The sequence below is a fragment of the Castanea sativa genome, chromosome 4 (genome assembly GCF_040712315.1).
Source record: "Castanea sativa cultivar Marrone di Chiusa Pesio chromosome 4, ASM4071231v1".
In the NCBI taxonomy this organism is placed as follows: domain Eukaryota; kingdom Viridiplantae; phylum Streptophyta; class Magnoliopsida; order Fagales; family Fagaceae; genus Castanea; species Castanea sativa.
In genome coordinates, this window is record NC_134016.1 from 49,476,739 (window position 1) to 49,548,827 (window position 72,089).

The 72,089-nt window shown below is 33.1% G+C and overlaps 5 protein-coding genes across 11 annotated transcripts; 1 reads left to right on the plus strand and 4 right to left on the minus strand.

Moving 5' to 3' along the window:
• Positions 1 to 11,010: 11,010 nt before the first annotated feature.
• Positions 11,011 to 15,150, minus strand: LOC142630479 (squamosa promoter-binding-like protein 13A). 2 transcript variants are annotated; one of them, XM_075804480.1, is made up of 5 exons: positions 14,844 to 15,150; positions 14,672 to 14,750; positions 13,674 to 14,191; positions 12,494 to 12,627; positions 11,011 to 11,877 (listed from the first exon to the last, which is right to left on the minus strand). In XM_075804480.1, the coding sequence occupies exons 3-5, from the start codon at positions 14,090 to 14,092 to the stop codon at positions 11,255 to 11,257; spliced, it is 1,176 nt and encodes a 391-aa protein (XP_075660595.1). In that variant the 5' UTR covers positions 14,093 to 14,191; positions 14,672 to 14,750; positions 14,844 to 15,150; the 3' UTR covers positions 11,011 to 11,254. The 2 variants fall into 2 exon arrangements, with proteins under 2 accessions (XP_075660595.1, XP_075660596.1); XM_075804481.1 differs by having other exon boundaries at positions 14,672 to 14,728; positions 14,844 to 14,963.
• A 13,071-nt stretch (positions 15,151 to 28,221) lies between these two features.
• Positions 28,222 to 31,780, plus strand: LOC142631781 (SUMO-activating enzyme subunit 1B-1-like). The gene is made up of 10 exons (XM_075806095.1): positions 28,222 to 28,477; positions 28,729 to 28,780; positions 29,194 to 29,392; positions 29,577 to 29,656; positions 29,757 to 29,873; positions 30,331 to 30,381; positions 30,657 to 30,723; positions 31,046 to 31,146; positions 31,229 to 31,333; positions 31,415 to 31,780. Exons 1-10 carry the CDS (start codon positions 28,395 to 28,397, stop codon positions 31,535 to 31,537), a joined length of 978 nt encoding a protein of 325 aa, XP_075662210.1. The 5' UTR covers positions 28,222 to 28,394; the 3' UTR covers positions 31,538 to 31,780.
• Positions 31,781 to 34,589: 2,809 nt separating this feature from the next.
• LOC142632247 (putative WRKY transcription factor 43) lies at positions 34,590 to 38,226 on the minus strand. Its single transcript, XM_075806674.1, has 2 exons — positions 37,723 to 38,226; positions 34,590 to 34,953 (listed from the first exon to the last, which is right to left on the minus strand). The coding sequence occupies exons 1-2, from the start codon at positions 38,049 to 38,051 to the stop codon at positions 34,776 to 34,778; spliced, it is 507 nt and encodes a 168-aa protein (XP_075662789.1). The 5' UTR covers positions 38,052 to 38,226; the 3' UTR covers positions 34,590 to 34,775.
• Positions 38,227 to 40,572: 2,346 nt separating this feature from the next.
• On the minus strand, positions 40,573 to 48,261 carry LOC142630375 (putative UDP-arabinopyranose mutase 1). 5 transcript variants are annotated; one of them, XR_012843292.1, is made up of 5 exons: positions 48,090 to 48,261; positions 43,015 to 43,265; positions 42,526 to 42,771; positions 41,262 to 41,358; positions 40,573 to 41,028 (listed from the first exon to the last, which is right to left on the minus strand). XR_012843292.1 is itself a non-coding variant. In XM_075804363.1 (5 exons), exons 2-5 carry the CDS (start codon positions 44,067 to 44,069, stop codon positions 40,792 to 40,794), a joined length of 615 nt encoding a protein of 204 aa, XP_075660478.1. In that variant the 5' UTR covers positions 44,070 to 44,128; positions 48,090 to 48,253; the 3' UTR covers positions 40,573 to 40,791. The 5 variants fall into 5 exon arrangements, 1 of the variants encoding a protein (XP_075660478.1); XR_012843294.1 differs by lacking the exon at positions 48,090 to 48,261 and adding an exon at positions 43,801 to 43,820; XR_012843293.1 differs by lacking the exon at positions 48,090 to 48,261 and adding an exon at positions 43,465 to 43,790.
• A 15,459-nt stretch (positions 48,262 to 63,720) lies between these two features.
• LOC142630495 (UDP-arabinopyranose mutase 1-like) lies at positions 63,721 to 67,839 on the minus strand. Of its 2 annotated transcripts, none has more exons than XM_075804493.1 (4): positions 67,380 to 67,839; positions 65,347 to 65,597; positions 64,567 to 64,735; positions 63,721 to 64,333 (listed from the first exon to the last, which is right to left on the minus strand). In XM_075804493.1, exons 1-4 carry the CDS (start codon positions 67,701 to 67,703, stop codon positions 63,965 to 63,967), a joined length of 1,113 nt encoding a protein of 370 aa, XP_075660608.1. In that variant the 5' UTR covers positions 67,704 to 67,839; the 3' UTR covers positions 63,721 to 63,964. The 2 variants fall into 2 exon arrangements, with proteins under 2 accessions (XP_075660608.1, XP_075660607.1); XM_075804492.1 differs by having other exon boundaries at positions 64,567 to 64,744.
• Between the last annotated feature and the right edge of the window lie 4,250 nt (positions 67,840 to 72,089).

Consider the following 72,089-nt stretch of genomic DNA (forward strand, 5'->3'; position numbering starts at 1 on the left):
CCATGAATTTAATTAACGAGATCTACTGCTATGTGAAAGAAAGGAACTTTGCTCAGTGACTACTAAATAATTATTCCTATTTGATGGCACATTTTAAAAATGTTTTTATTTTTAAAAACAACAACTAAAAGTATTTTTCCCCATGGTGTTTAATTTTTTTGTTTTAGTTTTCAATTTTTGAAAATTATTCTAAAAATACAATGCCAAGACTGGTTTTTTGAAAAATCATTTTTATGAGACCAAATTTGCGTTTATGTTTTCTAAATGGGACGTAGTATTTTTTTAAAGGAAAAAGTTAATGAATGCCCTAAAAGTATTGGTTTAGGAAATATTTTTAGAAAAATTTATGGGAAAAAAAAAGCAATTGACACTTTTTTCTTTTTTACAGTTTTTTGTATTTCCCATGAAAGTGGTATTTAAATTTTCCATTAACAAGTGGCACCTATTAACAAGATCCTTTTTTGTTTTAAAACCCATCAAACCCATTAGCCTTGTTTTGACATTTTTGGTTAGGTTATTTGTTCACATGGCGTAACTAATACCATTAAATTAATAATAACTCCTCAACTTGACTTGATCTGTGGATAAATTATATGTCATTTATTTCCATTTAATTTGAAATTGCAACGCTTGATTGATGAAGAATTAGTCTACCAGTAAAGCTTCCTCCTCACACATAAATGGTGGGTCTCATCACTAATTTAATTAACAGGCCTACTATTATGTGAGAGGAATGAACATTATTCCCAAAGTATCAAGTAATTACTTATGTTTCATAGCACATTTTAAAATTTGTTTTCAACTTTTAAAAATTAAAAACTCTTAGTATATAGCTTAGTCGAGCCTAGCCTATTGGGCTTAGCCTAGTATACCATATTTGTTATATACTCGTATTACTTATACTTCACACATACTTAGCCTATATAAGGCTTTCTATTGTACATTGTTATACACACAGAATATACATCAATATACAGACTATTCATTCTTTCTCTATTTCACTTTATATTCTTAACATAGTATCAGAGTCATTGCTCTAACTTTCTAGTATTTGTGGTTATCTCTAGCGTTCTTCCGCAGCCCTCGCCTTTATCCAATAACCACTGTCAGAAGTGAGTCACCGCCATCAAGCCACTGCAATCTTGAATCCAGTCTGTTCTTTCATCAAATCGTTGAACCACAACCACGAATTGATAGATCAAACTATCCCAAGTAAAACCCAGTCGAAAACATCTTGGTTCGAGTTGTCATGCGCCACTAGAACCTCTCACGCGCCGGTGTTGTGTCGCCACGCACTTCACGCTCTGCCACGCACCTAATTCAGTCCACGTGAAGCCACGTCAGCCCTAGGGTGACGTAATCCTGCCACGTCGGTGTATTACGTCATTCGCCTATGTTAGCACACGTCAGCAATTGCCTTCTAACCATTGACCAGCATTGTTGACTGTTAACTTTTTGACCAAAGTTAAAAATTTTCAATAGTCCCTATCTTGGTCAGTTTTTTGCGTAGATTCTGTTTTTGGGCTCTGTTTCTTCGTTTGAGGTCTCTAAATTCCTCTTTGTGGTCATTTTCTTCATGATGGCTCAACAAAAGGAATGAAACATTATTCGTCCTATCACAATTATCTTATATGGTCCTACTAGCTATCATGCATGGTCCCAAAATATGATTGTCTTTCTCAAAGGTCACAAGCTATGGAGGTATGTAACTAGTTCGATTCCCAAGCCAATGCCACTTCCTCAGTCCAATGCCACTGCTGACACCAATGCCTCTAAGACTACTGTTGTAACAGAGGATGATTATGAAGCACAACTAAAGGAATGAGAGAGTATTTAGAGTAAGATTCTGTCTTGGTTTATCAATACCTCTGTACCTTCCAGTCATAGTCTTCTTCCTCGTCTTGGTACTGCTACAGTTGCTTGGATATTTCTGTCAAATCGCTACAATTGCACTAATGATTCAAACCTAGAGTTTCACATTGAATCTAAGCTTTATCAGATGCGCCAAGAGACAGGTCAATCTATTTCTGATTATTATTCTCAGACTTCTTCTATGTGGGAACAACTCTCTACTGCAAATCCTCCACAAAAGCATCCTGAGAACATTGAGCTTTTTGCCAAATATTGGGATCGCCTTCTATTTATGCATTTCATGATGGGTTTACATGAGGATTTTAAGCCTACTCGGGCTTTTCTACTTAGCCGATTTCCTACTCCTCTTGATGCTGCAGTCAAGGAGCCCATCTCCAAGGAGAATCGTCAGCCTACTTATCATATGTCATCCTCTGACCATGTGTTGGCTACATCCTTTCCTCTTCCACCGCCTCCCATTGCTGCATTCACTACTCCTCTGCAAATAAACTTTGGGCGCCCCACCTTTTAATCTTCTAAAGGTAGTCGCTGCGAGTTTTGCCGTGCCAAAATCCATGATATCTCTGTTTGTCACAAACTGCAGAAATTCATGCAAGAGCAAAACAAAGTTCTTCTTCCTTAGGCAGTTGTTGTGTGTCCCTCAGATCAACTGGTTCCTACAGGTCCATCTTTGGCCTCCTCACTTACTACAACTGATATTGAAGCAGTTGTTTAACAGGTTTTCTCCCAAACTTCCACTGCCCTTTCTGTCACCTTAAGTAAATATTCTTGGTTTTTTGATATTGCATGTTGTAACCATATGAATCCTGATGAATCACAATTCTCTGATAAGGCACCCTTAGCATATCCCATCTCTATTTACACTGCTGATGGAACTCCTATGCCTGTTAGTCATAAAGGAACAATCACTTTTCCTAGTTTATCGCTTAGTGACACGTCATATTCCATAGTTGTCCCTCAATTTGCTTTCTGTTGGAAACTTTGTGAATTATAAGTGGATATTCTATTTACTAATCATGGTGTGGATGTGCAGGATCCTTAGACAGATCAAGTGCTTAGGACAGATTGTAAGGTTGGACGTATGTTTGAGATTCATGACTTGAAGATTCATTTACAAGTTGTTTCTACTGCTACTACTACTGCCACCCTCTCGCCTGATTTATGGCATGCTCGTTTGGTCATATATCATTATCTTGTCTTCAGTTGTTAGCTTCTCAAGGTCATTTAGGTTCAGTTCAATTTTCCAAATTTGATTGTACTTCCTATCATTTTGGCAAACAAAAAAAATTGTCCTTTAATAATTGTGACTCTTTTTCTTCTGCACCATTTGATCTTATACATTATGATATTTGGGGACCTACACCGGTTGCCAATGAGGGGGGATCTAGATATTTTGTTATATTTGTGGTTGATTTTTCTTAATATACTTGTATTTATCTACTTCACCATAGGTCTGAACTTGAGTCTATTTACCAAACATTTCATAAAATAATTGAAACACAGTTCAATTGCACCGTTAAAATCTTTTGGTCAGATAATACTCAATAATATAATGATAAATATTTCCTATCCTTTTTAGATAGCCATGGTACCCTCCCTCACCAGTCTTGTCCTTAGACCTCTCAACAAAATGGTCATGCACAACGAAAACATCGTTTTATTCTTGATGTTGTCCACATCCTTCTCATTTTTGGCTCTATTCCTGAGCGCTTCTGGGGTGAGGCAGGACTCACTGCTATTTACACTATAAATCGTATTCCTTCACCGACCACAAACAACAAATCACCCTTTGAGCTCCTCTATGGTCAAATCCTTGACTACTCTCTATGGGTTTTTGGTTGTGCTTGTTTTGTCTCTTTTACTCCTCATGAACGAACAAAGCTCCAGCCTTGTGCTCGTCTCTATTGCTTCCTTGGCTATGGTGTATCCCAAAAGGGATTTCGCTGCTATGATCCCATAACTCATCACCTTTGTTTCTCTCGTCGTGTTGATTTTTCGGAACATCGTCCTTTCACGAGTCTTCAGTAGTTTCCTATGTCCTCTTCCTCAGAGTCTCCCATCTTTACTGATCCTTTCCTCTTTCTCTATCTTGAACTTGTGGAGGATTCTTCAACATCGGCTGCCTCTCGAGACGCCAATTTTGTCCCCGGCACATGACCTAACTATCTTGGATCCTGTGGCATCCCCGTCTCCTGAGCCTCCTATTGGTCTTGACCTTCGTTGCTCTACTAGGGTAAGCATTCCTCATCTTTATCTCATTGATTATCACTGCTCTTTTACTCTTGCCACCTTCTATAAGCTTCACACTTATCGTGAGACCCATACTAACCCTCTTTGGCAGCAAGCTATGTCCGAAGAACTAGATGCCCTTCACAAAAATCACACTTGGGATATGATTGATTTACCTCCTGGTTAATCTGTAGTAGGTTGTAGGTGAGTTTACAATATCAAAATCAAGGCTGATATCTGTTGAACGATACAAGGCTTACCTTGTTGCCGAAGGCTTTACTCAAGAATATGGCATTGACTATGAGGAAACATTTGATCCTGTTGCTCACCTTACATCTGTCAAATGTCTCATTGATGTGGTCGCAGTTCGTTGTTGGCCTTTTTATCAGATGGATGTGAAGAATGTTTTCCTCAATAGAGACCTCCAAGAAGAAGTGTACATGCAACCACCCCTGGCTATACTCACTCAGGCTGTTAAGTTTATCGCTTTAGTTGTGCACCTTATGGCCTCAAGCAGGCTCCTCGAGCTTGGTTTGAGAAGTTTAGCTCAGTTTTTGCTCAGCAGAGTTTCACTTCGAGTCCTCATGACACTGCTCTCTTCGTCAGTAGATCTTCTTCTCGTATCACTCTTATTCTTCTTTATGTTGATGACATAATTATTACTAGAGATGATTCTGCAGGTATCCACTCTCTTCAGCACTTCCTTAGTCAGCATTTTGAGATGAAAGATCTGGTCACTCTCAGCTATTTTCTTGGGCTTGAGGTTACCTTATCCTTTGATGGATACTATCTTTCTCAAGCGAAATATGCTTCTGATCTTCTCTCCAAAGCTAGTATCATAAACAACAAAACTGTTTCTACTCCTTTGGAATATAATGCCAAGCTCACGCCCTTGGATGGTGAACCTATATCAAATGCTACTCATTATCGTTAGTTGGTTGGAAGTCTGATCTATCTCACTGTCACTCGCCTCAATATTTCACATGTTGTGAGTATGGTTAGTAAGTTCATGGACGCCCCTCGTTTTGTCCACTATGCTGCCGTTCTTTGGATTCTCAGATACGTCAAAAGCACACTTTATCATGGTCTTCACTACTCTTCTCAGTCTTCTCTCGAGGTCCATGCTTATTCAGATGCGGATTAGGCAGGTGATCCAACTGATCAATGCTCCATCACAGGTTTTTGTTTCTTGTTGGAGACTTCTCTTGTCTCATGGCGTAGCAAGAAGCAGGACGTAATTTCCCGTCCTAGTACCGAGGCTAAGTTTCTTGCCCTTGCTGACACCACTTGCGAGCTTGTCTGGCTTCGATGGCTCTTAACTGACATGGATGCTCCACAGCCCACCACCACCACTTCCCTTTATTATGCTAATCGGAGTGCTACCTATATTACTCATAACGATGTCTTCCATCAACGCATCAACCACATTGAGATCGACTGCCACATCATTCGCTAGCATCTCAAGAAAGGCAATCTCTAGTTGTTCTCCATCTCCTTTACTTACCAACCTGCTGATATCTTCACCAAAACTCACCCATCTGGTCGTCTTTGAGATCTTATATCCAAACTCCAGTTGACTTCCTCCTTACCACCTCGAGTTTGAGGGGGGATGTTAGAATATAGCTTAGTCTAGCGTAGCCCATTGGGCTTAGCCCAGTATAATGTATTTGTAGTATACTCATATTACTTGTACATCAAACATACTTAGCTTATATAAGTCTCTCTATTGTACAGTGTTATACACACAAAATATACATCAATATACAGACTATTTAGTCTTTCTCTCTTTCACTTTATATTCTTAACAAAAACAAAAAGAAAAAGTCTTTTTTCCCATGTGTTTGGTTTAGTGTTAAAGTTTTCAATTTATGAAAATTACTCTCAAAATACAATGTTGACGGTTAGTTTTTTTTTTTTTTAACATCAAAATGATGTTTTCAGCTTTCAACTTGAGTTTTATTATGTTTTCTAAAATGGTGGTGACATTTTTTGTAAATTATGAGATATGGTTTGGTTTTCAGTTCACAAGAGTATTCAATATTATTGAATGAATAATTTTTCCTCAACTTGAAGAGATCTGCTGATTGATTATATGTCATTGATTCGCATTTAAGATGAAATTATAACAGCCGTTTGATGAAGAAAATACTCTAGAAGCAAATGTTTCCTCCACTCACCTTTTTTTTTTTTATTTGAGAAACAAACGCACACACACACACACACAAGGGAGAGAGAAAGAGGTTCTATCATGAATTTAATTAATGGATCCCATATTATGTGAGAGGAATAAGCATTATTCATTGAGTACTAAATAATTAGTATCGCTTGATTATACTTTTCAAAAATTGTTTTCAACTTTTAAACACAAAAACTCATTTCCAATAGTGATTGTTTTAGTGTTTTAGTTTTCAATTTTTGAAAATTATTCTCGAAATTTAATGTTGAGATCAGCTTTTTGAAAACCATCAAAATGATGCTTTTAGCTTTCAGCTTGGGTTTTATGTTTTCTAAAGTGGATGACATTTTTGTAAACTATGAAATAGGTGCTTCAAAATCCATCAAACATTTTTAACAATTTATGTTGGGTTTTTTGTTTACAGGAGTATCTAATACCATTAAATTGATAATAACTCCTTAATTTTCTGACTAGATATGTTGATTGATTATATGTCTTTCATTCACATTTAAGATGAAGCTTTTTTTTTTTTAGGTTGAAAAAGTTATAATATGCTACTATTCTCGCAATTCAAACCCTTTCTCCCATAGACCCCCTAAGCATTTTGTGGATGGGGAGGTATGCATTTAGTTACAAGGCCGTTGACATTTAAGATAAAGTTGTATGGCCTATTTGATGAAAAACTATTCAATACACCATGAACAATACACCAATAATAGACCGACAGTAGGCCCACTATTATGTGAGAAAAAAAAAAGAGAGCATTATTCCCTGTTTGAATCATTTGATAGCACATTTTAAAAAATTTCTCAACTTTTAGAAACAAAAACAAAAACTCTTAGTCCCAATGGTGTTTGATTTAGTGTTTTAGTTTTCAGTTTTAAAAATTTATTCTCAAAACACAATGTTGATATCAATTTTTTCTTTTGAAAAACATCAAAATGAAGTTTTCAACTTTTTGAGCTTGGGTTATGTGTTTTCTAAAGGGGTCGGTGGCATTTTTGTAAATTATCAGATATGTGTGCTTCGAAAACCACTAGTCCCATTAGCATCGTTTAGGCATTTCTGGTCAGGTTTTCTATTCACAAGGAGAAATCTAATACCATTAATTAAATAGATGATAACTCTGTAACTTGATTAGATATGTTGATTGATTACTGACATGATTCATATTTAAGAAGTGCATTTAGGATGTAAGCCATATTTGATGAAAGATTATTCAATACACCTGGAGTAATGCTTCCCCCGCCCCCTAACATAATGGTCTCATTATAAATTTTGATTAATAGAACCCACAATTATGTGACAAGAAATTAAAGAGTATTGCTCTTAGAGTACCAAAAACTTACAATGGTTCAATAGCATGCTTTAAAAACTATTGAAATCAATAATAACTCATCAATTTTATTAAATTTGTTTGATGAATATACGTTCTTGATTTGCCTTTTTTTTTTTTTTTTCCAATTTTGATTCGCCATTTAAGGTGAAACTTTTAGGCATGTTTAATGGGAAATTATATACTAATACACTAACATTGCGCACCATTGGTGCAATGATCACTCTACAAGTATAAGTGCTTGTGGGGTGTGAGGGCAAGAGTTGAGGTTCAAGTCTTCAAGAAGGAGCTTCACATACACATACACTTAGATTAGGCTAGAGTAGAAATTCTATCTTATATATATACACACACACTAATACACTAGAAACTGAAAAGGGTAAAAGTGAAGTGGATGGTCAGAACTTGCAAAACCTATGATTGGACAACGAACCTTATAAGCAGTGGACGGACAGTGTGTTAGGACGGATCACTTCTAGTTTACGGAAGGCTCCTAGAAGGACGGATCGCCTGACACGGACGGGTAATCTCTTGGACGAACATTGAGGTCGACGAGACCAAGCACACGTGGCGATGACGTGGCTTACATGATTTCCAAGGACATTTCAAATAATAATAACTTGTGAACTACGCTTAACCCTAGTCAATAAAACCCTTATATGGAAAAGGTCTCTTAAATCACGCGCGTTTATGAAAATCTTCTCTACAAGGGAATATTCATCTTCCCCAAGGAACCAAGGTCAATCCCTCGTCACTATAAAAAGGCCGTAATCCACGAAAAACAAGTACGCACAATTGACCTCAGTTCTAGTACTCTAGAGTGGTGACAATCTCTCTAACTTGACCTTCAGAGGGTATTCAGCCGGTACCATACCGGTACTCTCTTGAGGTCCTTTTCTTTCTTGGTGTTGTGCAAGTGTTGTCGCGAGTCCGTGAGAACTATGTGACATACTGACAATTTTCAGCATCATCAAAAACAATACTTACTTACTTACACCTTTCACATGAATGATGGATCTCACCATCATGGGGACCTATGATTATATGGGGGAAAATTGGTATTTATCCCTAATTTACAAACTATGCAGCAAAATGCCCGTGTTTTAAAACTATTTAGCAAAATGCCCCTATTTTTAAACTCAATTTTAACAAAATCGAGTTATGTGTAAAACTCAATATCCTCAAATTCAAGTTATATGTATATTTTTAAGTGTAACTCGATATTAGCAATGTCGAGTTTGAAAATTTAAGTGGAAAAATATGTATCCTCAAAATCAAGCAATGTCGAGTTCCAACTGTAACTCGATTTTGTTGAAATCGAGTTAAAAAAATAGGGGCAATCTGTTAAATAATTTCAAAACAATAGCATTTTGCTGCATAATTTGTAAATTATGGGCAAATACCATTTTTTCCCCGATTATATGAGAAGAATGAACATTACTTCCAAAATACTTAATAATTACTAAAGTTTGATAACACATCTTAAAACATGTTTTAAGCTTTTTTTATTATTATTAATACATCAATAGTTGGGGGTAAAAAGATTTGAACTTTAAATGTTTTCATTGGAAACATCTAGTGTAGCCAGACTGCCAGTTGCTCCAAAGCTACTTGCAAGAATTGTTTTAAGCTCTTAAAAACAAAAACATTGTTCCCTGTGGTGTTTGGTTTAGTGTTTTACTTTTTAGTTTTTGAAACTGAATATATATATATATATATATATATATATATATATATATATATATATATATATGTGTGTGTGTGTGTGTGTGTAATTCGATAGTTGGGAGGAGAGATTTGAACCCTTGTTTCCATTAGAAACATCACGAGGTGCCAACTAATTAAGTTACAATAAAGATCTTGGCAAAATAGACTGTCAAAATTAAATATTTTTTACACATTAGACTGAAGTTTCCGGTTTGGGTTTTATGTTTTCTAAAGCTGGCGGTGCCTACCGTATTAAGCACTGATATAGGAAAAGTCGCTATTTGCCTATTTCCATCATTTCAAATACCAAAAAATTTGGAAAAAGTTTTCCACCAAAATAAATAAAACAAAACTACACATAGAACACAATAGAAAATTACTTCGCTGCTCACTATTCTTAGTCCAGAAGGTAAATCAAATAGTAGGTATAATAACTAATAAGCACACCTCTTTTAATGCATCTTTATTGAACGAAGGCATGCTATGCATCAATGGAGGCATACGTGCATTCACTCACAAGCCACAAGCTGGTACTTATTACCTAACCGTAGCACAAGTAATCAAACCTACCCTTTTTTTCCCTCTGGTCAAAAGGTCCTCACGTTTCTGATGGAACTAACCTTCCTAGAATGGCATTGGAGTTTTGGATTGGAACTAACCTTCCATAACGGCAATAGAATTTTGGGTATCTTTTGGTGCTCAAAAAGCCTAGAACCACACTCTTTGACACAACTTCAACCTATGGCAAGTAATGATTGGACCATATGTAAGTGATATAATCCAATTATACATTGACAGGTGTAAATTATGTCAAAGTGTGAGCACTAGTATGCGTCCGTAGAAGAACTGGTTGGTGCTTTCTTTGACTTTTTTTGAACAAGCTAATGGTCTTGGTGTTTTCTTTAACCTGCTTGGATGAGATTACATAATTAGTTTATTTTAGACTAAATTATACTTTTAGCCCTCAAAGTTTAAGATGATTTTTAATATGCATTGTCTAAATCTTTCATTCTATTCTACCAAGTTTAATTTGTTTTCAAAATAGTCCTTTCATCCATCTTTGAAGATTGAGATTGATTTGATCATTAAGTACCAAAACATTGATGTCGCTTTTTTTTCTTCTTATTAATAGAAAAAATCAACCAATACCATTAAACCACAAGATTCATTGTCCTTTAGGTGAGGTAGAAACAACAGCTTTATTAGTCTTAGTCAAGCTGAAAAAGTACATGAACAATTGGACATACACTCGTACATTTTATTATTTGGATAGTTGCTAAGTATCATTAGGAAATTCATATGAGGAGTGAGAATCAGATAGCACTTCAAGAAAGCATAAAAGGACTAACATATGAATGTGATAATGGTATATGCCACTGTTTAGAGCTAGGAAAATGTTGAGTCAAAAGTACATTACAGAACAGAAATTTCACACCACAAAAGAATAGCACATCATAAAGCTCCAAGTTGTTGCATCTAAAGGGTGGTTCAGATAAAGCATATATATAGTTTTTACATCTCTCTCTCCTTTAAAAAAATTATTAGCAGGTAAAGAAATTACAGAATTGAAAAGGTCAACAAAATTTTGCACACTAAAATTCCATGTGACATTAGGGAGCTATTGAAGTATAAAACCAACAAAGTAAGGGGCTTTCACCAAGTATGTTGCTGTCATAAAAGACTAACCATAGAAATTTAAAAATATGGAAACTTTAGTATTACTTAAAATCATCACAACATCACAATGCAGAATCCATTATAGTTACTCTGAGAAACATAAGGGTAGTGTGATTATGTTCATAGATGAAAGAAATTCAATAACCATCCATCTCAACTTTAGGAAAAAAATGAACAAAAAAAAAATACTTAAAGATCATCAACAAGAGAATCCGGATTCATTATGAATCAAAATTAAAAGAAAGTAATACCTTAATTTACTCCCAATTATGAAAGGGAAGATTTTGAGGGGTTTGATTTACCTGTGATCCATCAGACCCCATGAGAAACATTCCCTGGCAATGTACATTATTACCACTGCCATTTGAAACCAGAACTGAATCCATTGGCTCTAAAGTCCTGTCACCATGTAGGCTTGGGCCTAAAGGCTGCACTAGGGAGGCTGAGTTAGGATGCATTACATGGCTCAAATTGAGCCCGGATGACTGTGACTGAGGTGATGACAGAAGAGAGAGAGCACAATCCGAGTCTTGGACTCGAGCTGTTAACCTGTCACAATACATCTTTCTCCTAGCCTCATCACTTTCCGAAGCAATGGTCCTCAGAAGTGGCTGGCAGACAGGAGCCTCAAGAGATAATTGATTGTTGAGCAGGGTGCTGCCATTTTGCAAGAATGAGATTTGCTTCCCCCCTCCTATATAGCTGCCAGTGCTAGGGGATGATCCAAGACATAGTTTCTGTTTATCAAGTAACTGTAATTGTTGCTGCTGGTTAGGAAGCCTAGCATCTGTTGCAGTGTTGAGAACTCCCGCCCAGGCAGGGCTCATCACAGTGGTGGAGGGATATACATGTGTACCAGAAAATTGTATGAATTGGGGACCTGAAACAACAAAAACCAAGCTTTAGTCCTAAAATTTTTTAAGGCAGCTATGGATCTGATAGAATTAGGAGTATCTAGTTTTTTGGTGCTTTTTCCAAAAATATTATTGCATCCAAATGGATGCTTCTAATAAGTCAGAATCAGTTTTGGGATTAGAGCTACCTGGGTTTGTAAACTGATATTAAAGCAGCTTTGAAGAAGTAACTAACTGTAAACATATTAAAAGTTACATGCTAAACATGCATGCAAGTTTCTAATTCATGTTGGACTCAATGACCTCAAGAAAATCTGCAGTTAAAATGATTTCCATTTGAAAAGAGCCACTGTAGAGATTGAAAAACATTTTGGTTATCATAATTTTGTCTATTACGAAAAGCCAAAGAATGACACACATTGAACTGACCTCTAGAAATGACTCTAGTGGCCACTAGAGTCATGAAATCTCACCAGCAATCATAGCAGGCATTGAAGCACTCAGCTGAGTGGATATTCAGCATAAAGAACTTTAGTCTTTTAGAGAAAATTACATCCTAAAAGCTTTGTGTTTGTGTGTGTGCAGTGCACATGCCAATTCAGAGCTGACAATGAGTTCAATCAGCCATCAATCAAAGCCAACCTTGGTAATTAGACAAATAGTTCCCAGGTCGAGACAGGGGTTCTGGCTGAGGCTTTCTTCGCCTTCTGTTGTGTCCATCAAGACGTTTCCTGCAGCTTCTCTTCCCTTCATCAAATTCCTCCAGTGAATGGAACCTACAAAAAGAATGATGGAATTATTTAGAAATTAGGCTTGCAGGGGTAATGGTGCAGAAGATAAGGGGATTCTTTGCATATGAAATAAAGAAACAATCAATTATAGAGATATCAATTCAATCTAAAATTGAAGTCTTTCATATGTACATGAGAAGAAAAATACTTACTCAATTAAGCCTTAGTCCTAATTAAGTTAGGGTTGACTATGGATCCTCATCACCTAATTGAGGTCAACCACATGTATTCTTTTATACCATTCTATCAAATCTAAAATCCTGTTCTCTTTCACCTCCCAATTTAACTTATAGATGAGAAGAACAATGTGAAAAAGAATCTGAGCTATGGATCTATATCAACTAATTAAGGTTGGTGACTTGTATTCTTTTATGCAATTCTATCCCATCCAAAATCATATTCTCTTTCACTTACCTATTTAACTTACATGAGAAGAACAATCTGAGCTAGTCATCAGCAAGGATTTTATGAAAAAACACTACTTTTGAGCATATAATACTAAACAAAATTTATGTTAGAGGGGTGAGATTAGTTAGATGAACCATCCAAAGTAATGAATGGTCAAAGAGGGTCAAGAAAACAAAAAAAAATACGGACCTCAATATCACACAAAAGCTGAACATGGCAGAGTGCTCCTAGACATTTAGATAAAAAAAAATATAGCTCGTTATTAACTTCAGTCTTTCATATGATTTCACTTTTTTTCCTTAATCTTAGCAGTTCCTTGTATACTAAGCTAGTCCTTATGAAGCTATTATATTTATACACAGAAAGCATACTCCTATCAGAACCTGGCTGCTTAATTTTACACCTCTAACAAATTAAGACCAGAGATACTCATGGCAAGAGAACACTAGTAAGTAATAAAATTAGTCCACACACTTTTATTGACTATTAGGAAATAGTATATTACAGTTATATTAGCTAAAAGACTACAGAACACACCCTCCTAAAAACAAATTTAAGTAATCAACAGCATAGCTGATGTGACTTTAACTAGGAAAGCACTAACACCATCAATCATATAATACCTGCTACACTGCTGGCAAAATCTTTGCTTCTGGCCACAGATGGTTACTTGTGCAGTCTTTGAATGGAGCTCACACACCTTGTGGCGCCTATGGTAATCTCTGCAAATACTAAGGTCTGAAGTGCATCCATCAACTAGGCATGACACCGGCTGAGTTCCATTATTGGCTGCTCTTGCTCTCTTCGATGACCCTGAAGGTGGTGATGCCATTTTTGAGACTCCAGGCTCCTTCCATTTGTTCACTGACTCATTGCCTGAACTTCCCACCTGACCAAGCTTCAAATCAACTGAAAAATCCCCCCTTTGGGCTCTATGATCTCCAAAGCTACTTGACCCACTAACTGTTTCTATGTTAGGAAATGCTCCTTGTTCCAATTCTGACAAATCCCAAGAAGGTGGTGCTTTCAAGTTCCAGTCCATACAAACTGTCACTTCAGATTTCTTCTACTTCTCCAAACACCTCTATTCACCCCCACAACCCTTTTAAGCTTCTCTTTTTCACTATGAATTTGAGGCACCCTTAGAGAGAAATTATTTCATGACAGCATCAAACAAAACAAGAGCAACAAGTCAAAAATTACAGTCTTTGGAGAATAAGCACTATGTTAGAAATTAAAAAATTTATAAAAACCATTAATTTCCATAAATCTTTTATTGGGTACCTTCAGATTGTAAAATTTCAAGGAAAGCAACAGTAGAAAGTAAAAGGAAAGCTAGAAGTGAAACAATAGGAATCTTTAAAATGCATCACAAAATTTTTGTTTTCCTTAAAATAAAAGCCAAAAAAAATAGTAATAATATAAGAAAACATATCAGAAAGTTACATTTTTTTTTTAATTAAAAAAATAACTGCTAAGAATAGAAGTAGAGTATCAGAGAGACTTCCAAGGACTTTGGAAGCTAAAAATGAAAAGTACCAACCAGAAATAAAGAAGTAATATAACAAATAAAGAAACAGCAAGAGGAAAGAGGTGAGAGAGAGAGAGAGAGAGTACTTACAGTTACAGACAATTACAGCAAAATGAAGACTGTTTGCTATTTCCAGCCACTCATTCCCTGACAAGGATTGCATTACAAACTTTAAAGTGGCAAAGTCAGTTTTTTTTTTTTTTTTTGTTAACACAAAAAGAAAAAAAACAAACTTGTAAAAGAGAATCATTCAGTACTGTACCTGTTAGCACAATGCAATTGAAGGTTTTTTTTTGTGCATAGAAAGAGAGAATGGATAATGTATTGAGATGGGTAGAGAATATTGAGAGAGAAAAGATAAGAGAGGAAGTGTGACTGTGTGAGGAGCTATAAGTCTATATAGCTAGATTTGTTGGGTTTTTTCTAAGCAAGCTCTAGCTTTTTTTTTTAATATTTTCTTTTTCCATTTAGGGTTTTGTTTGTTTGAATGGATTGTTGGTAGGTCTTGAAGAAAGGAAGGAAGCCAGGCTGTTGTTGCTTTCAACTTTTGTTAAGCCAAATAAAAAAAAAAGGAAGTACAAGGATGGGTGCTTAAGACAAAGCATGTGGTATTGTGTTTCACATTTCATGGCATGTCTTTCTTTTTGAGTTTCTTTTACTACGTGGGTTTTGGGAAGCATAGGCCACGCTCCAATGGGAGAGAGTGGGAAAGCTACACTTCAAAATTTGAAACCCCATCTTGAAGCTCAAAGGGAATTGGAATTGGAATCTAATTTTAGTTGCCTTATACTTTTGATGGACTATCTGCTCACTCTAATGATTATTTTGGTGAGTAACGCTACATACACACAAAAATGACAATATTTTTGGCACTCATTGATGTGGTAAGTTTGTACTGGTTCTCATCTCAACTCATCATTGATATTACTTTTTAAATTACTACTAATAACATGTTATATCAATAGGTATCTTATTTTGTTGTCAAATTTGTTGTGTCGGTCATTTTTTTCTAATTCTGCAGGGGACCCATAATGTACGCTGATTATTTTGTTGTCGATCTTGTTGATGCCTACTGATAGCTTCTTGGGACGGATTACAAGACGCCCATTAGGGATTCATTCAAGACATCCATTATCAAAAGCTGTTTAAAAAGAAAATACACTTAACACATCCGATAAAATTAGAATATACTAAAAAAGGGTTGATTCTCACAGTCATTTACATTACTTATTTGCATTTTAAATATGGATACTAAATAAAAAGATTATATCCGAAATTGTGTACGTTGTATGTGTGGAGTGTACATCAACGAGTAGGTAAGAAGTGAGAACAATTTTATAAGAATAATTCATAAACAAATTGTTTAGTACTACATTCTTTGTTGAGCTGCATCTGCCTAAAAGTTGAACCTAACATTAATTTTGCGCATATTGAGATGAAAAGCACCGGTTGATAAAGGGAAGCAACCCTTTTCTTATATATATAATATAGAAGAGAAGCAACGCATTAAGCACAAAGCAAGAGCAAAAGTAGATTTGTGAATATAAATTAACCCCCCCAAAAAAAACATTTTGAGTATCTTGCAAATTACATATCCTTATTTGTATCTATTTATATAATAGAAATAAATTTTTTTGATTTTCCTTTTTTTTTTGCGAGAACTAATTAATAATAATAATAATAATAATAATAAGATTCTCTAGTGTCCATTTCTGTTTTGCCAAAATTAATCTTATTATATACTGTACTAGTTTAAAAATTAATTAGTGATGACAAATTGGTGATACTGAATTGATTCTATTTTGATAACATAGGGCACGCTTTTGCTACAACTAACACAATATTGTTTTTTTATACCAAATTCGAAATTTAAAACAGCAATGACTTCCATACTAATCATATTTAATTAACAGTTTCCAATAGTATTTTTTAATCATCATCAAATTGACTTATAACACATGGTAATGATCTGTACACATCAAATTTAATTTCCACAGGCGCAACATGATTAAGTTTTCATAAAATTATAGTACTTTATATGCCCCAAAAGACAAAACCATATGCAGTTTTCTTATAATTATACTGGTTTAATGAAGGTGTCCTGGAATACTGTGCATTCTAGTAAGGAATAGCTAGCTAGCTTCTAGTACTCTCGTTGTTTCACACAACGGGCATCGAATTAATGGTTAATGTCGCATTCCACGAAAGAAAAAACAAAATGGGCTGCAAAAACTAGTTGTATTATGTAATGAACACTGTTCAATAGTTGAAAAGTTGCTATCTTTGAAGACTTTTTGAGTTCAGCTGGTGAGTAATATATAGCAAAAACAAACAAAAACAAACTGGTAACTATAATAGCGGCTGCTGGGAATGCTGTTTTTTCTTTCCCTGTATTTTTTGTAATATATATTGACAGTGTTTGTATAAGCTGTTGAATACCTATGTTTTAAGTTTAAAATGAACATAATTATTAAAAAAATAGTTTAAAATGAATATTTGTAAAATTATTACGATATGTTGTAGTTATAAAATAGAATTTTAAAATTTGAAAACACACTCTTTTAAACTCCCAAAATACTTAACCAAACAAATAAATAAAAAATAACCTCGGCACACTTTTAATGTAGGCACCAAATTCCAGCCTTTCTGTACGTTTTTGCCCATGTTCAGCAAATGCAAAGATGTTTTTTGACTTATCCATAACTATTGCTCTATTCTCACAATGAATGTATGAACCAAAATCCAAATACAATCATAAATATCCTAAAATTAACTAGAATAAATATAGTATAAGTAATCATGTATTTAAATCAATTAAATTGCTCTTTTTTTTTTTTAATCGCCTCTCCTTTTACAGAATAATTACTATTTTTAATATATTTAAATGACGATAATAAAGTTGAATTTTTATAAAAGAATTAACTATGAAGCGAGCTCCATAACTCAAAGTTGTCACCAAATGCAGACATCCTTAAACATTATTATCCATGCTTCATCAAATGAATAGGTGTCTTATGACTTATCCAAAAAAAAAAACTAGTAATTTATTCCCAAAATTAATCTATTAACTAAAACCCGATACAATTGTAATGATTTAATATCCTAATTTCTTTTTTATAATTCAATAGTACAATAGAGAGATTTGAACCATCATAATCATTCTTCTAATATATAATAACCACGTCACAGGGTTACAAAATCCTTGACTAGTATCTGAATTATCCTTTTTATTTTTATATATATTTAAAAATTGAAAAATTAATATGTTAATGAGTGTATAAATACATTTGTTAAATAAAAATCGAATGAGTTCTATTGCATTAGAAAATAACAAAAACTAATAAATAAACCTTCGTTTTACTGGAGTGAGTCCAAAAAAAGAACTAATCCATTTGTAATAACCAAAACATTTTGTACTATTTAACTAGGCCATAGAAAAATAAATAGGCATATGTCAAACTAGTATGCAATTTTGTTCTATTCATATATAGTTGAAAATTGACTAGCCGCATTGGTTGGCAACTTTTTCCTTTGTAATTGGACGAGAGACCAATGCATTTGGAACTAGGAAGCTGGTTCGTACCCAATGAAACCAATTTGGGCCACTTGTTATCAATTTGTGGTCCACACTTTGATCAATTAATTGTAGCATGTGGACTTTGGGAGTCGAACGTGGTGCGTGAACAGTATACATATGACGTAAACCCAAAATAGACGTGCGCTGTCAAAAATGCACAATAAAATGATGTCACTGATAAAAAATAATTAAAAAGAAAAAGAAAAAAGAAAAAGATATTGAAAAAAAGATTTGATAGAGTTGTTACCCCTCTCATCAAATGATATTTTGTACCACTCATAGCTTCTGTTTGAATACCAATTAAAAATAAAAATTATTTTATTATTTAGTTTATTTTTACTATTATTGATGGGCTCTACTTACTTTTTAGTGCTATTTATAGATCATACTATATTATTTTAACTAACTTTTATATTTATCTGCAGTACTTTCAATCAAAAAATTTCAATTTCAACAAAATAAGCAGTATTCAAACAGACCCATAATTTGATATTTTAGGTGAGTTTTAGTTAGTTGAGTAAAGTCTATGCCGTGAAGTAAGAGATTTGGAGATCGAACTCTGTTTATGCCAAAAACAGATTAATATATTGATCTAATAATAAAGAGTAATCATTACGAAACAAACATTATAGATTTAAATTTTTATCATATCTCAGAAAAAAAAAATTAGCATCTCATTAATTATAAAATAATATTAGGTTCATACATTTCACTTTTAAAAAAGGGGGTTATAATTAATACAAAATTTATTACATAAATCTTATATGTATATGTATCTGTATCAACTTGCAAACACAAACAAAATAAATAATTATAAAACGTTTTTATTATATTATTAATGTGACACTAATTATATTATTATTATATTAGTTAATAAAGTGAATACTTACTATATACTCAAAAAATATTTATTATGGTTTACTCTAAAAAAAAAAAAGCCATTTAATGCAATTATATGGCTAGCTTTTTTTTCTTCTTTTTTTTTTATAAGAAAATAATATGGCTAGCTTAAGCTTAAAACAATATACAAAAAAAAAAAGGCAAGGCAAAAAAATACAAAACCTACTTATGGTTTCCATGCAAGACATGAACTTCCTTTAAAATTTGAGTCTAACACTTTACTCTAGTCCTCAATAATATTGTTTATGCGTAAACCATTAAAGGCTCGTTTGGTAGAGGAGTTTGAGTTAACTTGTTTGTAGCTTTAAAAATACATGTGGGTGAAAAAATGTGTAAGGTTGTTTAAAATTTGGTAGAGTGGGTTTGAATCACTGTACCAAACTTTGGGTTTTTCACATATTTAGTGTGCGTTTAGGATTGCTTAAAAAGTCATTTTTTTAATTATTCACCTTATTTTTGCTACTGTTCATGAGTTCCGTTACAATTTTTTGTACTATTCATGAGTTACACTATTTCAGCTACCATTTAGCTTTATTTACATTAATTTCATTAAAAAAAAAATTAGCTAAATAAGTTATTTCCAAGTAGACACTTAGGGTTTGTTTGAGATCTGCTTATTTTGCTGAAACTGAAAACTTTTTACTAAAAATACCGTAGATAAAGGTAAATTTTAGCTGAAATAGTATAATGAGATCCATGAATAGCACTAAAAAGTGTAGTTGGCTCATGAATAGTAGCAAAAATAAACTGAATAATAAAATAATATAGCTTTTTAATCGGTAACCTTAGTTTGCATTTGGATACCGCTTATTTTGCTGAAAACTGAAAATAATAAAAAATTAATTTTTGAATTACTATTCACACAAAGCTTATTGTAGATAAGCCGGAATGCACTGTTCATGTCTCATGAACTGTGCAAGAGGCGCTGGACTTAAAAAAAAAGAGCCAAAAACGCAGAACAAATTAAACGCAGACACAAACGTGAACAAACCAAATGGACGTTTAATACAAAAAGGCCATCAAAAATTATATCGTTTAATAAATATTATGCAAATAAGTTACCGAAAACGACGCATACCAAATCGATTTTAATGAGAAAATTACAAAGGATTTTGGGTTTTTTTTTTTAATAAAAAAATTAAGATTTAAAATTTTGTATAATTTTAGAGTATCACATGAAGAATATTCCAAGATGTGACGTAACTTTGCTTTTAACATTTTTTTTTTTTTCCCGGTGGGTAAAAATTGTGAAAAGATGCTACAGAAAAGAGAGACAGGACCTTTAAATCTGCAACAACCGGTGTTGGCAGCTGTAATTGCCATTGTTTATAGTGGGGCCTACCACTGCTTCAAAATTAGTCATGAGCACACAGTAGAAAAGAACAAAAAAGTAAGAAAGAAAACAAAAAACTATCTTAGCCTTTCGCTGTTTATTACTTGACGACACGTGTTACAAGCCCAGATCATTCAAATATTAATGTATTATTGTTGTTGTTTTGTAATGTCGGCATCTCTATCCCTATGATATGAGATTTTTTGTTTGTCCTCTTCTCCACATCTTTAAATTCCATAACAAGACAAAACATAGAAGTAGGAGAAAAATAAAATAAAATAATAAACAACAAACAAGGCCACGTAGTAATCAACATTAATATCAAGGAAAATTTTTTAGTAACATAAATTATTTCACCAAATTTTTTTCCCCAATAGTTTTGATGTGACAGAGTGAGCTGTAGAGAAAAAAAATAAGGTGTGTATATGTCAGTGATAGATAACCATACCACGATAAAATTGTGATTAAAAAGTTGAGTGTGACCGGTTGAGAAAAAATAAATTAATATATGTAATTGATAAATAATTATTCATAATTTATTATGTTTAAATTATAATAAAAAAGTTGTGAAATTGTTTGCAATCTTATAACCACTTTTAGTATTTGTTTAGAACAAGCTGAAAATTTTAGATTATTTTTACTACTAATTATAGATTTTACTGTACTTTTTAATATTATTTATGAGCCTTAGAGTATTACTCAGCTAACTTTTACTTACTTTTGTTTAACGTACTTTCATTAAAAAAATAAATTCATTCTCACAGTAATTCTTTTTACCCCTTCTCTTTAGTCACCTTGTCCTTTATCGTAAGAGGGATAAACGTGGTTAGTTAGGTTGGGTATTAAAAATTTAAATTTATTCATTCCATTTATTTAGAACATAAATCATGCATGAGCTTCTCATCAAAGAAGACTGTATGTTTAAACTTGATTAATCTACTTGTTAAATAAGCTTAAACTTATTTATGAATTACTTTATTTATTTATTTATTATTTTTCATATATAGTACACTCATGACTAAAATTTATTTTTCCTTAGCAAATTTATGAATTTTTACTAGTAAAGGATTGTTTATATTATTGATCAATTGTAAATAATAATTTGATATCATACGAATATATTTACAAATTTGTACAATCAAATTTCATGTCTATATAATTATATTTTTAGACTATTATATATATAAAAATATACTATTATATATAGTTAAATTGAGCATCACATTCACAAGCTTATTCACGAACACATTATTATGGTCAAGCTTGGTTCGTTTAATAGTCGAGTCTAAAGCTAGACTTGAACTTTTGTCTTATTTACTAAACAAATGAACATAGATAAGTTATTTTACAAGTTGAATTTGAATTATTCATAAACACCTTAGTTGGAGTACAACCCTATATTATAATATCAATAATCTTATACACACAATAAATTTCGTAATTATTTTTAATAATCGAGTTAATTAGTAGATTGTGACATGATTTTTATTTGGATTACTAGTAACTCATTTTTATTATATATTAATCACAATTTTTCACCTCAATTCTCATAAAAAATTGTGAAATTTGTTGTGTATCATCACATTATTGAGTGTCCATTTGGTAATAAAATGTCTATTTGGTAAGAAATTTTTAGTAACGTTATTTAAGTGTTATGAAAATACGTATAAGTGAAAAAATATTGTAAAATAAGTGTATTGTTATTTAAATAACGAACATTATTGTTTAAATAACAGCATAAAACAAGCCTAAACCTTTTTGCTAAATATAAGATAAAAAAATTTATAATTTTTATATGAAATATGTGGCAATAAATTTACACTTATTTTATATTTTAAATTGAGACAAAAAGAAAAAGTAAATATGAAAAAGCTTTGGACACTGATATTGATACTACAATAGGAGAAGACAAATTGAGGTAAGAAAAATAGAGTTCTTACCTGTCCTTGAAAAACTTGGAGGCTATGAGAGCTAGTCTAGCAGGTTCAATAGGAACAAATTGGTCAATTTGGCTCACGGATATTCATGAAAAACTTCACTTGGAGGCTATGACAGCAACTCCAACAGCTTTTGCAGGATCGTATTTGTCAATTTTGCTGGATCCAAAGTCCAAACTCGATGATGCATCTGCGTAGATAGATTGTCTTTTCATGTCACTGACATTGATACTAACAGTGCGGAGAGGAATGCCGGAAAGGGCAGGGATGCACCGCCCCTGGTTTTGATATATACTTAACATCCTATAAATACGAAAGTTATATACATTTGAAGGCAAAAAAAAAGAAAAAAAAATTAGAATAATGTGAGTCTTATTTAATAAAATAAATAAGAGGAATTGTATAAAATTGATCCTAAAATTTATAAAGTTGACAAAATACTGATATAAAAACAAATTTTGGTGTTAAGAGGCATCTTATGGTGCTCGTTAATACAATCCATATTTTAACAGGTTTTATGACATATATTGATAAACCATTTTAGAAAGAGAAATGCTATATTCATAATATTTTTATAACAAATTTTAAATGGTAAGTTGTTATCGATTGTAATAGGTTGGTAAAAAAGTAATTTAAGTTGTGGTTTCAAATTATAATTAATAACAACTTATCATATATGATTTGTTAAGAAAGTATTGTAAAAATGTTGTGGACGTAATACTTTTCTTTTAGAAAACCTTTTAATGAAAAGATGAAAAAGTTATTAAATTTTTTAACAATTTTTCAATTTTTCAACAAAAGTTTCATAAAGTGAATTATTAATGTGTGCTTTAAGGACATACATTAACCGGATAAATTATAAAAATTAATTTCATCCACAAACTAAATGGTGTGCACAAAACAAAATTTTAATATAAAATAAATCTTCCTAATGTGAGTTGGGTTTGAAAACACAAGTTTAGGCCCCTAAAAGTCTAAAACCGCTATCTATCAATTTTAATCAATTGACTAATTAGGTCCAATTCATTAGTTAGCCAATCACTTGTTGCATTGAGAAAACTTTTTATGAAAAGATGAAAATGTTATTAAATTTTTGATAGTTTTTTTTTAATTTTTCATAAAATTTTTTCTAAAATGGATGATTAATGTGTAGTTTAAGAGTATATATTAACTAAATAAATTGTGAAAATTAATCTCATCTATAAACTAAATGGCGTGTGCAAAACAAAATTTTAATTGTAAAATAAATCTTCCTAATGTGAGTTGGGTTTGAAAACACAAAATTAGGCCCCAAAAAGTCTAAAACCGTAATCTACCAATTTTAAGCAATTGATTAATTAGGTCCAATTCATTAGTTAGCCAGTTACTTGTTGCATGGGGAAACGTAAATCAAAGCAAATCCTAAGCACAAGATATGCTTAGGAAAGAAAAACCTACAACGGGAAAAAAATAATAATTTCGTGGCCTAACATGCTAAGAAATGAATTCATTAGAAAAGATAATTGTGTTATAATACACTTGCAAACGCTCCTAATCTATAGATGTACTTGTACTTGTAGTAGCAAATTCCTGCTATATATTACAACTTGAACTTCAGCTTCTGATTGGATCCTCTTAAAATTTCGATTACACTATTGCCAGTTATTTCTTTCTTTTTAGCCTAATAGACATTATTACATATTGATATTTATTTACACCAAGTCACTCTACGTCTTTTTATTTAAAGATTTTCTATTAACAACATATCACATGTAATGGATATTATATATATAATTTGCATTAAAATATTTTTGAAAACATAATTTATTTTGAATTTGAAAAGTTTTAAAATCAACCGAATTAATGTAAAATTAAATGTAATTTATCCATCATGCATGCTATTTCACACCGTTTTTACTTTCTTGTACTATACATTATACTTATATTATTATATTATTAATAAGTTATTATTGTTTGAGACTTTATGTCTAATAAAGGTACACTAATAACTTTATGCCTTAAGGCCTATTTTATCACTAACTTCTTTACTGTACAATTAAAAACTGTAGCAACCTTATGCCTTATGCCTTATGCCAATTTTATCACCTCTTGCACAGAAAGACAAACAAACTGTATAGAATCTTATCTCATACATACTAACTATAGCGACCTGCCATTACTATTATCTCTCGCAATCTTCTTATAAACTTGTAGACAAAACTCTGTCAGCTCCATTTGCTTCTTCTGGGCTCTTGCTCTTCTACCACCAACTAAAATAATTGATTTCCATTTGCTACACCCACAAAAAATATTGCCATTTCCTTGAAAATGAAAATGGTGAATGAATTTTGATGAATTTTTTAACTTCACCAGCAAAGTGTTACATTCATTGCCATTTTTTTGGATTGTGCCAAGAATATATATATATATATATATATAGATACTAGCCAACAAAAATTTCTCTCCTCCCTTGTTATGTAAGATTATAGCTTGAGCTTGACTTAAGAGGTCACCTTTTATTAACATTTATATCTCTCAACATACCTATAAACATATGTAGATAGACTTATTGCATGCGCGGATACACATAATTAATTAAAATAGACTTATTGCATGCGCGGATACACATAATTAATTAAAACGTGTTGTTTTTTGAAAAACTTTTATCGAAAATTTAAAAAATTTTACAATATTTTCAATTTCTCATAAAATATTTTCAAAAATAGATGGGTTAATGTGTGTCCTTAAGGCACACATTAACCGGACCCAACTCTACTTTTTTTTTTTAATTTTTTTTATTTATAGAAAAGATAAAGATAATTTTATTGCATATTTAAAAAAGAAAGTACATATTCACCGAACTCAACTCTACTTGATTACAATATCTAGATACTAGCCAACAAAAATTTCTCTCCTCCCTTGTTATGTAAGATTATAGCTTGAGCTTCACTTAAGAGGGCAACTTTTATTAACATTTATATCTCTCAACAAATCTATAAACATACGTAGATAGACTTATTGCGTGCGTGCGCAGACACATAATTAATTAAAACGTGATGTTATTTTTGTTATAGTCAAAATTCATTTACAATTCTCTTTGAATAAATTTTAATAACTAGATAAACTTATAAAATGATTAAAATATCATTTTAAGCCATATAGTAAGCATTTCATTTGTGCATTTAAAATTTTGGGGTTCAACTTAAAAATAATATCAAATTATAGTTTATTTCTTAAGTTTATTACCTACACACTTTTTTTTTAATGAATATTAATGAATTTTATCCAAAGAATTTGAGCTCCTAACACTATTGATGATGGAAATTTAAGTTTGATAAAATAAAACAAGACTTTTCTGGCACTTTTGTGATGATGAATTCTCAGGACTCAAGAGATAATAACAAAATTTAATATTAAAAAGAAAATAAATCTATCAGTACGACATAAAAGGGGCTTAGGTGTTAAATTTTTTTTGGCTCGACCCCCGCCGGCCCCTGCTAAGAAAGACAAACTGCGCAGAATTTATTATCTCATACTGATGATACAAATCAACAATAATAGCAACATGTCATTGTACTATTCCCTATAGGAAAGCTATTGCAGACCCAAACTCTAACTCAATCCACTCACTTGCTCTGGCTCTAAATCTGCTACAAAACTAGAGTACAATAGGTATTAATTGCCACCTGTTTCATCCCCACGAAAAGGTTGGTCCTCCTTGAAAGTCAAGGTCAATGAGTTTTGATAAGTGTTAAACTATTGCATCAACAAGTGTTACATTCTAGGGAAACCAAAACAAGACCCCCACAGAGAGAGTTGGGATATAACGACAACATCATGTTGAATCTTCAAACTTTTCTTACGTGACGGAAAGAAGAAGGTATCTTATATATCTTGTCATTTATAATCATCATCTTTTGGAACATGTCGATCTATAATTGAGTGGAAGTCACATATGAGAGCGATATATGATATATATATTTACCGAATGTATAAGATAATTATTGACTCTTTTTGGAGAAAAAAAAACCATGAAAACTTGCAACATGCATGAAGTTTGTCTCTCTGTAGGATTCAATCAACACTGACTATGACAAATACATGTTTCATATTAATAATCATTATTAACCTTAATTATTAATGCATTAGGTACTTTGAATATTCATGAGAAGTTGTATTCAGGTCTGTCTGTTACACTACTCAAATCTATGTGACTCCTAGGCTATTTCCCTTATACGTACATGAATTGCCTTATCATATTTTCTTATATTGAAATTTGAATCCATGGTAAGAGAAGAAAGACTCAAAGTTCTGACTTGAACAATTTGAAGTCTAAGCAGCAAGGTCATGCAAGACTAGAGACCATGACGAGAAACACAAAACAAAATAAACATCAAGATCCTGGTAAGCAATTATTTCCCACCTACTGAAAACTTAAAATGACATATTCAATTCAACTTAAGTTGGGTGCCCCATGATTCTCAGTCGATGCATTTACACTATTTGTAGCTTCAAATTAGTATTTTCTATGGTCAATATCTTTTGTGATTTTCACTAGTAAAAGTTTTTGTAGGATTAAAGGCTTTATTGTGGACCGTTGAGAAGGCAAAGACTTGGCTTATTCACTCAACAAACATTTCACTTGCTTCAATGTTCTCTAGGTACTTTAAAAGTTTCATGTGTTTTCGTCTTTTTTTTTTTTTTAATGAATGTAATAAGCCAACAGTTTTGTAATTTAATTGACACATACTCATACACAAAGTGTTTGGAGATGTAGAAGAAAATATTCGAATTGTGGAGTTAGTAGCATATTATAACTATCTAAAAAAAAAAAAATGTAACAGTAAAAATAAAATTCAATTTTATTTTAAGTGAAATAGAGGGTGTGCAAGATCTTATTCTAAGTGACATAAATATTCTATTTTACTAATAACATTTTATTTCTTGTATCTAACCATATTCATGGTGTTACATTATTCAAAATTGAACGTATTAAGATTTATACTTTTAGATTTATAGTATTTAGTTTAAACCATAGAATAGACTCATTTAAATAATCTGTGAAATTAAGTTTGCTTAATACGTGAACGTTTTCCTTTCTTATCATATTAAGTGTGCGTTTAGATACCGCTTATTTTGCTGAAAACTAAAAACTGATAACTAAAAACAATAAAAAATAATAATAAAAAAATTACTGTAGAGGCATGGGTTACTGTTCATTGGCCTAAATGCACTGTTCATGTCCCATGAACAGTGCAAGAGGCACTGAGGTGAAAAAAAAAAAAAACATAAAAACGCAAACGCAACAGACGTGAGAGTATCCAAACGGAACTTAAGGATTCTTGAAGTTTAAATTATGCAAAGTTACCTAAGATTAAGAGATTTAGATTAAAGGAGAATATAGAAAATTGCAATTTCTTTTTTGTACCTCCTTGTCACCTTTCACTTAAAAAGAAGTGAAAAAATAAAAATTGTTGGACCATTAATAGAGAGCATCTTGACTTTAAAAAAATAATAATAATAGTAATAGAGAGCATCTTTACAATAAGATTAATTTTAAAGACACAATTTTTTTTTCATAATGAAAAAAGATATGACTTTACAATTAGTTTAGTATCACTTTCACTGAGGTCCAATTACTCACATAATTTTTATTATTTTTACCGTACATCAATCATAGTAAAAACGTCAAGCATAACAAATGTAAAAAAGAAAAGAAAAGAAGAGTAATGGTTACGTACCCTTCAATTGGGCTAGATCCAAATTAGGCCCATGAATTCAGGCCTGTTAGTTACTAAACCCAAAGCATCTCAAACATAAATGGATTAGCCTTTAAACAAGGCCCATCCATTGGGCCCAACTCATATTAAAAACCCAAAAATTAAAAATCTAAAAAACAAGCGCTCTCAGTTTCATTTCAAAGAACAAAAAGCAAAAAATCGTGAGCTCGTATATGCTTTGCTTTGCTTTGCTTCTTCTTCACTGTTCATAAAACGCAGCACTTCGAGCTTTTCTAGGGTTTCTCTCTCTCTCTCTCTCTCTCTCTGCGCTTTGAATTAGGGTTTGTAAAGCAGGTTACAGCTTGGAATGGACGGAGAAGAGTTGACTGAGCAAGAGACTGCTCTCTACGATCGCCAAATTAGGGTTTGGGGCGCTGATGCTCAAAGAAGGTAATTTTTTTTTTATTTTCTTTCCAAAATTTCGTTTTTCATTTTGTGATTTTATTCATTGAGTTCGTTCTTAGCTAGCTCTGTTTTTTTTTTTAAATTTTTTTAAATAATTCAATAATTTGATATATAATGCATGAGCATGAGTTAGAAGTAGCAATTCGTATTTATATCATAATTTTGTTTAGTCAAATTATCAAGTTGCAATTTTTAATTTTTTTAACTAACAATTTTATTTTATTTGCTTGTTTTAGATTGAGCAAATCTCATATATTAGTATGTGGAGTGAAAGGGACTGTTGCTGAGGTAATTCTTAATTTTTTTTAAATTTAAATTTTAAAATTTTTATGTCATTAGAGTAATGTTAAATGATTATTCACCGTTTTACGACAGTTTAAGCTTTTGAGATAATTGGTAATTTATTACTGTATCAGTGTGGTAATGGGGATATCTCTCCTTAAAAAAATTAGAAAAGAAAAAATTTAGGTTATGGGTTCTACTAATTAAGGAGTTTGGTCCTATACGTGAGGGGAGTGGTGTTATAATTATAGTTAAATGATTATATTCACCATTTCCTAATGATTTTAGCTTTTGGGAAATTGGTAATTTATCGTATGTATTGCTAAATGTTGGTATACTCATTTTCATTTACTCATTTCAATTATTATGGTAATTATTATTTGGTGTTGATTTATGTAAGTTCTTTTTTTTGTGGGTAGTTTTGCAAGAACATTGTTCTAGCAGGGGTTGGTAGTTTGACATTGGTGGATGATCGGGTAGTGACCGATGAAGCACTTTTTTCTTCTAATTTTTTGATACCTCCTGATGAGAATGTGTATCGTGGGAAAACGCTTGCCGAGCTTTGTTGTGATTCCTTGAAAGATTTCAATCCGATGGTTCGTGTTTCAGTTGAAAAAGGTTTGCCCCTTTTGTTCTGTGTCTTTTTATCATGTTCTGTTGAACTTGCTGATGTTATATTTATGAGTACAATTTATTTACCAAAGCTGGCCGTGCTACATTACTTAAGTTGCTTATAATCTATATTTTCTAGTGCAATTCAGTGGGAATAGATTTGATTAAATCCAAATTTTCAATCTTGCAGGTGATGTGTCAGGCTTTGATGGGGAGTTTTTCAATAAATATGATGTTGTAGTTGTCAGTTGTTGCTCACTTGTGACAAAAGTACAATACATACTCATTTTCCTTAATGTGGTTGTAGCTTGTAAATGGTTTACTCTCTATATAAGTTTCTTTTGACATGTTTGATTTTTCTTGGCTGTAGAAATCGGTCAATGAGAAATGCCGGAAGTTATCAAAGCATATAGCATTCTATACAGTTGACTGTAGAGACTCTTCTGGTGAAATATTTGTTGATCTGCAGGACCATATATATTCAAAGGTGATCATCTTACTCCATGTAAATTTTGTACCTCGTGTTATATGTTGCAGTTGTCCCATATCACTAGTTGATATCTTATTGTGATTCTGTTAACTCTTCTGTGAAAATATTTCCACATCCATAATGAAAATGCTTCTACATGTGGATTCTAGAATGTTTAGATTAATGACTAATTTTGCATGTGAAAGTTTTGTGTAGTCAAGCCATAGTTGAATGCAAAGTGGAACCTTCTTTGCTGTATTAATTTCAAAAGTCTCTATAGCACTGTTATGGCTCTGGAATGGTAGATAGCTCATCCAGGGGTTCTCAAATGTCTATGCTTTGACTCTTGCATTATAAATTTCTGACTAATATTTGTATGTTTTAGCTGTTAAGCATCTTAGTTATTTAATCATATTCAGATATTATGCTCGATGAAAGCATTCCTTTATTTGGTGTTGTTTTTATTTGTTGACAGAAAAAACTAGAGGAGACCGTTGAATGCAAACTGCAATATCCTAGTTTTGAGGTATGACTTAAATACTCATGGTTCTTTCTAAAAATGTCGAGTTTAATTAGTCTTTTTTCCATACCGCATACTCTTTTCTCTATCCCTACTCTTTCAATGAGCTTTATTTACCCAAATCGTTTTTAGTTTGGAGGCAGGGAGAGGGATTTAGCTGGAAGAATTAAATCCCTAATCCAAACCTTCCCTATTGAGTGCCATGGCAACACAACGTGTTGCAACAGCTTTGGTTTCTTTAAGATTCATTAAAGAATCTTGACGCATTAGTTTCATTGCAGGAAGCAATTTCAGTGCCTTGGAGAGCTCTGCCAAGGAGAGTGTCAAAGCTGTACTTTGCTATGAGAGGTCGGGTAAATCGTAGTGTTATAGCTTCTTAACCATGAGCACCCCCCCTTTTCCCCCTTTCTTTTTTTCCTATAAAAATGCTGCTAATTTCCTACTTTCACAAGATGCTACCAATTCATCTGCTACACCTGGTCCTTCTACCATTACTTGATTAAAGCTAGAACACTTTGGATAAGAAGTTGAAGGCTGCTTTTGGCATTTTCTAGTGACAAATTTAATATGTCTTTTTTGGTTTCATTTGTACTTTTTAAGATTGAATGTAATAGGTTCCAAATCATCTATATCAATAGGATAATTACTAAATTATCCTCTCTTGTTCCAGTGATAGAAAAGTTTGAGGCTGAGGGGCGTCATCCTGGAGACGTTTCGATTGCAGATCTTCCTGATGTTCTGAGGCTGAAAAAGGAGCTTTGTGAGGCAAATGTATGGTATTTGGAATTTGTTGCTTATGTTTTATGATTGTGTTGTTCATCTTCTAACTCCCGCTTTCATGATATTGTGGCAGTCATTGAATGAATCTCATATTCCTGATGCACTTCTTGAAAGATTGGTAACGGGTACAAGAGAATTCCCTCCAGTTTGTGCTGTCATTGGGGGAATCCTTGGACAGGTGCCATATCAAACCACTTTGTTGTCATGTTTTTAACATTTAAGACATTATTTTGACATAGTTTAGTGTTGAACTTATTAGGAGGTTATCAAAGCAATATCAGGCAAAGGTGACCCTCTAAAAAATTTCTTCTTCTTTGATGCTGTGGATGGGAAAGGGATAATAGAGGACATTTCAATTTCAAATCCTAAAAGTGGAAGCTGAGCAGCCTTTCTGAGGGTAGCTTTTGAAATAGAGGATTGACAAAAGGAATCGGTCATAAGTTCTGTGTAGGAAATTAAAGAATTTTAACAAGAAGAAACTGACCTGCAATGGATATATTATTGTTCCTAATATTGAAGTTAAGATAACACTAGCTTGTTAGAGAGAGACCAATATTTCTGCAACTGGAATTTGCTAGATTGCTATTGAATCTTAAGTTATGATGCATGCTGGTTGGAATTGTCATGTTCTTGTTCATTCATTGTTATTCATGTCTGACTATTGTGTTATATGTGTTTTCAGCTTTAGTATTAGTAAGAAATGGAAAAAGGATTCTTTAGCGCATGCATGCTAAAAAGCCATTTTTTTTGCTTTCTATACAATTTCCTGTGCTTGTTGAGAAAACTTTACTACTCAAGTTTAGTATCATAATGCTCTTATTTTAAAGTACAAAGTTACAAACAATAATGACTTCCGGGAAAAAAAAAAAAGATAGGAAAAAGAACAGGAACTAAGAAAGATTGTGGTGCCAAAGCACATGATGATGTTTTTGACCATAATGCTCTTTTAAATAAACAAAGAACTTATTCAGGAAGCCACAGTGCACTGTGGGTATTATTTGCTTCTTGACTGTAAATCCAATAAATCAATATTAACCAAGTATTTTTTGCCACTACTTGTTGAAGTGGTGGATCGTGAGTGGTGAGTTTATGCGAAAGTAATCACTAATCACACGAATCCATCATTCACAGTCAATTGATCACTTCAATAAGTTGTAGTGAAAGTTATGTTCGGAGAATAGTAGTTATCAAATAAGCTTGGTCCTACACCTATGCCAAGAAAGGTGGTAGTTTCTTTGTGTAATTGCAGTATCCCATGTTGAGTATCAGGGTATAATATCTATAGATAATGTGATTTATTATATACTAGAGAGACCCCCATGGGTACATTACTCTTTTATGATAATGGGTGGTGGGGAGTGGGCATTTAGTCTGTCCTGTAAAGTTGAAAGGGAGATAAAAAGGAAGACAATTACCATTATAGCTGCCAGGACCATGTGGTATATATGCTTGCCTGGTATATGCACTACAGTGCCTCACTCCTATTAAAGCTACATCATTTGGAAATCTAATAATTTGGGTCATGGTCAATTTATAATTTTTTTTATTTTATCATGGTGAAGAAAAGGGTATAACTCTCTATTGTCTGCATTGGTTCAGTTGTTGTTCACTTTAGCATATGAGGTTCTGATAAGTGGAGAACCACAGGTAAAAAAAAAAAAACCACAGGTAAAAAAACAGTATGTGATTCATCACCAACGACAGGGAATTAAAAGCAAAAGTAATTCCCATAAAAAAATAAAGCAAAAGTAATAATCATTAATCAGATCCTAGGAAGAAAAAAAAAAGGGGAAAACTTTAAAGATTGCTAGTTATGCTTTTAAGATAAATCTTATCTATAAATTAAGACCTGATTGATGGTCCAAATTTGAAATTTATACATTACTGAAAGAGTAAGAGATGCTACAGAGATTATTAAAAAAAAAAAAAAGATCATAATTTATTAAGGAGAGAAGATCCTCTTCATTTTTTTCCAATTTTTAGCCAGATTTGTGATTCACATCATTACTTGATTTTGTGTGGTTTAAATGGGGATTGTTAAACCATTGAATTTTTTTAAATGCTAGATATGTCTCTCATTGCTAAAATTTAGAGAGAATTAGAGGATTTAAGTGGGAGGATTTTCTTTCCTAAGTGATAAGTTGCGATTGATGTTATATTTCTTTAACATGATTTTATTATTGATATTACTTTTATTATAGAAAAATTACAACATGTCTTGTCATCCGTTGTAAATTACTCTATGTCCAAGATTTTGAAACATCCCATAAATCCCATAGACTAATAGTGTGGTGGATTGAATGTGTAACCTCTTTTATTTTTAATTTTAATTGTAACTAATGTAGATTCTTATTTTATCCCAACTTCTTCAAAACAAAATTCAAAATATAAAATCAAAACGTGGGTGGTTGTTCTTATCCCGCTATAATCTCTATACATTCAAATCAAAATTAGCCCGTCTCTCTCTTCTCCCGTTCAAAAACCACACGAAGCACAAGCCATGATCAAATGAGCAAAAAAGGGGAAAGGGACCCCACCATGAAAGGCTATCATATAGAAAAGAAAAGAGAACAAGATAAACTGCAGCACCAGTTCATGGTTTTACAACAAGATTGGCATTCCTACAATCAGTCTCACCCAAAAACCCATCGAAGATATTCAACAAACTCCAACCACATGGCTAAATCTCTTCAAAGGCTAGACAACTCTCCAAGAAGCCTCATGTCTTCACTTCAACAAAGACTGTCACCTCCAGAAGGAGCATGGAAAGTGAGGACCAATGATTTGGCAATGGAAGAGATACGTAGAGAAAGAAAAGCAGTCATTGAGAGTGGAAGGTTGAAAGGGCGGCGGCTTTTTGAGGCGGATGAGAGTGAAACTGAGACGGGTTTTGGATGGAAAGAGAAGATGTGTAATGGTTTGGCTCAAGAGAGTGAAGTGAGATCAGTGTCCTTTTGTGATTCTGATGATGATGATGATCATGAAAATGAAACTGGTGGGATGATCAGCAATGTATTGCCTATTTGTTTTCAGTGCTGTTGTTCTTCATCTTCGTCGTTGTCTTCATTGTCTTCTTTTTCTGTGCGTGATGAATATGTGAAAGGAGAGGTAGTAGTGGAGGAGGAAAAGAAAGTGGTGGCAAGTGTGGAGATGAGAAGAGATTCTTATGGTGGAAGTGGTAATGGGAGAAGGTGGATGGTTGTGATGGGTTGGCTTGCTATTGCTTCAATTGTGTATGCAATTTGCATTGTTCCAATGAGGAGCTTTGGTGGATATAGAGATGAACATGAAATGATCCTAGTTCCAACATGAAATCCCTCTCTCCCTCTCTCATTTTGATATTTTATGATTTGAACCAGTTTGGGTGTTAGTAACAAACAATTGTCTCTATCGATCCTTTTTTTTATTTTCAAATAGATGTTGATGAGTTGATGTTTCTTTTCTTCAAAATTTTCAATTTCATGTTTAGGATAAATTATTTACAAATAAGATCGTTGCTTTCCATTCATTCATCTCATATTGGATGCTAAGCATAAACTTGAATATATTAGTAGAACAGTACATTAATTAGAAATTGTGTGCATTGAGACACTCTGCAATGGTTTTTAACATGGCATACTTCATGAGGGAGCTGGTGTTTGTAACTGTTTCAAGATCTGTTCAAAGCTATCAGTAGTCTTCTCTAGTGGATGTGAATGCATCCCTTCATAGGTTGTCACCACAACCTCTTCATCTTTGGAAAGGCGTTGGATTTGCTTCTTCACATTGCAGCCTTTATGAGTACACCTGTAGTAACTCCTGGAAACAAAATGACACAAAATCAGTTCATTTTCTGCAAGATAATGGTATTCTTTTTGAAAATTTGTCATGTATTATAAAGGTTCCTCATGAAAGAATGAAAAAAAAAAAAAAAAACAACCAGGTCGTGTATCAATTCTCGCTAAAATGGTAACACAGTAGAGGTTTGCTATGCAAAAAACAAAGACCATAATAGTTGGAGAGGGGTTTAAGAATGAATGGAAGCAATTTAAGAGATAAGGAATGGTTGTGGAAGTAGGCCAACAATGCAAATCAAGCTCACTGAGATGCTAACATGTTGAGCACATCATGAATGATTTCAGGTCGAGCTACTAACTAGTGACAAAGTTCTTGATTATGATGAGAATTGTACATTTTATAATGCATTTGCCTTTTTCGTGTGTGTGTATATATATATATGTTTATTAATGGTTTTTATATATCGTCTTGGCAATTGCAATTTTCTTTGGCTGGTTGATTTGTAGTCTAGATTTTGGTTATGAGCGAATATAAATTCTTTGTCCCACTTTTTGTGTTTCATTCTATATTCCACCAATTACGGTATGCCATGAGATTGATTTTTTTTTTTTCATTTTAAACTTTAGTCATTTTATAAGAAAAGTCAAATAAATATATGACAAGTTGAAATTGGTAGAGTATAGAATAGAACACAAACCATAAGACGGAGGATTTATATTTGAGAGCATCCACAGCAGTGGAGCTAAAAATTTAGTTATTTGGCACCACAAAAAGTTATTTTATCTATTTTACATACACACATGCTGCAGCAATGGATCTATTTAAGCTTTCAACACAATAAAATAATATAAATATCACAATAAAATAATATTTCCACTATACAACCATCACAGCCACACACACAACCGGGCAAGGGATAAAAAAATGTTTTTTTTTAGCTCTACGATACAGTGCACATCTCTATAGATGTGCACTGTAGCAATGAAGCTAAAAAATAATAGCTATAGCTTCACTGCTGGATGGTAGTTTTTTGTGTTTTGGTGGAGTTAAAATAGCTATGTAGCTTTTTAACCCCACTGCTTCAAGTGCTCTTAGAAGCTATGTTAACCTTTTAAATGTTCTACTTTCTTTCTCTTGGAATAAAGTATACTAGTTAATAAATAAATTTAATAAAATAAAAAGACCTAAAAAGATCTCATTTGAGTTTAGAGATAGGCCTGATCCACCGTGAAGACGACAACAAAAGAAGTAGGCCCTTAGTATACTGGTGTCCAATTCTGAGAATACTTGTTGAAAACGATGTAACAAAGACAAAATGAAAATTTTTCTCAAAAAAGAAAAGAAAAAAGAAGATGAGTAAAAGTAGACAAGTTAATTTTTTTAGTGGTAAGTTATAGACTCGCTCTCTCATTGGGTCTTGAACCTACGACCTTACCTTTCAAATAATCATTCTAGAATAAGTTAGTGCTAATTGAAATATAACTTTTCCATAAGAAGAAAAGTTAACTAAGTTTGTCGAAACATAATTATCAAGAATACTTCTTTCGGAAAATTCAGATTCAATGAATGGGGGACTTTATCCCAGTACTACCCAAGATAATCATGTATCTGCATCTACCATTTCCCCTCACAAAAATGAATCTCTCAATAAGTTAAAGAACTGGTCAAGGTGTAAGTTCTACACGTTAAATGGTACTAGCCTCCTTTGCATGAATCCTAATTTTCATCTCTGAGGACCTTGTGTCCATAAAATAAGTAGGGCTGAAATAAGAATGTTAAGATGGAAAAATGAAAATACAAAAAAAAAAGAAAAGATTTGAAATGAGGAAATTTGCCTAAAAATAGGAGTAGCTCCTATTGATGAAATGGAGAGTCGTTTAAAATGTTTTGGTCACGTTCAAAGGAGGGTAACTAATGCACTAATAAGAAAGAGTGAGTTTATCCAAGTCGAGGGAATGTAATAATATAGAGAAAGATAAAAAATTACATTAGTAGAAGAGATTAAAAAAAAAGGACATGTCAATTAAGGGAGTAACAAAAGATATGATTTTAGAATCTTCGATAGAGTAAAATGGGGGAAAAGAATACATACCTTAACTAATATGTTGAGGATCTATAGATGACCTTAAAATTTTGAGACTAAGGCTTTGTTCGTTGTTGTAGAACCTTATGCTCCATAACTAAGCTAGCAACTTAAACATCAATGGTTAAACCACTGTTTCAAACTAAACTACTCAGTTGGGGTTGGAGACTCGAATAAAACTACACAGACCTACCTTGTATCAGCCCTAAATACTGTATTAGATGATAGACTCAACATGAGAATGATTTCCAATTCCCCATTTAAAACCCATCATGACACAAGAATGCATACAATTATGCCTACTTAGATACATGCAATCATGCAAAAAGGAACACGGGTCATGCATGGTCACATAAACAATTGTGCTTAAATTCTGATTGGAAAAAGGAACAATCAAGCTAAATCATCTTTCTTTACTTAATGAGAGTTTTCCATCAAGTGGAATCACAGAGAATGATGAAGCTAATCATAAAATATTTATGTTTCAAATATTTTTAACTTCAATAGACATAAAATTTGGCATATGTCTTACAAACAAAAAGAATATAGAATCTAACGATAGAGTTTTAAAGATATTAATATAATAAAAAATGAAATGGGTCAACATCACAGAGTTATACTAGGTATAATTTTGATCATAATTCTCCATATATAACCACAATTTGAAGCCAAGAGAACTAAAAGATGAATAAACAAAGATAACGAACCTCGGAAATTTACTATTCTTCACTGCCTTTTGCCCATATTTCCTCCACCGGTACCCATCATCGAGTATATCAACATGGCTCCTTGTATGAAATGCAAATCTGTGCCTTCTGATCTTCTTGTCTCCTTTTGTAACTTTTCCTCCCCCCTCAGAAATATTATTAGATTCATGATGTTGAATTCTGGTTTCAACTTTCATTTTGTCCTTCTTGTTGGCACCATGAAAAAAATTCTGAGAATTAAAATTCTCTATGTTTAATGAGGAAGTAGAAGCTGCTGATGAACTTGAAGAACCTAGTAATAACATTTGGTTGTTTTGCATTGGAGCCATGTAGAATAATTCCAAGAACTTAATACTACTTTATTTACTTTTGTTAGGTAGAAAACAAAGATTAAAAGGGAATAAAGAGCGTGTCTTACTTTTTTTTCTGAGATTGATATAAGGAAGAAAAATGTGGAAATTTTGGTGGGCGGCTGTAATGGCTAGTTTGTCCAAATACCATCACAATGAAGAAATTTGGGTCATAAGAGCTAATGTGTACAAGGACGTATATCTATCAAGAATAAGACAATGTTTGGCGTAAACTACACGCAAAGTGATAAGAATAGAGAGCATTCCGGATTGCCATAAATGAACAGTATTATTGCAATTTTTTTAGATATAAAGTTTTGACTTTGGAGAGTCTGAAATTACTTTGCTAGAGAGCTTTAAGGGCCGGCGAGTTTAGAGAGAAATCCTACAAACTCTTGAATGTGGATTTTGAAAATTTAAATGTTAGATTGCATGATTTTATTATATTCTCAATACTTGCAAAATTTCAGGAAGATCAAATATTAATAACTATGTCATTAATTAAATGTTTAAATTTCAAGAATTTGTAGTATAAAAGTATGTATAAAAAATAAGTTTATTGATTGAATAGTGAATAACATCTTATTTAAATGAAATTTGACATGCATGTTAAGAATATAAAAAAAGTGCAATCTAACGGTTAGATTTTCAAAATTTACATTTAATAAAAAGATATAGAGTTGGAAAGAATTTTTGACTTTTAAAGGAAAAAAAATCTATAATTAATTGATCTTATCTTATAAATCTATAACTTTAAATCACTATTCATTATAATTTTCCATACACTCAAAATGCTAAGTTTTTCAATTATTGCTCTATTGCAACAATACTAAACCGACACAATATGCTGAATTGCTGATTACTTCACTCAATTGGTTACATAGGTTGTGTTCTAAACCCTGATTGAAGTGTATGAAGGTTTGCACAGTTGACTTGGGATGGTGTTTCTGCCTAACTTAAGGTTGTCTTTATCTGGTCAACCTTAAAAAGGAATGGAATATGGTATATTTTTAGTAAAAGTCCTGCATTTGAAGCCAAGCTGTGCTCAATCTAAATGACTAAATATCTAATATGTGACAATGACCCTATTTCAAAGTAGAAGTGAGGGTCGTGCGGAAGAAATGTAATATGAAACGAAATGGATAGGCAACGGTTCACATTACACGAGAAAGAAAATTTCGTAGTACACATGAAGACAAAAGGAGAAAAAAATGTGATCTTTCGGTGGAATGTATAGCTAGCATTGTAGTGAAATCGTAAGTGCCAACTTAAACACCTCCACTAATCGAGAAGGTATTTTACGCATCCAGTGTATGCATTGTGGGGTCCAAATATTGTGAGAGATGATGCCATATGCCGTAAATATGAGATAATTATTGTCAACAACGTATCTCTAATGTCAATTGGAAATTTTCAAGCTTTGGGGTAAAAAATCAAAAAGTTGCAATTTGATAAGCTAGTAACCACTATTTATTTAAAAAATTGCTGCACAAAACCGTTAGTACATAGCCATAAAATTGTGTTTCTCATGCTCCATATTTCTTTTGGCTCCGTGTAATATAAGTCTGCTTTTGCAATAGTTACCTTGCACCTTTATGTCAAGAGAGACTATTAGGTTTTTGGGGTATGGTGACATGATATTCTCTATCAATAAAATTAAGTCATTTAATACAAAAACATGACATAAAGTCAAAAACCATGTAAAAAAGTTCATTATCCAATATTAAATGGTTTGGAGTACCATTTCAACTATACTACAACTATACTCAAAAGTATTAAATTTCAACCATTTGATTAACAGACACCAAAGGGTATTTACAATGATGCTACAATGCATTTTCATCTCCGCCTATCATTTTAGTACTCCCTACCTTATCAAAGAAAATTCAAATTAAAAAAGAAGAAGAAATTCATGGTTCAATGATCTTTGATATGCCAATCCTATCATGTAAGTCTATTATGTAAGAGGTAATATCTAGTGTATAAAACTACAATTTTTTACTTTCATTAAATCAAACGATAAGACATCCAAAGAATACAGTGACACGATATTCCATACCAATAAAAATAAGCTACTTGATGCAAGATATGACATAAAGTCAAAAACCATGTGAAAAAGTTCATTGTCCAATAGTAAATGGTTTGGAGTACCATGTCAAATGTACTCCAGCTACACTCAAAAGTGTTTGATTTCAACAATTTGATTTATGTACACCAAAGGGTACACACAATGATACTGCACTGCATTTTCATCTCCTCTTATCACTTTAGTCCTCTCCACCTTAGCAAAGGAAATTCAAATTAAAACAAAAAAATAAAACAAAAAATCACAGTTTAATGATCTCTAACATGCTAATCCTATCATGTAAAAGGCAGTATCCATTGCACAAAACTCTCATTTTTACTTCCATTAAATCAAACGGCACTGATTGTAAAAACCTCATGTCCTCATTTGTTGAGGATAACAGCACTCTAATTGATACAAAAAACATAGAGGTACAAAGTAATAAACCAGCAACACTGATAAATAAAACATAAGGAAATAGGAACCAAAGTTTACAAGGAAAAGATGGTAAAGCAGAATGAAATAATACTACAACAATGAGAGGGAATTAAATGCTGTCTACTTTGATTTGGGAGAGGACTCTTCCTTCTTCAAACTTTTGAGCTCTTCCCAGGCTTCAATCCAGGGAAGCATAGCATCCCCAAGCTGCTGAAATTAATGACTAACATGGCCAAGCTTTACCTTGACCAACTTTGAGAGCTCAACATAGCATTCCTGCACGGTTGTGCACTTTTTTGAGAAAACGATAGACTGGAAGAATGGAATGATCTCTTCCTGCAAGTATATGCCCTTGTATTCCTTCTTCAAATTAACAAATGGGTTGCTTGCCTTGCTATGCCAAATGTATGGCAACCCTGTCTTCACCCCTAGATTCAAATGGTCACAAATCACCTGAAAACCAAATTCAGAAGGCATTAAAAGGTCGTGTAGGTGTACAAAAACTCACCCTTCTGCGAGGCCTGGAAGAGGCGATTGGTATTAAATATCTATATCCTACACATTGAGCCCACTAGCTACATCTTATATGTTATAGCAATCAACTGGGAATGCTGTAATAAATTAGGATTTTTCTTCAACCATCAGATGGCATGCTATAAAGCACTCACACAAAAGAATGAAGATACCTTGGCACACCGACCAGCCCACATATCGTCATTGCAGGTCCAATCAGTTCTCTGTCGAAAGCAAGGTTCATCCCACACATTGACAGCATCCACATACCTGTATGAACTAATATTAATGCACAATTAGGCAACATTAAGCTGAAGAGGGCTCTAAGTTCCATGTCAGTGCTTTGAAATATCAAATTCAATGACTGGAATAGACAAATTACTCAGACTTGAATAAGAATTTTGACTTATGAAATGAGGTTGATTCCCATTAGAAAAAAAAATCCTATTTATAAATAGCAAGTTGATATACAGTAAGATCAGTGAGTCACAAATTGTGACTTGAATCATTCAAAAGAAGGTGATTGAAATAGGTCATTCAAGTTTACAAGCAGCTTTTACAAACATACACACACGCCAAAATTCAATGAGTGAGAGTCCTGGAAATTATTAGAGAACTTAAAAACATTAGGAAAAAAATGCAGCAATCATCCAAAGTCCAAACCATAACAAAAGAGAAGTCATAGACTGAAAATATCTCTATTCCAACAAAACTAAGGAATCATTCTTGATGATGTCAAAAATTGTCAGTAAGCTGAATGGTCCTTACGTGCCCTAGACAAACCCTATAACACAAAGAAGAAGAAGACCTTACAGAGAGTACTGGTGTGGTACTAGCAAATACCCTCTGAAAGTTAAGTTAGAGAACTTTTATAACTCTAGAGTGCCAAAACTAGTGTAAATTATGCGTCCCTTGATTTACGAAGGTTTTGGTGTTTTTATAGTACGTTCTGTTTGTTTTAATAATGATGTTTTCTAGAAAATAAGTCATTTTCTAAAAAGCATTTTCTATAAAACTATCTCATTTTTCAATGTTTGGTAGCAACTTTAAATAAGTTGAAAAACAACCTCTTAACTTCCTTTATTTAGCTTGCTGTGAGATAGAGTTGTTTTCCAAAAAAATTTAATGGAAAACAATCTCTAAAAATAAGCCATACTTTTTATATTGACCAAAGATAATTTTCCTTTGACTCATATTTTTTTATGCTACCAAACATTGGAAAATAAGGAAAACTATCTTTACATAAGGTTTTCCATTGAAACAAACGGAGCGGTAGTGTAGAGTCGGCTTGATTTCTTGATGGAGAGGGTATTTCCTTGTAGGAAAGATCCTCATTAATGCTCGTATTTTGAGGGATCATTTTCTTGTACGGATCCTTGTGATTATGGTTGAGCGTAGAGTGCAAGACATTTCCATATTAAGTTCCTTGGGGATTACTTAGGCTATGTAGGCCCCACGTGGCTTTGGCAACCATCTGGGTTGAGTCCGTCCACCTTTGACGAGTTTGTCTTCTCTAAAGCATCCGTCTGCTTTTCTGGCTGCCGTTCAAGACTTGAGTCCATCTGTCATTTCCTTGGCTGTTAGGCCATCCAGACCGTCTCAATCTCCTTTGGTAACACCGTCTTTTGTCATTAACTTTGTGAAAGGGATCCGTATACCTTGTGATTCATCCCTATCAATTCCCTACAAATTTTAAAGTCAGATAATAATATTCACCTCTATTTGGCAGCCAAGAAAAAGAATAACATCAAGTTGAAAGTTGATTGAGAAAAATACAAAATAGCTATTACCAAATGCATTAAAACCGAACCTTTCGTGATACAATACTGATAGCAGCCAAAAAATAAATATAAATCGTAGTTCAACAATGACAAACCAATAAAAGAAGCAACAGCAAGCCTTACTAAGAGTGATAAGAAACTTAACCCGCTGTTGCGCTCATGAGGCTTGACAAGCTGAGTAGGGGCATCATAGTCAGGAATGTTGAGCCAAAGCCCATGAGAGATGGCAGTAGACACTCCTTCTCTCAAGCTAAAGGGGTATCCACGAACGAAGTCAGCTCCATCCCTATACGGATCATATAGGGTATTGAAGAATAATGGTGTTGATGGTGTCAGCAGGTTCTGTATGTGTTGTGCTAATGCATTTATCTCTTTCCCGCTCGGATCCTTCGCCACCTTTATTCACATTTATTCCAAGTCTCAATGACACAAACAAGATAAGGAAAAAGGAAAATGGTGCCAAACATATCAGATTATTGTGTCAAGAATGAATCGGCATTTTATTAAACTAAATAGGTATAAAATGTTATGTTCAATCAAATTAGTTTTGATGCTTTGTTACGCAATCCTTTACAAGATCGCTCATAGACCTTACATATTGGAATCATATAGCTTTAGTATTCTTTTTCTCTCTTTCTCTTACCCTTCCATTTATTAGCAATCTGTTTGTTATTGCTTCACAACTTACAATCAGATTGGTTTTTCTTCTTTTTGCTTGTTTTTGTATGCAAAAAAAAAAATTCTGTTGCTACAATGATATGATCAATATATCATATTGTGACTAGTTCTTTAGATCCAGATAATATGAAGCATGAGTCATGAACAGTAACACATAAACATTTGCAGATAACAATGCAGACTTCTTATTATTATAATTTGAAGAAAAGAAAAAAGATTTCCTATCAAAAACATAAAATAGAATACGCCAAACCTCATTTACGAGTTTAAAACTGTAATTTTGTCAAATTTCAACAAATAAGTAAATAAACTTTTAATAACAAACTAATCCAGACACGTGTGTAAAGAAAATGCATCATAAACAGGACTAATGTTATCCAAAGTACAGTCCTGCACCAACCTATGGTTGGTAATTTTGACTAAAACATGAAAATGCTTAATTATGTCTGATTTGTGTGTTTCATACTTCCGCCACCAGCAAAAGTGACTTACTAGTAGGAAGCCCTCAAAGCACTTCGCCATGCGTGTCCAAGGTTGATAGTTTGGATGGTCTCACATCATGTCATTTGGGTTTAAGTGAGCTGGGGCAATAACCACAACTGTAAGTCCATTTTTTTATTCAATTAATAACAAAAATGTGTTCCATACTTCCTTGACTAATACGAAAGTGAAGTGAATGAAATTGGAACTATAATGAGACTAGTAAATGTCTCATTCAAAAGATTAAAAGGCATTTAGCACTAGATCGAAAGTGTGCTACCTTAGCTAACTTGCCTACTGGATGGATCCACATAGAGGCTATCCAAGAAAGAACATATATGCAATCAAAAGCTGTCATATAATTAATGAATGATGTTAAAAGTGTTTTGTAATTCAGTAGCATTATTTAGTATATTTCATGAGGAGAATCAGAGTTCAAATCCTTTCTCCTTGTTATAACTATCAAATTATTAAAAAAATTAAGATAAAAGTCTGCTTCAAATTTACTCTATAAATCTCAGAAATTGACATGAATTTTATAAGACATAGAATTAAACTTCTATTTATTAAGCTGTTAGTGCAGTACCAATCCTTTTCAAACTCTAACATTTCAAGTTTTATGGTATGTGTTTGTGTTAAAACCTCTTTTTTTTTTTTTCTTCCTTTCTTCCTTGAGTGTGTTTGTTTCTACTCCCTCATTAAACATTGAGAACATTAATAGTAACAACTTAGACAGGATGAAAGTTGAAACCAGAATTCAGCCTCATGAAACTATTAAATGATATTTAATATTAAAAATTCCATTAAACAGTTGTATTTGTTTCTAACTGAGAAAAAAAATCTAATAGTTGTCTGTGGGACCTCATAAAATGCTGCTCCCAACTTTAAGGCTGGATCCAACGAATCAACTATGTTTTTTAATTTATTTGATTCTATCATCGGACAATTATTGGTACATCCAGTGTATAAGTATAACACTTCTCTCACGTAAGTGTGAACCATAATATCCACATGTAGGGCCTCCGTTCTGTGAGAATAAGATGTATCTAGCAATCTATGCACTAACTAATTTAATCAGTTATCAGATTTGACAGATGTAATGCATATGAAGCCGGTGGTGGTGGACATCCAACTTGTACACTCCTGTAGAGTTAAAAATTCTCTTTTGTTAGGTTCTAAAAGTTTAGAATAATTGGTAAATCGTGAATACAAATTTGTTTAAATATAGATTCTAGAGTCTATAGGTATTATTAGATAATGCTCAAGGTAATATAAGTTAAGATTCAAGAACATATAAGCTACAGAAAGAAGAATTCGAAATCTGTTTGGTTCAATCGATCGAAAGACAGGCTCGACTGATTGAGAGTCGTATTTGCAGAATTTTGATTAATCCCAAACAACAGTTCAAGCCCAAAAAGGATTAGGGTTTCAGATTTACTTCTTCTAGTATTTAAAGGAAACCCTAAGCACGTTTTTAAGGAGGCTTTTCAGAGAGAAAAGAGTGTGCCTCTTTTGTATCTAGGGTTTTGTACTCAAAAAGCTCTCTCATATCTTCTATCGGTGTTATTCCTTTGAAGAATCTTAAGATCCGGTGTTGTAGAAGTCGCTGCCTTCTCTAGTCATCAAAGGTGCTATAGTGGATTGAGACAAACGTTTTGTACTAGATCTGAAACTTCTCTTTATTATAGTGAATTGCTTTTCAGGAAGGTTTCTGTCACGACCCAAACCTGTACTTCAGAATTTAGAGCATGACCGGCATGTTAATATCAAGTTTATCTTAATACTAACACGAACCAACCTAAACAGAAGGTGCTTATCAAGAATTGTTTCCTGTATACCTGCTTATTTTCTTGCATAAAAGCCATAATATACCAAAATGTGAAAACCTTGAAAATTCATTTCATTTGAACTTTGCAAGATTGCCACTTGGCTAAAACTTCAGGTATTCGTGCAAATATTACATAGCTAAACCTTTAGCAAAAACTCTTATTTACAAACCCAACCCCAAAGACATACCATTGGGGTTCAAACCAAACTAAAGTTCAGAATTGCATCTGTGCTTAAAGAATCAAGTACATCTTGATTCCTCTTATACAACAAAAGAGCTAAACTACTATACAACAAAAAAACTATACAATCTAAACAAAAGAGAATCATAGAATCTTGCCACCTCTAATACTCTCGCTGCTTCCAAGAAGGACCTGTGCACTGAAATATAATAGGGTAAGCTGCGAAGCCCAGTAAGGTTTTTAAGCTCCATGGGCCTTTGATAAGAATGCATGTAAATCAAATATTTTACGGACATGCCAGCTTTGATAAAATAGCCTTCATTACTATTCATATTGTTCTTAAATTAACTTATGAACTTTCAAATGAAAATACTTTATTTTTCTTTCATATACTAAAAAAAGAACATGATAAGGAACTTAAACATAATTCAACATACTTTTCTTATCATTATACTTTTCTTATAACTTCCAAATAGCTTAATAGCTCTTTTATAATACATATTAGTTAGTCCAATTGTAAGTCTGTCACAACTTTGGGAGGCTTCCAGCACTTAGTGCCAGGCATCCAGCATTCCCCACAACGCTAGGTAATTCCGGAATCATATCATAATACATACTTTCAACCATGGGGGTAGGTTGACATCCTCCACAAGTTGGCGGTTACCAACAAGGGCGGGTACAGCAGAGCCAGTCCCACTTTTAATGGCCAAACAGAATCTCCATAGAAATACCAGTACTATAACCCCTACTGGCTGAGTTCAGATCATGACAATGGAATAACTAAAAACTATACTTTTCAGATACTATACTTTTACATAACTATTTAATAACAGTAGCATATCCAATTCTTTCTTTAAACATTATGTTCGTAATATGAGTAATAGCATCAGTATGCTAGAATTATCATATATATATATATATTGGATTTAATAAGTCACGAACATAAATCTTTACTTGAATCATGCTTATATGTAATATCTCTAATTAAAAGGTTTTAATGCATTATAGTTTTCTAAATAGTCCTTATACTTATCAAACACACATGTCACAAATCCCTTACTTGAAAACAGAAGACGCGAGAGATTTGTACCAGAGGAGCTCAAGTGTCCGTGTTCTCGTTCTCGTCACCTAAATGAAAGACCAAAACTTATTACTAACAACTCTTCCTAAAATATAAACTTATACCTCAAACACAACCTAACTCTCAACTTAGTAAAATCTTAATTCCCATCACATAGAGTTTCCCCTAAAACAAGGTACAATCACCAAACTCATAACATACCAAAACACAGAGAAACCAAGCCATAAAAATTCATATCTGATCTAAACATACTAAAAGATAAGCACATTAAATTATAGCTCAAAACATTAACCCTAACTTCAAAATTAAATCTACAAAGTCATAGTTATCCTACACTGTTTACTGATCATTCCAGTAGCAAATTCCCCATTTGTAAAATACGAATGGGCTGTCAAAACACATCTAATTGTCATGAAATTTTACAGAGCTACTCCCCCGTATGTCTAATATATACCGTATAAATTTCAAAGTCAAAGAATAAAATCATAATTTATTAAAAATCGTACAAGGAAACGTGCTCAAATATGTCCTGACAGAAATTTATGCAACTTAGAAATTAAACCATTATTTTTGTATTAATCCAAATGCAGTGAGACCACTTCCATAACAACCATATGTGTCTTAGGATTCATAAAAACTACTCCTAACATCCTAATTCACAGTAAATGATTTAATACAGAATTTTCTTGTAGTGAACATCAAATCTGTCACAGTGACAGCTTCAGTGCATGTTGATACAAAATTCATCAACTAAATTCAAATGGTCTTCAATTCATTTGGGTATTTTTATACCAATACAATAAACATTAAAATGACTTATTAAGCATCCAATAGACCATAACACCATCAAACTTTCAACTTACAAAAACAGAATCACAAGTTTAGCCCCTAAAATCAGATTTGAGAACAAAGAAGGGAAAACAATTAAACTATCAAAATACTCTAAAATCAAATAAGTTTTTAATTACTTACCCACAAATTTGAAGCTGAAGCTTTAATTTTAGGCTCTTAATTCCTTCTTTAGAGTGAGATTTATTGTTTTGGTGAGAGAGGGAGAGAGAGAGGTCTTGCCATGTGAAAGCAAAGAGAGAAAGAAAAGAAAAAGCAAGAGAAATGAAGCAAGAAGCTTCTGGTACAGCAAAGGAAAAGATGAGGAATTGACTTTGAGGGCTTGTACGTGTATAGCATAGGAGAAAAATCAAAGACCACTTTTTCCCACTCTTTTCCACTTTTGGCATTTATACTTTTCACCCCATATAAACTTATATTTCAAGAAAGGCCCAATGACAATATAACTTTGCATATATGAGTGTGTATATATATATATATATATATATCCTTATCTTTATAAAATTTCTTTTCTACAACATTAAAAGAGCATACGTCTTCTATAATATCACAATAGCAAAGTTTTAATGCACTTAAAATAATTAAGGTAATAACAAACATATAAACTCATGAATTTAATTATGCAATTAAGTTGGGGTGTTACAGTTTCCCCCTAGGTTTTTTATTGTGAAACTAGTTTGTTTCATTAGTTTTTTTGGGTCATCATATCTTATCTTATTTACTTTTACGCTGTGCTTGATATTGGCATGATATTGATGTTTGTTTGTTTGAACAAGTTTTATTCATTATAAATCTAATTAATAATTTGGGTTTAAAACTTGTTAATTCTATCAACCGGTAACTTGGGTAATTAATTAATTTATAAGGAGTCAATACATTTTTGCCCTATCAGTAAGTTTAAATTAGATACAATAACAATTTACTACCTATGATTTATTATGAAAGTGTTGTAAAAAATATTGTTGGTACAACACTTCTTTTTTCACAATACCTTTTCCAAAAAAAAGTTGTGGTTGGTTCCAATATAATATTTTATTATTTTATTTTGACCTATAAGGACTTAACACCTCAAAAAATTGTGAAAATATTGTAGTAATTTGTTGTTTTAATAGAGTTCAATATGCGATATTAACAAAAAAAGAAGAAGAAAGGGTCAGTGGAATAACGCCACATGAACAAACCAAATGTACTATAGCGGTAATCATTCACTAAAATTAAAAAATAAATAAAAAGAAGAAAGGGCCAGCAGAGTAGTACCAATTGAACAAACCAAATGTACTGTAGGGGTAATCATTCACTCTTTTTATATAGATGTAGCACTTTTTTTTTTCACAATACCTTCTCAAAAAAAAAAAAAAAAATATTGTGGTTGGTCCCAATATAATATTTTATTATTTTATTTTGACCTCTAAGGACTTAACCCCTCTAACAACTGTGAAAATATTATGGTAATATGTTGTTTTAATAGAGCTCAATTGGCGATATTAACCAAAAAAAAAGGCCAACAGAACAGGGCCATTTGAACAAGCCAAATGTACTGTAGTAGTAATCATTCACTAAAAAATGAAGAAGAAAGAGCCAGTCAAACAGTAACACTTAAACAAGCCAAATATACTGTTGCGGTAATCATTCTTTCTTTTTATATATACTAGGTAGGGTGGCATGTGCAAGGCACATGCTACCTCTTGATTAAGAAAATTAAAATTAAAACTCTATTTGAAGAAATATGAAAATATATACATAAAAAATGAATGTCATACAAAGTTAATCTTATTCATATAAGAATTTCAATAGTTAATCACATATAAAGTTATGGAAGCTATTTAACATATGAGTATCTATTTTACTATAATAGTTTCTTAGTACCTATTTGCTAAAGGAAATATTTACTCACTAAAAACTTTTAAGAATGATAATGAGTATCATCATCTTCCAACAATAAGTAACTAAGTTTTGCTAATATATTGTCACAATATTTAAATTTTCGTAATGAATAATGTCATATGCTATAATAGAAGTTTTTCATCAAATACCTTCAACCATATACAATGAAAAAAATTTCTAGGCATTACTACCATCTAAAACTCAAAAAACATGAATTTTTTTTTTTTGGAATGCTAAAATTTAGTGGGAGTATTTTAGACATTACACAATGTAATATTTTATGAATCATAAACTTTCATTAGGATTTAACTGAGAGAATAATAATATGATTGTAAGGACGAAATTCATGCCCAGGCCTAACAAGAAGAAGGGTATAGGCCCAAAGAGCCAAAAACAATAAATTTATAGAGTATGAGTCAGAAATCTTGATTCTAATGAGTTTCAACAGTAACAGCAAAGGCCCAAGATTACAAAACAATAAAGATGAACAAGTTTATGAGATGAAACTTATCCTCGGACTCAAGCTGAGGACCAAATGCCTCTATTTCTCTTTCCTTAAAAATTAATTAACAATATTTAGTTTACAGTCTTTTTCCTCTCCCCTTTCTTCTCCGAGGCCTCCTTTCTTCTTATACTCCTCTTCACCTCAATTCTCGCTCTCCACATGTAGATTCCTACTGCCCTTCTTGATACTTGTCCCATCAACCTCTTCTTGAAATCCTTAGGTAATAGCTGTAAGGCAGAAAATTACTGTTCAGGTATCACTTCCCCATAAATGCGGTCAAAGATTTAAGTATAGAGCATTCAATGCTGTGGTAGCATTCAATGCTGTGGTAGCATCTTTCTTTGAGATATTTTCTTAAACGCCCTTGCTCTCTGTGCTTTTTATATAACATATCTCCATTCTCAAGACCTTTCAAAATATCATTCTAGTTAACATGTCTTACCACTTGACCCCCATTTCGAGTGGCCAAGGATGTATCCCTCCTCGGATAGCTTCCACTAGCCTCTTTTGCCATGATTAACTCTTGGGTCGCCCAATCTGACATCCTTATCATTACTGATCCGTTCTTGGATGGATAATGATCCTCGGACAAAGCCTATGAACCCAAAGTACCTTCTGGGCCTTTTATCCACATAATAGCCCTTCAAAACTTTATTTTCCTCTCCCATCTGAGGAGAAACTTGGAGTTTTGACCCAACGTTACAACTTGTACACGCTTCTCAAATTTTCATACTTGAGAATGTCGTTTCCCACTTTTGAAATTGTTTCTGACGCTTCAAAACCTACGATGCCCCCATTAAATGCTCCAGGCAGCGCCCTGTCTTCCACGTTCAATGGTGAGGTGTAAATTTAATGGTCAGAATTTCTCCTTGAATTTTGAGCGGGATAATTCCCACTCAGCCCCGCCGCTCATATAAAATGCTTGGGAGGTCGCAATTCTTCCATTACTTCAGAAATCGGTTAGCCCTTAAGAATCCCTTTATTTTCCTAATTCTCAAGAAGCTCCTGAAGAGTCACCTATTCTTTTTCCAGTAAGTTTTCATGCTCCCAAGTTCTTTTCTTCTTGTCCATTCTTCTCGGCCCCGTTAATTTTACCCCTTTTCTCCAAATCTTTTTTTTTATTTCGTCCAAATGGGTAGATTCAAAGGTTTAGTAGACACTCTCGCCTGTATGGAGGGCTTCTGAGCCAAATACCATATTCCCTAGAGAGTGGGTTTGAGGTACTGTGCCCCAGACCAGATATATACCGATAGGAAAGAAAGGGAAGTTGTCATTCCCATAATCGCATTCATAGAAGGGGGAATGACACTCCTTATGGGGAACGTAACTCGAGACTACCAATTAAACCATAGGTTATGTCCTCACCAATGTGCGCCCAATGTATTTAGAATTTTATGTTGTGTCGACGCTTTCAATGAGCAGATGAGTTTGAGACTCACATGGCACGAGGTTGTTCATATGTATGAGTGTTGCTATCTTGAGGACTTGGGGTACTATCTCAAGTCTAGGTCTAGCGTTGTCAGGCTCATATCGTGTCTTCCCAAGTCCAACAAGTGCATGAGAGACGATTACCTCATCGCCTCTAGGGAGTGGAACGACGGCCTTCACTGCCCAATTGAGGAGGGAAAACCAGGTGTGATTTCGTAGGATTAGGCTCTTTAGTGTGGGATTTAGCCCTATTAACATTATCATTCGTCTATTGTTTTATTTTCATTTCCTTTTAGTACGGGATTTTACTGTTCTAGCCATGATCTACTCCTCGGATATTTTTGGAGATAAACTACATGTGTCACCTCGCTTAAGCTTAACAAATGTCCAAGACCTTAACAGAGTTTTAAGATCTGAGGTGTTTGTGAGCGAGGACAGGTAGCTGAGGGCGGTTCATCTCATCCTGGGTTTCGAGCCACTATCAACCACCTTCCAGGACGTAGGTAATGCCATAATAGCAGGTGACCGTAGGCGTCGAAGGATAGATGTCTCCAAATCGGGATTTCTTGCCCGACAAGACCCGCCTGACGAATTTTGTGTCATTCTTTACGTATGCCCGATAGCAGCAATTTCCCCTCCTGTACACCCTGAAGCAGTGGCTTCCTGAGAAGAGTCTACATCCTCACGCCTGTCCCTCGAGGAGGAAATAGACCAATTTTGACTTGAGGAAGTAAAGAAAATGCTAGAAGGCCCCATTGTTTACCTCTCGGATGAAGAAAGCAAATCAGACAAAAACTCGGGAGTTAGAGATTTCGTAGTTGCACGTGTGGATAGCAACACGAGGAAGAGGAAGAAGGAATGTCTTTGCAAACAACAAGGAAAGGTTTGAAGGCCATTCTTGTAGATAAGGGCAAGGGGTAAGCCACAAAAGGTGCTTCAAGGTCCCAAACCCCTGCCAACCTCCCACCTCTACCCCCTCCTCAAGGTAGTTTGCTACCTGTACCCAACCTCAAAAAAAAAAAGACTAGATGAGGTTGAAGAAGGAGAACTGGCTCGGCAGAAAGGGATGAAAATACAGAAAACATCAAAAGGCTAGACGCAAGCTTCTTCGGTGGAAAGTAAAGAAAGCCATGAAGTGGCCGAGGTACTTCAAACCCAGTCCAATTGAGCGCCTCGGCTGGAGTTGGATAGGGCTGCTATTCCCCGAAATTCCACCATAAGGGAGTTTCAAAAAGGGCACGCTCATTACTTGGTTGAGGCATTGGAACAACCTATTCTTCTGCCTAAGGATATGGCTACCCTAAGGAAAATGAGGTAGAAAGAGCTCTTCCTGTCCTTAAAAAGGGACTTAGTCTTGGTAATATCAATCGCTATCGTCAATAACTGTTAACTTGAATTTTTTTTTTCTTCTTGTTATGATGCACTGTTTGTTACTCCTGTGCAGGCTATCTAGGAGGTATTCGTTGCCAAGGAATGGGTAAACAATGCTCGGAATGAGGCTAAGGCCAAGGCTAACCTCAAGGCCGAGACTGAAAAAGCCCTGGGTTCGGCCGAGCAAGAGAAAAAAGAACTTGCTGAAAAATTGGTAGAAGAAGGGAAGGGAAGAAGGAGTGTTGAGGCGGGGCTTAAAATTGCTGAGACTCAGGCGGAGGAGCAATGTAAACAGCTCCATTACAAAGGGATAGAGCTAGCCACAACCCAGCAAGAAATTTTGAACTTGAAGACTAAGTTAGCCCAGGCTAAGGAAGTGGTTCACATTATCAAAGAGACTGTGGAGGCCGCGTCGCAGGCTTCTTATAACCGTGGGATAGAGGAAACGGTGATTCGCCTGGCCAAGGAGCTGGTTGAAGTATATAGGGATTACTGCCAACTGGTATGGGGGGAGGCCCTTAACGTGGTCGGAGTTCCTGCTACCGAGGATCATTATTCGTTCGAGAACGGATTAGTAATGATAAGGATGTTAGATTTGGAGACCCAAGAGTTAAACGTGGCAGAAAAGGCTAGTGGAAGCTATTCGAGAAAGGATACATCCTCGGCCAGTCGAGATAGGGGTTAGGTGGAAAGACATGTTAACTAGAATGATATTTTGGAAGGTCTTGAGAATGAAGATATGTTATATAAAAGGCACAGAGAACAAGGGCGTTTAAGAAAATATCTTAGAGAAAGCTGCTATCACGGCATTGAATGCTCTATACCTAAGTCTCTAACTGCATTTATGAGGAAGTGATACCTAAACAATGATTTTCTGCCTTACAGCTATTACCTAAGGATTTCAAGAGGAGGTTGATGGGACAAGTATCAAGAAGGGTAGTAGGAATCTACATGTGGAGAACGAGAATGAAGGTGAAGAGGAGTATAAGAAGGAAGGAGCCCCGGAGAAGAAAGGGGGAGAGGAAAAAGACTGTAAACTGAATATTATTAATTAATCTTTAAGGGAAGAGAAATAGAGGCATTTGGTACTCGGCTTGAGTCCGAGGATAAGTTTCATCTCATAAACTTGTTCATCTTTATTGTTTTGTAATCTTGGGCCCTTGCTGATACTGTTGAAGCTCATTAGAATCAAAATTTCAGACCCACACTCTATAAATTTATTGTTTTGGGCTCTTTGGGCCTATACCCTTCTTTTTGTTGGGCCTAGGCACAAATTTCGTCCTTACAATGATGTATTTGCTATTTTCCAAAAAATTGAGGGGAAAATTGCTTGATTTTAAAGTTTAAGAAGGAATTGTGAACTACCTCAAATGAAAAAGATGAAAAATGTTTTTATCCTAAGATTTTTATTTTTATTTTGTGTGTGTGTAAAACTAAGTGTTTTTACTTAAAATGGTGTGTAAAGATAATAATACAAAAGGTCAACCTAAGAAAACTATATGTGATATAGTGAATTTTGTCTTAACAAAGTTGACTAAACCAAAAAAAAAAAATATATATCTAGAAACACAACAAAATGGTACAACATTTTCGTAATACCTCTATAATTTTGTTATATTTTATTTTGACTCATAGAGAATTTACACTTTAGTAGTTGTGAACATATTATGATGAAAACAAAATGTCTTAATATTTTAAAAAGAGAAATGCTAGGTCCACAATATTTTCACAACAAATCATAAAGTAGTAGGTTGTTATTGGTAGACAAGAAAGTGATTTCATTGATATGTTTAAATTAGAATCAATAACAATTTAACACCTATGATTTGTTATGAAAGTGTTGTGAAAAATATTGTAGATGTTGCATTTCATTTTTCACAATACCTTTATTTTTAGTCATGGTTGATTCCAGTATGATATTTTTTAATTTAATTTTAGCCTATAAAGAATTGACATCTAAATAATTATGAAACTATTGTGACAATTTGTCGTAATAATATTTTATCCTTTTAGGGAAACAGCTCATATGCAGATAAAAAAATAAAAAGTATGTTCAATTGGCTATATTTCCCAAAAAAAGAAAAAGAGAAAAGAAAGCCTAATAAAAATTTGGATTGAATAAACCAAAACTATTGTAGCTTTCCTATCGTAGCATTGCCCATTGACGCTTTTTATATACAGATAGACTGATAGATTTGTCTAGGTATATCTTCAAAGATCTGTTTAACTTTTGCACCAAAAAAAAAAAAAACCTATGCATCAAATATCCAAATCTAAGACTAAGACTAAGACTAGTAAAATTTTCACACACGAGGAAAAACAAAAAAAAACAAACACTTACAAAGCTATCATCATCAATGGTGAAGATGTACTTCTTCTTGGACACCAAGAGGCCAAAGCATCTATAGACAGAGTCCATGAAGGAGACACTTCTAACCTTGGGACCCAGAACCCGGTCCACATCGTCCCTATTGTAAAGCTCGTAGCTGAACCCATCCGGGACCATGATGACCTTGGTGGGATCACCATCCTGAACAATGATGAGGTGGTATGGCTGCAAGAATGACTTTAGTTTATTTTATGTGAGAATCATCATGATAATATGCGGAAATAATTCAAGAAAAAAACATAATTATGACTTTAATTTCTATTATGAACACCATGAGTATGTATATAACCTTTAAAAAATTTAAATGGAAACAAAGAAGTTCATGTAGCAGATCCAACTAGATGAGATTAAAGGGTAGTTGAGTTTAATTGAGTTGTACTATAAGAACACTTTTGTGACGAGATTGGTCAATAAAAACTTAAGGAGATTTGACCACGCATATCCCTTACCACACATGCAGCAGTTATATTGATAGTTGATACATTAATAAGGAATAATAAATAAAATCCTAATAAAAATTTCAGCATTAGTGTGTATCTTGTTTTTTTTTTTTTAACCGTTGGATCTACTTAAATTTAATTGTTTGGAAGAGGTGTAACTTGAATCCATCTCATATATATATGAGGATTTCGGATTCCTCTCTTTCAACCGGACTTTTATGTGGTTCAAATATACCTTCATTAAATAAGGGTAACTTCATTTAGAAATATAGTCATAAATGTCTAATAACAAATTTCATTTCAAATTTAAAAAAAAAACTCCTAAAATTTAGGATTTTTTCCCTTCATGTTTAAAAAAGAAATTACAGTTACCACTTATCTCTAAAGTTTATCATTTTTACTTGTTTGAAAAATAAAAATAAAAATTTCTAAATTATAATAAATGCAAATTATTAACATTTACCAAAAAAAGTAGAAGAGCCTCTGAGCACACACATGAGAGCGTGCTTAGAGGCTAGTATATATATATAATGAGAAATTATTACATATTTTAAAAATGTATAGTTTAAAAATGTATAATTTGTACATCTTCCAAAAAAAATGTATAATTTGAACCGTTTAATTGTGATAGTTTTAAATTGTACCCGTGCACATGCACGGAGTTACACACTAGTAAACAATAATAGACAAATATAAAAAATTTCATATTTGTTTCCAAAATATTTGTAATGGTAGGTTATGACTAGTATAACATGACTTTTATATGGGACTAGTATTTACATTACTTTTGTTGTAGATCAATTACAATTTGTCACCTTAACATTTGCAAAAAACTTGTAAAATTATTTGGTTGTCTAGAATTATGAGAACCAAATAATAAGTGACAAAGTGTATTTTAGAAATATATTTATCACTGTTAGGTTCTAAAAGTTTATAACAATTGACAAATTGTGAACACAAACTTGTCTAGGTATAGATCTTAGAGTCTATATGTATGATTAGACAATGCTCAAGGTGATATAAGTCAAGATTCAAGAACAAGCATGCTGCAGAAAGAAGAATTCAGAATTTGCCTGGTTCGACCGATCGAGAGACAAGCTCGATCGATCGAGAGATAAGCTCGATCGATCGAGAGTCGTATCTGTAGAATTTTAATTAAGCCTAAACAGTAGTTCAAGTCCATTAAGGATTAGAGTTTCAAATCTACTTCTTCTAGTATATAAAGGAAACCCTAAGCACATTTTTAAAAGACTTGTAAGAGAGAGAAGATTGTGCCTCTTTTTGTAGATCTAAGGTTTTGTACCCAAAAGCTCTCTAGAGCCTTTGATGTTTTGTGTGTTGAATCTTTTGTGAGATCTGAGAGGTGTTTACCTTCATACATACACATTGAACTATCAAGATCAAGATTCACATCAAGAACTTGATGGTTATTTCAGTTGTTACATAAAGAACATTCAAGAAGATCGAGACTCACAGGTAGGAGAACTTGTGGTTGCTGCGGATCAAAGGAAAGAAGTAGTCCGTGGACTCGGAGCTGTCACGTGGTCGTGGTGGTAAGTTTTCTACTCGAGGTAGCAATAGGACGTTAGTGGTCTAAATTCTATTGTACAAACTTCAATTCTTTCATAGTGGATTTGTTTTACCTTGAGGATAGCTAGGTTAAATCCTCCCTAGGTTTTTTACCGGTTTGGTTTTCCTGGGTCATCAGATCTTTGTGTTCTTTATATTTTTTGCTGCTTTATTATTTATGGTTACTAGTCACAGACCCACGCGATGTGTGGGAATATACAACTATTATTCCTTTTTTTTTTGAGATAAAAGATAGAAATACTATTCTTTTTTCAAGTGATCTATATTATTCAAACTTATGTATAGTGTGTTATAGTTTTTTTTTCCTACAACTAAAATTTTTAAGTTCCAAAATTAATTATTTGAATTTCTCATTCTTTTAAAAAGATTATCACGATAACCAAACCTCATCACAAATTTACAGTTAATATTACTCAAATAATTTATAGAGACATTCAAATACATAATCATCTCACTTCTAAAATATCTAAAAAAAACCAAAACTATAAGAGGGATACAAAGTACATGTGATAAATGACTCAAAAAACACACTATCAACATGTATCATCCAAAAGTAGAGACACAAAAAAAAAAAAAAAATCATCAATCTAAAATAGGGTTGCAAGAGAGAATTTTAGAGAGAGAGAGAGTTCACCTTTTTGTGTGAGCAAAATATGGATTTAATGGATAAGAAAATAGCAATTTTTTATAGTAGTAAAAAGGGGAGAAGAAGAGTCAAAATAAAAGGAAGATGAAGGGATGGAGAAATTGTAAGGTTAAGGTATAGACTATATATTAGTGGGGAGATAGAAAGGTAAAAATAAGTAAATGTTAGAGAATGTGTAATTGTAAAGTGGAAAATTAATAAGGAGAAAAATAATTAAAAATGAGAGAGAAAATATTGAAAATCGGTTGATGATGTGGCGCTGATATGGCTCAACAGGAGTGCAACAACATTAAACGAAACGCTTCAACTTTTATATATATATATATATATAGATTTGTACTAAACCTAATCTTGAATAACAATCTTGTTAATCAACTTAGTATAATATTAAGTTAAGCATACTGTTTTAAGGGGTTTAAAAACGTACAATCACATATATACTTCCTTTTATAGATAAGATTGTTTTTTAACGAGTTTATAAATATGATTTGAACGTATAACATATTATTCAGATAATTATTATTTATCATTATATTAAAAGGAAGACACTTTATTAACTATACTGGCAAGCGGGGCAATAACACCATTTCGGGAATGAATAAGAATAACCATCAGCGAATCACTCTCAAAGAGGACTTCCAGAAATCCTGTGTCTCTGGCAAACAAGATCGCCTCTTCCATAGCCTTTGCCTCCGTCTCTTGTGAACCCAACGGAGCTGCCACAAGCTTGCTTATTGCCGCCGCAACATTGACCCATTGATCCCGAACCATAATACACAAACCAACAGATTTGAGAATAGAGAAGACCGCACTATCTAAATTTGTAAATAAAGCCATAAGTATAAAATCATTGTCTTCAATTTTTTCCATAATAATACAAATCCATTTTATTGTTTAAGAATTATTATGATTTATTCCAAAATATAATTATAGCAAATTTTTTTTTTATAAGTTCATAAATATATATTTGTTTGGCTTACCACTAGTGGTAGAGAGGAAGTTCACAAATTAAAATTAGTATTTCCAAATTAATTTGAACAATATAATTTTAATTACAACATAAGTAACTGATCATTTTTTTATAGGAAGGTAACTAACCATTTTTATGGATTTGCACTTAAATTTGTTTGAAAAATAAATAAACCAAGTATAAGGATATAACTCGAGCTTGGTGACGCAGACTTTTCTCATAGGTGCAATACATTTCTTTATGTCATACGCTTAGATTTTCGATGAAAAATGAAAGATTTAAGATTCTCCCTAACGTGAGAGGCGATACACCTATCCTTGTTACATTAATACTGTCGAACAAAACTTGAATCCAATACTCTTGTACACCAGATCCAACACAATGTAGACATATGTTAGGTCTTGGAAACAATTTTGCATTATATCAAGTCTAATACACATTCCATCCTCCCTCCCCCCCCCCCCCCCAAAAAAAGTCCGATACACATAGGATCTCGTTTCACATGAAAATTACACACTCGGGAGTGTTTTGCTTTGGTTTATGTTGTTCCATGTTTTTTCACATTCAAATTCAGTGACAAGTGCAACAACGTAGAACCAATGAGAGCTCGGGAGAGTACACGTGTCAGACAGAGATTTGAGGAAAATCCACCTTTGATTGGTCCATAGATGTTACCTTTAATAGGGATTTAGGCCCACTGATACATGTGATGTGAGAACTTAAAAAACAATATAGCAAAATTGTACTTCAGTCCCTTAATTATGGTGTAATTACAATATGTCCCTAAATTATATAATTAAGCAATGTCCATTCATTTTTTTTTAGAGGAAACAATAGTAGATTTTAAGCGTATATGCACTTTTAGTCCCTACATTTTGGCGTTTTTTCATTTTAGTCCCTACATTTTAATTTTACCATTTTTAGGCCCTAATTCAATTAACGCGTGTCATTTTAGTCATTTTCGTCAGTCAACAGCCGGAAATATCTGACGAGGCAAAACGGAAGGTACTGTTGACACAGTAAATGCTGACGTGGCAAATAAAATAATAATAATAAATTATATTTATTATTTAATAAATGCCAAGTTAGCATAAATAATAATTAAAAAAGACATTTTCATGTTTTTTTCTAAATTATTTTAAAATAAAATAAGATAATTAAATTAAAAAAAATCTTTCATTATTTTTTCTGAAGAACATGTTCATGTTCTTGAGTTCATCCCCAGAACATGAATCATATTCTTAGATCAATAAGAGTTAAACTTTATTACAAACCCAGAAAAAATTTACACAATTAGAATAAAAACTTCCCCAGATCATAAGCACACAAGAACACAAACCCAGATAACAAGAACAATACTCAAAGAATTTCTATTCCAAAATTTGTATACATTCTTCCACCAAAAATCAATTGTAAATTAAATAAAAAATGGGTTCTGTGTTCTTCCACAAAAATCAAAACCTAAACCATCAAACCCAATGACCACCACCACAATCCAACACACTAACCCATATCCACCAACACCAAACCTGAATGACCTCCATCACCACCACTACCAGATCCATCACCACCAAATCCTACAATCAAATTTCAACCACAACTTAAACATATTTTGAACCACTGAACAACCCAAACCCCCTACACCATCACAGAACAAAGAAAGAGGCATCGAGTGGGTGAGTCCAAGAAAAGAAGAGATAGAGGGAGAGATCAAGGAGGCTACCTTAATGGTGGCTGGTGGCCGTGAATGGTGAGGAAGGAAACCATAGCCACCACCACCGATTTGAGTTTCATAACACACACAAGGGGGAAGATGCCATGTTGCCCATCGTTTTCTCCAATCCATGCTGCCCACCAAGCACCGAAGCCTCCATGATCAAACCCCAGAAGAGGGATAAGCAGATCTGCTCGCCGTTGGTCGACGAGGGAGAAACCGAACCACTGTCAGCCACATCTCAACCTCTCTCTCTCTCTCTCTCTCTCTCTCTCTCTCTAAACCTAGATCATCGTTTATTCTCTCTTCTCTCATTTCTGGTCAGCGCCCAAGCGATTCCCTCATCCACTGCAATTTTGGTCAGCCCCCAGGCGATTCTCTCTAAACCCAAAATCATTTATTTTCTCTTCTCTCCTTTTTGGTCCCAGATCACTCTCTCTCTCTCTAAACCCATATCGTTCTCTCCCAGATCACTCTTTCTCTCTCTAAACCCATAGTCATCATTTTTATTTATTTATTTATTTAGTTAAAATTAATTTTTTAAATTTATATGCTGATGTGTCATGGTGATGTGGATTTTTAATAATATTTAAGTCATCCGTTTGCCATGTCAGATATTTCCGGCTGTTGACTGACGGAAATGACAAAAATGAAACGCGTTAATTGAATTAGGAACTAAAAATGGTAAAATTAAAATGTAGGAACTAAAATAGAAAAATGCCAAAATGTAGGGACTAAAATGAAAAAACGCCAAAATGTAGAGACTAAAAATGCATTTACGCCTAGATTTTATTAATTAAGAAACATAATATACAATGGGGAAGAGAAAGAGGGACATATGACCCCCTTTTTCTCTTTTGCACCACTAGCATATGCTAGAATAGCACGATTACATCGTAAACAAAGAAAGAAAAGAAGCAAAGAAAAAAAAAATTAAAATCCAAATTACTGTAAGAAAAGTGCATCTTCTCTTGAATGCCCAACAAACCTGAAAAACTACCAAACGACATCTTCCTGATATACATGGACATCAAAATGAAGAGTTTTTTGTTTTGTTTTTTTTCATCTTAGGAATGTGTTCATACTCGGCATGGCTGCCCTGCAACCTCCATCGATCCCATAGTTGACACAACACCTTGCTCATTCTCCACAATTTTATGTTTCTTTTTTCTCATAACACCCGTAACCTCCTTAATCAAATTTTCTGCTTGCTTCCTTTTATGCCCAAGTTCCACGTCAACAATCGAATAATTAATAAGAATCTGAGGTCTTGTGGTAAGCCTCTTCCAATTCTTCATTGTTTTCGAGCTTCCAATTGTAGACTCCTTCACAGACTCAACCTTTTTTTGGGCTATGCAAAGATTGACTCACACCTTTATCTTCATTATTACTTCTTTTGGGCCGGCCCTTACTAGTATTTTTGTTTCCTTGCACGTTACCACAACCAACCTTAAAACTTATCTTTGATCCCTCAAAACCCGGTGGAGATATTTGCTCACCTTGTTTCCCCATTAAGTCACGATTGAGGATGACAGCATCCTCATCCATGACTACCACCTCAATCATATTAGAGGAAATCACGCTATTTTCTGGCACGCAATCAGTTGGAAGCACTTTCGAATTTGAAAAATCTGAATCAATTTGATGGTGCCAATGTGGTTCATTCCCTTGATTCTTGGCCTCCACATTTATGGGTTTTGATGGTTCAATAACTGGTCCCACCATGATTACAGAGTCAAGTAGTAACGCACTTGGAGAGAATATTATTGAATCTTTATGAAATAAATTCTGTTGCGCAATTGTCAGGCTTTCCGTTCCAATTTCCTGCTTTCCATTGAGAACTTGAATTGTAAGAGCCCATTGCCGACGTCCACTATCTTCAGATCGTCTCCTAGTTTCCACATAGACCGTTATAAGTTTTTCGCCGCCCTAAGGTTGATGGACCTGGTAGTAAGAAACTGTCCTATATAAGACTTAATGAGTACTCCTCCAGAATCTCTTGTCTCTGTACTGGGCGTACAGTCATAGCCTCATCTTCATCTACTGTTCAAGAACTTTGAGTCCATATTGGCACTCCTAAGGCTGAAACGACTTGAATGACCACAAATCTTTCACCCTTAGACAAGCCAAGGAAAAAGAGCTCACCTAGAGTGAGAAGAAAAGCTCCCACGGAGAAGAAGCTTTTTTATTTTATTCTTTATGTTGTGTTTGACTTTATCAGTTAAGTTAATTAGAACTTATAAGTTAAAAGATATGATTTTAGTCTGGAAAATAGTAGATTCCAATGTCCATTCATTAAATTTGAATTTTCATTAAATTTGACAAATTAAGAACATTTAAGGACATTACCATGGTATCTTCCTCAAAAAAAAAGAAAAAAAAAAAGAGGACATTACCATGGTATCAAATTTGAATTATATATGTTTCTCAAAAAATAAAAATAAAAAAATAAAATTTGAAGTATGTTAAAGGAGTTTCTCAGGTACCTTATTTTTGGTAAAACGTTTCCAGAGTACTTAATACCATGATAGATTTTGATGTACTAACGTACATATCCCTTTAATTTGACAGTAAAGCTATTCAAAAATTAAAAAAAAAACTATTAGTTATAAGCACTTTATCTTTTATTTTTAGGATTTGGAGTACCATGTCAACAATACTCCAGCTATACTCGAAAGTGTTAAGTTTCAAACATTTAATTTATGGACACCAAAGGGGATATACAATGATGCTGCATTGCATTTTCATCTCCTCCTATCACTTTAGTCCTCCCCACCTTAGCAAAGGAAATTCAAATTTAAAAAAAAAAAAAAATCATAGTTCAATGAACTCTCATTTATTACTTCCATTAAATCAAACAACACTAATTGAAAGAACCTCATCTCCTCATTTGGTGAGGATAGCAACACTCTAATCGATACAAAAAACATAGAGGTACAAAGTAATAAACCAGCAACACTGATAAATAAAACAAGAAGAAATAGGAACCAAAGTTTAAAAGGAAAAGATGGTAAAGCTGAATGAAATAATACTACAACAATGAGAGGGAATTAAATGTTGTCTACTTTGAATTGGGAGAGGCCTCTTCCTTCTTCACACTTTTGGGCTCTGCTGCAGCTGATGCTTCTTTTGGTGGGTTGAGTTCCTCCCAGGCTTCAATCCAGGTAACCATGGCATCCCCAAGCTTTTGAAAGTAAGGATCGACAGAGCCAAGCTTTTCCTTGACATTCTTTGAGAGCTCAACATAGCATTGCTGCACGGTTGTGCACTCCTTTGAGAGAATGATAGACTGGAAGAATGGAATGATCTCCTCCTGCCAGTATATGCCCTTGTATTCCTTTTTCAAATTAACAAATGGGTTGCTTGCCTTGCTGTGCCAAATGTATGGCAACCCTGTCTTCACCCCTAGATTCAAATGGTCACAAATCACCTGAAAACCAAATTCAAAAGGCATTAAAAGGTCGTATCAGTGTACAAAAACTCCCCCATATATGAGGTCTGGAAGAGGCGATTGGTATTTAGTATCTATATCCTATAGATTGAGCTCACTAGCCACATCCTAGATGTTATAGCAATCAACTGGGAATGCTGTAATAAATTAGGATTCTTATCAAACCATCAGATGGCATGCTATAAAGAACTCAGATGAAAGAATGAAGATACCTTGGCACACCAACCAGCCCACATATCGTCATATCTGCCAATTGGTTGGCCATCACCCATGAGGCCAAAATACATTGCAGGTCCAATCAGTTCCCTGTCGAAAGCAAGGTTCATCCCACACATTGGGAAGAGGGTGCCTTTTGGAATTGTCATGACAGCATCCACATACCTGTGTGAACTAATATAAATGCACAATTAGGGAACATTAAGCTGAAGAGAGCTCTAAGTTCCATGTCAATGCTTTGAAATATCAAATTTCTAAATAGCAAGTTAATGTACAGTAAGATCAGCCTGTCACTAATAGTGACTTGGATCATTCAAAAGAAGGCGATTAAAATAGGTCATTCAAGGTATAAAAGTTTACAAGCAGCTTTTACAAACACACACACACACCAAAATTCAATGAGTGAGAGTCCTAGAAATTATTAGAGAATTTAAAAACATTAGGAAAAAAAATGCAGCAATAGTCCAAAGTCCAAACCATAATAAAAGAGAAGTCAGAGACTAAAATATCTCTATTCCAACAATACTAAGGAATCATTCACTACAAAATTATAAAATCAGATAATAATCTTCACCTCTATTTGGCAGCCAAGGAAAAGAATAACATCAAGTTGAAAGTTGATTGAGAAAAATACAAAATAGCATATTACCAAATGCATTAAAACAGAACCTTTTGTGAGATAATACTGATAACCAAAAAAAAAATCATAGTTCAGCAATGGCAAACCAATAAAAGAAGCAACGGCAAGCCTTACTAAGAGTGATAAGAAACTTAACCTGGTGTTGCGCTCACGAGGCTTGACAAGCTGAGTAGGGGCATCATAGTCAGGAATGTTGAGCCAAAGCCCATGAGAGATGGCAGTAGACACTCCTTCTCTCAAGCTAAAAGGGTATCCACGGACGAAGTCAGCTCCATCCCTATATGGATCATAGAGGGTATTGAAGAATAATGGTGTTGATGGTGTCAGCAGGTTCTGTATGTGTTGTGCTAATGCATTTATCTCTTTCCCGCTCGGATCCTTCGCCACCTTTTTTTCACATTTATTCCAAGTTTGAATGACACAAACAAGACAAGGAAAAGGAAAATGGTGACATGCATATCAAATGATTGTGTGAAGAACGAATTAGCATTTTATTTAACTAACTAGGTAAAAGATGTTATGTTCAATCAAATTAGTATTGATGCTTTATTACACTATCCTTTATAAGATCGCTCATAAACCTTATATATTGGAATCATATAACATTAGTATTCTTTTTCTCTCTTTCTCTCACCCTTCCATTTATCTGCATTCTTTTTTGTTATTGCTTCCCAACTTACAATCAGATTGTGTTTTCTTTTTTTGCTTGTTTATGTATGCGAAAAAAAAAATAAGAATCAGTTGCTACAATGATATGGTCAATATATCATATTGAGACTAGTTCTTTAGACCCAGATAATTTGAAGCATGACACATGAACAATAACAAATAAACACTTGCAGATAACTATGCAGACTTCTTCTTATTATTATTCAAAGAAAGAAAAAAGATTTCCTATCAAAAACATAAAATAGAATACGCCAAACCTCATTTACGAGTTTAAAACTGTAATTTTGTCAAATTTCAACAAATAAGCAAATAAACTTTTAATAAAAAACTAATCCAGACACGCGTGTAAAGAAAATGCATCATAAACAGGACTAATGTTGTCCAAGTAGAGTCCTGGACCAATCCATGGTTGGTAGTTTAGACTAAAACATGAAAATGCTTAATTATGTTTGATTTGTGTGTTTCATACTTCCGCCACCAGCAAAAGTGACTTTGTGGTAAGAAGCCCTCAAAGCAGTTCACCTTGCGTGTCCAAGGTTGATAGTTTGGATAGTCTCACACCATGTCTAATTTGGGTTAAAGTGGGCGGGGCAATGACTACACCTATAAGTCCCTTTTTTTATTCAATAATAAAAAGTTTGTTCCATACTTCCTTGACTAATACAAAAGTGAAGTGAATGAAATTGGAACTATAATGGGACTGGTAAATGTCTCATTCAAAAGATTAGCATTTAGCACTAGATCGAAAGTGTGCTACCTTAGCTAACTAGCCTGCTGGATGGGTCCACATAGAGGCTATCCAAGAAAGAACATATATGCCATCAAAAGCCATTATATAATTAATGAATGATGTTAAAGAGTCCTGTAATTTTATAGTATTATCTTGTAGTTTTATGTGGGACCTCAAAAAATGCTGGTCCCACTTTAAAGCTGGAACCAATCAACCGTGTTTTTTAATTTCTTTGTTTGTATCCTGGGACAATATTGGTACGTCCACTGTATAAGTATATATAACACTTCTCTCACGTAAATGTGACACATAAAAGATCCACATGCAGGGCCTCTGTTATGTGAGAATAAGATGTAAGCTTGACTTAAAAAATTAATTTATTTTACTATTTAGTTTATTTTTGTTATTATTTAGAGATGTTACTTTACTATTTAATAATATAAGTATGACTTTAATGTTTTAACAAATTTTTACTTTTATTTAAAATATTTTCAATAAAATTTTTTCAATTTAAGTAAAAGATTTCAAAGAAAAGCAGGCGGACATCAGACCTTTACACTCTTCTGTAATGTTTAAAATTCCCTTTCTTTTTGAAAGATTTGTCCTGGAAATATCCTCAAAGAACTGTTTGACTTTTGCACCCAAAAAAAAAAAAAAAAAGAAACAAAAAATCTATGCATCAAATATCCAAATCTAAGACTATTCGAAGACTGGTAAAATTTACACCACACACACACACACACAAAAGGAGAAACAAAACAAACACTTACAAAGCAATCGTCATCAATGGTGAAGATGTACTTTTTCTTGGACACCAAGAAGCCAAAGCATCTGCAGGCAGAGTCCTTGAAGGAGATACAACTAGCCTTGGGACCCAGAACCCGGTTCACATCGTTCCTATTGTAGAGCTCGTAGTCGAACCCATCTGGAACCTTGATCACCTTGGTGGGATCACCATCCTGAACAATGATGAGGTGGTATGGCTGCAAGAATGGCCTCCACATCTCCAAGAAATCCAGGTTCCTGATCGTGGGGATCACTATGTCTAGCTCGTCTTTCAATGGTGGTGACAATGGAGTTATTGGGTGAGCCATGGCAGCAAGACTGGTCACTCTCAGACTGACTGAGCTTGCAGAAGTGAGAGTTTTGTGTTGTGAGTACGAGTTTTAGTGAGCTTGATGTGATGGGTTTTTATAGTGTGAAAAGGAGCGTGGGATTGGTGCTTTTTGGAACGAGGAAAGAATGAAGGTGAAGAGAGAGGGAGAGAAAGAACAATGAGGTAACTGAGGGAGTTACATTTGAGGGCGCAACATGTAAGTGTTGGGCTTCTGTGTTGAGTGAGTACAGTACTTGATCACTATAGTCTATAGTGTTTTTTTTTTTGAACCACTATAGTCTATAGTGTCACACTATGACTTGGGAATTTGCTAATAAGGGCTTTTAGGATACCATAAGATCAAGATTGATGGCAAAGTGTTAATTGAAATTAATTGCATATTAAATCATTGTGAGAAAATAAACAATAACAGAAAAATATAACAATTTTCATATTTGTTTTCACAATATTTGTAGTGGTAGGGTATGACTAGTATATCATTACTTTTACATTACTTTTATTATACATTGATTACAATATGTCACCTTAACATTTGTGAAAAGTTTATAAAATTATTTGGTTGTTTAGAATTATGAGAACCAAATAATAAGTGGCAAAGGGTATTATGAAAAATATATTTACCATCTTCAATACTATTAATAAGAGGATTCTCCTATTTTGTCTTCAATTTTTGGCGTACTAAAATATCTTTATACAAATTCTGAAATAACTTATCCTTTAGTATAATTTTTTTTCTACAAAAAAAGTTAAAATAGTAACACTATCTCACGTATAAAAGGGAAAAACAAAACCATTATTCTTACTACCCATTTGTATTCAAATGTTTAATTCCTATCCATATTTTTTATCTATTTGAATTCAAATACTTCAATTATCTTTATAAAAAAAATACAAAATTACTTATTCAAAAAAAAAATCCATTGCCTCATGTACAAACTATTCATTCTTATCTCGAAATTTCTATATATATATTTTTTTTAAAAATTCTTTAAAACATTCCAAAATTTTTGTTATCCAAATTCTATACAATTATCACAAATCTCCATCTATCAACACTAATGTATATCATCTTTATTTTGTTCAAATCTCAAAATTTTTTTACTTATCACAATTATTATCCCAATTAATAAATTCAAATGTTCCATTGGGTTTCAACTTCTTACGGATCTCTATCTTATTTTTAAACATTATTCCACGTTACTTTACCTCTTTCTTAAAAAAAAAGATACACACGGTTATTTATATATCACTTTTAAAGTATTATAATACTGAACAATAAATAAATAAATAAATAAGAGTATTATTGCATATGCAAAACGCGTGTGATAAGTCTAATGTATGTGTGTGTATACATATTATAGATAAGATTGCTTTTTAACAAGTTTGTAGATATGATTTGAAGTTTTGAACTTATAACGATGTTATTCATAATAATTATTCTTTATATTGTATTAAAAAAAAAAAAGACACTTTACTATTTACTATTATTCCTACTTTTACTATGGGCAAATATGGATGTATAGGAGGTACTATGGTTAAAGATTTATTGGAAAAAATCTTGATGAGACGTGGAAGGTTTAAGAATTAAGAGCTAGTAGAAGAGTACAACCCTACCGGTAGTAGACTCTGAGCAGAATCAGCAGATTTTAGAGACTTAAGAGCTTTTAGGAGGCATATTTGGAAATTAAGTTGCTAATAAATAGATCAGGCTTGATTAGAAAAACACTTATTTATATTTATTTAATTAATAAATAAGTTAAACTCAATCCCACATTTAGTGTTTGATTCATTGATAAATTAAACTAAATTTAAGGATAATTACAAATTCGTGATCAAGCTCATAAGATAAGACTAGATTGAGATTGGATTTTTTTTTTTTTTTTTTAAATTTTTAGAAACTTGAGATTGGATTATCTAAATTTATAAATAAAGCCATAAAGTATAAAATGATTGTCTTCAATTTATTTTCCATAATAATACAAATCAATTTTATGGTATAAGAATTATTATGATTTATTCCAAATATGAGGATAACAAATTTAATTTTTATAAGTTCATAAATACAGTAGTTTTTTTTACTTAATTTCTGATTTGTTTGAATAATATAATTTTAATTATGACATAAGTCACTGATCATTCTTTTCTTGTAGGTGTATGCATCTCTGTGTTATACTCTTAGATTTCCAATGAAAAACGAAAAAATAAAGATCCACCGTAACGTGAGAGGTGTTATACTTATTTCTGTTATATTAATACCGTTGGACAAAACTTGAGTCTAATATTCTTGTAAATTGGACCCGACGCAACACAGACTCACGGTAAGTTTGGAAAAGGAGAAATGATATGTCCACAACATTTTTATAACATATTTATAACAAATTTTAAGTGGTAGGTTGTTACTGGTTGTTATTGTTGGGGCAAAAAAGTAATCTTAGTGTTAAGTTCAAATTTGAACCAATAATAACTAACCACCTATGATTTGTTGTGAAAATATTATAAAAATATTGTGGACGTAACACCACTCTTGAAAAAGTGTTTGCATTGTATCAAGTTTGATACACAAACTCCCATAAATAAATATATAAAAAAAAAAGTCCAATACACATACCATCTTTCACATGAAAATCACATATACTCGGGAGCGTTTTGCTTTGGTTTATGTTGTTCCATGTTTTGTCACATTCAAATTCCGTGACAAGTGGAACAACGCAGAACCAATGAGAGCTCGTGAGAGTACACGTGTCAGACAGAGATTTGAGGAAAATCCACCTTTGGCTGGTCCATAGATGTTCCATTTAATACGCCTATAACTAGGATTTAGGCCCACTGATACATGTGACTGTGAGAACTTAAAAAACAATATAACAAAATTGCACTTTAGTCCCTTATTTATGGTGTAATTACAATGTATCCCTAAATTATAAAATTAAGCAAATGTTCTCAATTTGGATGATATCAAATTTTTAATATGTTTTTTCTATAAAAAAAAATTAATACCATGATAAATGCTGATGTACATGTCCCCCTAATTTGACAATAAAGCTATCTTTTTTTTTTTAACTTAAAAAAAACTATTAGTTATAAGCACTTTATCTTTTATTCTTAAGATTTTTGTCAAATGTAATGGAAATTAAAATTTCAACTTGATACTTTATTAAAAAAAAAAATCTCATTAAATATGACAAAAATTTTAATTAAATATGAGGTAAAGTGTTCATTACCAAGTTAAGGGGGACATTGATCAATTTCTAAATTTAGAGGAAAATTTTTAGTATTTGCTTCATAGTACTTATGATAAGAAAATGCAATTGAATTGACCAAACAATAAAAATGAAAAATATTTGGACTTGTTTGATACATGATACCATGCCCGAAATTCCATTGCCCAGCTTGACCTTTAATATATAGGCTAAACGTGCAGTTAGCTTGAATTTGAGGCAAAGGCTTATTAAACAATAGAGAATTTTTCATCCAATATATGGTGTTTTATAGAGTCTTTAGAGAAGAAAGTGCCTTTTACTTTCAACTTGTGAAGTTACCTGAGTTATACGCAGCATCTATTCTTTGAATGAGAGATTAAAGGCCCTTCACTGAATATCTAAACCATTAACTAGTTTGACTTGAATCTTATAATAACATGCATTTTTTGCAGATGCAAATGCAGACCAAGTGTTGTCTTTATTCTTTAACACCCTCAATCTCAAGGAAGTGTGAATTGAACGACTACACTACTTGTTTGGGAGAATTTATTTTTATCGGGCATAAAAATTTGGATAAAATTACAATTATATGTATATAAAAAAGGTAAAACTTAAGTACAATATTTATGTTTTATTCCTTAGATTCTCACTTCGAAACTCAGCCATATGGTTGTACTTAACTAAAAATAAATTCCCATCCCAAAAGAAAAAAAAGACACAGCTGAATCTTTTTAAAAAAAAAAAAAAAACTAAAGGAATAGTTCTAAGATACTGTAGCTAAATTTTATCATAATTTTTTTTATTTGAAAAAAAAGTTTTTACAAGTTATACTTAAACAAAATAGACATAAATTAAGTCTATCTAAACAATTAAAAATAACAGCCACTCTATAAAAGTTTAGAAACTCTACCGGTACTTGCCCTCAACTCCCAAGGTCCACCTATACTATTTACAAGTTACAAGGACCAAAGGGGTTCCTAAGTCTTAGAACCCTAAGTCACTAGGAAGAGAGGGTACTTCAAAATAGAGAGTGAACCTAAGTCACTTGGTTAATTCTAAATGCTTGATTAAAGAATGTCAAATTTTACTTAAAATTTCTATTTTGACTTGATTATTTATTTAAGTTTTCTTTATGTGAAAGGATTTATTTTTCTTACCAAAAA

Bases quoted from the DNA above. Each gene is read 5' to 3' on its own strand.
- LOC142630375 (XM_075804363.1), bottom strand. From the start codon at position 44,069: ATGGCGAAGTGCTTTGAGGGCTTCCTACTA. The intron at 43,266-44,039 runs GTAAGTCACTTT...ATGTGAATAAAG, and splicing joins GCTTTGAGGGCTTCCTACTA to GTGGCGAAGGATCCGAGCGG. The intron at 41,029-41,261 runs GTATCTTCATTC...TTTGGTTTTCAG, and splicing joins GGGCTGGTCGGTGTGCCAAG to GTGATTTGTGACCATTTGAA.
- LOC142632247 (XM_075806674.1), bottom strand. From the start codon at position 38,051: ATGGCTCCAATGCAAAACAACCAAATGTTATTACTAGGTTCTTCAAGT. The intron at 34,954-37,722 runs GTTCGTTATCTT...TTTTGTTTCCAG, and splicing joins AAGAATAGTAAATTTCCGAG to GAGTTACTACAGGTGTACTC.
- LOC142630479 (XM_075804480.1), bottom strand. From the start codon at position 14,092: ATGGACTGGAACTTGAAAGCACCACCTTCTTGGGATTTGTCAGAATTG. The intron at 12,628-13,673 runs GTATTATATGAT...TTCTTTTTGTAG, and splicing joins TTTTGCCAGCAGTGTAGCAG to GTTCCATTCACTGGAGGAAT. The intron at 11,878-12,493 runs GTTGGCTTTGAT...TTGTTGTTTCAG, and splicing joins CTATTTGTCTAATTACCAAG to GTCCCCAATTCATACAATTT.
- LOC142631781 (XM_075806095.1), top strand. From the start codon at position 28,395: ATGGACGGAGAAGAGTTGACTGAGCAAGAGACTGCTCTCTACGATCGC. The intron at 29,874-30,330 runs GTGATCATCTTA...ATTTGTTGACAG, and splicing joins AGGACCATATATATTCAAAG to AAAAAACTAGAGGAGACCGT. The intron at 31,147-31,228 runs GTATGGTATTTG...ATATTGTGGCAG, and splicing joins AGGAGCTTTGTGAGGCAAAT to TCATTGAATGAATCTCATAT.
- LOC142630495 (XM_075804492.1), bottom strand. From the start codon at position 67,703: ATGGCTCACCCAATAACTCCATTGTCACCACCATTGAAAGACGAGCTA. The intron at 65,598-67,379 runs GTAAGTGTTTGT...TGTGAAAAAAAG, and splicing joins CCATTGATGACGATTGCTTT to GTGGCGAAGGATCCGAGCGG. The intron at 64,745-65,346 runs GTTAAGTTTCTT...CATTTATATTAG, and splicing joins CCTCGTGAGCGCAACACCAG to TTCACACAGGTATGTGGATG.